The sequence below is a fragment of the Pagrus major genome, chromosome 16 (genome assembly GCF_040436345.1).
Source record: "Pagrus major chromosome 16, Pma_NU_1.0".
NCBI classification, from domain to species: domain Eukaryota; kingdom Metazoa; phylum Chordata; class Actinopteri; order Spariformes; family Sparidae; genus Pagrus; species Pagrus major.
This window is the reverse complement of record NC_133230.1, coordinates 528,857-599,828: the sequence shown is the minus strand read 5'-3', so window position 1 is coordinate 599,828 and position 70,972 is coordinate 528,857. Positions and strand designations below refer to the sequence as shown.

At 45.0% G+C, this 70,972-nt stretch overlaps 7 protein-coding genes and 1 long non-coding RNA gene across 9 annotated transcripts; 5 read left to right on the top strand and 3 right to left on the bottom strand.

Moving 5' to 3' along the window:
* Window positions 1-2,134: 2,134 nt before the first annotated feature.
* LOC141011037 (uncharacterized) lies at window positions 2,135-3,665 on the bottom strand. The gene is made up of 3 exons (XR_012180212.1): window positions 3,593-3,665; window positions 3,334-3,387; window positions 2,135-2,197 (listed from the first exon to the last, which is right to left on the bottom strand). It is a non-coding gene; the product is annotated as an uncharacterized lncRNA (long non-coding RNA).
* A 13,417-nt stretch (window positions 3,666-17,082) lies between these two features.
* On the top strand, window positions 17,083-28,287 carry fbxo34 (F-box protein 34). Its single transcript, XM_073482914.1, has 3 exons — window positions 17,083-17,310; window positions 23,390-23,570; window positions 25,408-28,287. Exon 3 carries the CDS (start codon window positions 25,415-25,417, stop codon window positions 27,392-27,394), a length of 1,980 nt encoding a protein of 659 aa, XP_073339015.1. The 5' UTR covers window positions 17,083-17,310; window positions 23,390-23,570; window positions 25,408-25,414; the 3' UTR covers window positions 27,395-28,287.
* A 177-nt stretch (window positions 28,288-28,464) lies between these two features.
* jmjd7 (jumonji domain containing 7) lies at window positions 28,465-38,672 on the bottom strand. The gene is made up of 9 exons (XM_073482915.1): window positions 38,499-38,672; window positions 38,126-38,279; window positions 37,909-38,047; window positions 37,633-37,750; window positions 29,624-29,680; window positions 29,195-29,290; window positions 29,020-29,096; window positions 28,779-28,938; window positions 28,465-28,670 (listed from the first exon to the last, which is right to left on the bottom strand). The coding sequence occupies exons 1-9, from the start codon at window positions 38,545-38,547 to the stop codon at window positions 28,579-28,581; spliced, it is 942 nt and encodes a 313-aa protein (XP_073339016.1). The 5' UTR covers window positions 38,548-38,672; the 3' UTR covers window positions 28,465-28,578.
* LOC141010168 (uncharacterized) lies at window positions 29,975-37,289 on the top strand. The gene is made up of 14 exons (XM_073483036.1): window positions 29,975-29,983; window positions 30,588-31,541; window positions 32,159-32,361; window positions 32,436-32,703; window positions 32,911-32,988; window positions 33,069-33,230; window positions 33,467-33,613; window positions 33,703-33,933; window positions 34,167-34,304; window positions 34,377-34,641; window positions 35,471-35,764; window positions 36,055-36,282; window positions 36,465-36,596; window positions 36,716-37,289. The coding sequence occupies exons 1-14, from the start codon at window positions 29,975-29,977 to the stop codon at window positions 37,069-37,071; spliced, it is 3,465 nt and encodes a 1,154-aa protein (XP_073339137.1). The 3' UTR covers window positions 37,072-37,289.
* A 609-nt stretch (window positions 38,673-39,281) lies between the features above and the next one.
* Window positions 39,282-43,442, top strand: tbpl2 (TATA box binding protein like 2). Of its 2 annotated transcripts, none has more exons than XM_073483844.1 (8): window positions 39,282-39,404; window positions 40,660-40,840; window positions 41,244-41,460; window positions 41,552-41,639; window positions 41,761-41,852; window positions 41,939-42,106; window positions 42,950-43,044; window positions 43,144-43,301. In XM_073483844.1, exons 1-8 carry the CDS (start codon window positions 39,357-39,359, stop codon window positions 43,179-43,181), a joined length of 927 nt encoding a protein of 308 aa, XP_073339945.1. In that variant the 5' UTR covers window positions 39,282-39,356; the 3' UTR covers window positions 43,182-43,301. The 2 variants fall into 2 exon arrangements, with proteins under 2 accessions (XP_073339945.1, XP_073339944.1); XM_073483843.1 differs by having other exon boundaries at window positions 39,283-39,404; window positions 43,211-43,442.
* Window positions 39,442-40,526, top strand: LOC141011113 (uncharacterized). The gene is given in 2 exon segments (XM_073484344.1): window positions 39,442-39,471; window positions 39,705-40,526. Coding segments are annotated over 2 exon segments (852 nt in total).
* Window positions 43,443-47,636: 4,194 nt separating the features above from the next.
* atg14 (autophagy related 14) lies at window positions 47,637-55,894 on the top strand. Its single transcript, XM_073483472.1, has 12 exons — window positions 47,637-48,162; window positions 49,094-49,156; window positions 49,247-49,289; window positions 49,850-49,931; window positions 50,374-50,611; window positions 51,886-52,115; window positions 52,213-52,330; window positions 52,426-52,516; window positions 52,757-52,842; window positions 52,998-53,172; window positions 53,452-54,988; window positions 55,436-55,894. Exons 1-11 carry the CDS (start codon window positions 47,885-47,887, stop codon window positions 53,572-53,574), a joined length of 1,527 nt encoding a protein of 508 aa, XP_073339573.1. The 5' UTR covers window positions 47,637-47,884; the 3' UTR covers window positions 53,575-54,988; window positions 55,436-55,894.
* An 8,454-nt stretch (window positions 55,895-64,348) lies between these two features.
* lgals3b (lectin, galactoside binding soluble 3b) lies at window positions 64,349-69,536 on the bottom strand. The gene is made up of 7 exons (XM_073483727.1): window positions 69,499-69,536; window positions 67,435-67,524; window positions 66,415-66,487; window positions 65,738-66,036; window positions 65,289-65,377; window positions 65,003-65,168; window positions 64,349-64,863 (listed from the first exon to the last, which is right to left on the bottom strand). The coding sequence occupies exons 2-7, from the start codon at window positions 67,438-67,440 to the stop codon at window positions 64,705-64,707; spliced, it is 792 nt and encodes a 263-aa protein (XP_073339828.1). The 5' UTR covers window positions 67,441-67,524; window positions 69,499-69,536; the 3' UTR covers window positions 64,349-64,704.
* Between the last annotated feature and the right edge of the window lie 1,436 nt (window positions 69,537-70,972).

The following is a 70,972-nucleotide window of genomic DNA, read 5'->3' as shown; positions in this document are numbered from 1 at the left end:
TGAGTTTATTAATATTTATTCTGCTGTATGAAAGTCCAGAAGAACAAAAACAACTTTTTCAGGAGAGAATTTGAGTCTTTTAGCAGAATGTCTCTTTAAGACAGAACTTTTTTCAACTGTTTCACATTTTAACACAAAAACATCTCCTGAATCTTTATTTACATTGAATTTCACAAATTAAAAAAATTAAAAAATCTTGCAGCTTTTCTGTTTTCTGTGAGCGAGTGGAGAAAAAAAGTTCCTCAGAAGGAAAAAATGATAATTTTTGAGTCGAACAAAAACACAAAATTCTCCTGAAAAGAAAAAGTATTTTTCTTTTCAGGAGAATTTTGTTTTTCACCGTGTGAAGAAAAGTTTTGTCTTAAAAAAATGATGTGTAAAGTCCAAACCTGAGTTTTTGTCGGTGAGCTCCTGTAGATGGTCCTCAGTCTGATTCAGTCTGAGGACAAAAACTGAGACAGAACCAGGATGAGACGGAAACAGGATGAGACGGAACCAGTAAACTGACGTGTGTCTGACGTGTGTCCAGCCTGCAGTGTTACCTGTGTTCTCTGTCTCCAGATGTTCCAGCTGTGTCTCACAGACGTTCAGTCTGAGCTGCAGAGCTGAACAGGAAACAGTAAATATCAGATTCATCGGTAAGAAATCATCACGTGTGTTAATAAAAACTATGAAGTGGGTCGGTCTGGACCTGTGGTGCTGCTGAGTCCGTCTGTCAGTCTGGACTCAACGGAGGAGATTTGATCCGACTGAACTGAAAACACACCAGGAACAAACTGGTGTCAGTTTTTTTAAGACTTGAATTCAAGAAAAAAAAAAAACTTTCATGAGTGAAACTGAATAAAAAAAGATTTTCTTTGATGTGAAAAAAAAATTCTGATGATTTTTTAAATGAGTGAAATCACATTTTCATGAAATTTGTTTTTATGAGTGAAAAATCAAGTTTAAGCAGGACAGAAAGTGTATTTGTGTGAAATCAGGAGGAAACATTTTAATGAGGTTTTTGTTCGTCAGCCACCGGTGGTCAGAACCAGTACTGGTACCGGTACCAGTATAAAGTTTAACAAACACTTACAGAAACTTCTTTTTTTCTTTTGCCAGAACTTAAAAAAAATAATCTGAATTTCTTTTTCACATTTTCACCAATAAAATAAGACACTGACAGAACTTAGAAAGATTAAACAACAGACATACAAACTATTCAGATCAGATTTAGTCAATGTTGATTTGACCCTTCAGGGCCTCCGTACGTCAGAGACACTCACCTGAGCTCTGAGTCTGGATCTTCATCAGCCGTCGCTCCAAAACTGGAAACACAAAGACAAAGTCAGAAAGACCGAGCAGCTCCACATCCATCAGCTGACGTGGATTAATAACTGATTAATAACTGATTAATAACTGATCAATAACTGACGCAGCCTCAGTTTGAGTGTCGTCGCTGCTGAAACATTTATTTTCTATATTTCTGTTTCATCTACAGAAACGTTATTCTAACAGCAGATGATCTCAGATATTAAAGTCAGAGAGTCGATGACATCACGTCTGACAGATTAAACATCTCGTTCATTTATCAGTGTTTAATAATTAATATTTATATATATGTTTATTAATTAAACAGTCCTCCACATGGTTATCATCAGTGTCGGGAGGATTACTTTAATAAATGTATTCTGATACAATTACTCTTAAGAATATAGTCAGTAATGTAATCCAAGTATCACAATATTAAAGTAATGTAACTTAATTACTCTGTTACTTTGTTTTCTGTAACTTTATCAGAATACAGTTACCATTTTTGGTATCCTGATTACATAATCCTGCTACATGTAATCTGTTACTCTCCGAGCTTGTATTTACTTTACATAACCACCTTTTGTGTGTATATAAAGTAATCTATTACATTAGAAATTTAGTATTTTCTTTGTATCCTTGTGGTTGAAAGTAACCATGTACATGTACTCAGGTACTGTACTTGTACTTAACTCGATTATTTGTACTTTTTAGTGTGTTATTAGTACTTTTACTGAAGTAAAGTATTTGAGTACTTCCTGCGACTTCATATCTGTTTATCTTTAAATCTTCAACAGAAAATAAAGTGAAATAAATCAACATGTTGAAAATAATAAATTCTGACCCGTCGTGTTTCTCTGCAGCTCCTGGATCAGAACGTCTCCGTCGCTCAGTCTCATCTGAAAACCTGAACAGAGGAAAATAATTCAATCAATCAATCAATCAATCAATCAATCAACCAACCAACCAACCAACCAACCAACCAACCAACCAACCAACCAATCAATCAATCAATCAATCAATCAATCAATCAATCAATCAATCAATCAATCAATCAATCAATCAATCAGCCAATCAATCAATCTTTATTTGTACAGCACCAGTTCAAAACAGAACTCATCTCATGACACTTTCCAAACTGAGCAGCTCTAAACTGCCTTTAACAGCAGAAACTGGAGCAGAACTGTTGATTATTTTTCTATTAATCGACACATCAGTTAATCAGCGACTGAATTAAAGTTTCCAGTAATAATTAAAAGAGTTTTAATGGATCAGATTCATCTTTAATGATGTTCAGACACAATGTTATTGTTTCATCATAAACCGGGTCGTCCTGTGTCCTGTGCTGCCCCCTACAGGCCGCGTCACAACCAGCGGCTGATCACATGTTTAAAGTCACAAACTGTCTGAGTTCATTAACAGCTCAGTAAGGAGGGTTCAGTTCATCAGCTGATCAGCGTCTCTGACCGTCAGTCTGATTGTTGACGTCTTCTGTCTTCTGTCTTCTGTCTCAACTGGACTCAACAACATTTATTCTCCGGCTCAGATTGTGATGTTGTTGTAAAGATGAGACTTTACAGAATCAGTCTGAAGAAGATATTTTCAAAAATGACTGAATGATAAATTAACTTGTGTGATATTTTGTGAAAATGATTTATTGTGTCTTTTATTGTTGGACATCACTTTATAGATATTTCCTTGGTTTGAGCCAAATAAGCACTTTTTATTATCTTCAGAGACCAAAGTTATTTTTCTACGTCGCTGAATTGAAGCTCAACATGTGACGACCGACTCGCCGTCACTGCAGACAGACGACCACAGTCACAATATCAATACAGACGTATTAACAAGCTGCAGCGTGCTGATCCACAGGTACAGTCAGGTGAACATCTTCAGAGCTTCACAGTGTCAAAGAGTTTCATATCTAAAGTCTGAAGTTAAAGATTTAGTTCATGTTCTCTCTGGAGGTTCATATATTCTGTCTGCTCCTCTCTGGACTTCTGTGTTTATTTTATAAAACTTCTCTGATAATTGTTGGTTTACCTTCCACGTGTCTCTTCAGCAGGTTCTCGGTCACATTCAGTCTGGACTGCAGCACTGACACACACACACACACACACACACACACACACACACACACACACACACACACACACACACACACACACACACACACACACACAGCACGGTCATTAAATCAAATATGGGATTACATTTAATGATGTTTCTCAGGCGGAGGACTCACCTGAGCCGCGAGGACTCACCTGAGCCGCGAGGACTCACCTGAGCCGCGAGGACTCACCTGAGCTGAGGTTCTCTGCAGCCTCCAGTCTGGACCTGGTTTCCATCAGCAGGACGGACTGAGCTGCGGACAGGAAACAACATGGAGGTCACTGAACGTGTCTCACAGCTCTGGTACTGTTGGACTGACACTGGTCGCGGGCAGCTTCGTGTCGTGTTGTGGACTCTACCCTGGTTGTGGGTCTTCAGCTGGTTGGTTGCGGCCTCAGTGACGCTCAGTCGGACCTGCAGCTCTGACAGGAATCACATCTGATGAACTACATTATTATCATCGTGTAATAAACACAGAAGCTTTGACATGAAGACAGGATGTTACCTCCAGTGTGTCTGTCAGCGTCCGTCAGTCTGTCTGGAACAGAAACGCAGCAGAAACATCAGAGACTGAAACAGGAGGACAAACAGCAGCTGGATGAACAAACATCACCTGAGTGTTCAGTCTTCAGCTCGTCCAGCTGCTGCTCAGTGACCTTCAGCCTCGCAGTGACGGCCCACAGCTCCGCCCACAGCGCCGCCTCACCCACTGAAAACACTTTAAACATTTAACAGTTCTGCTGAGATCCATGAAGACTTCCTTCAAACCTCCTCAGGGCTCAGAACACCGACATGATTTCGGGTGTTCCTCAGGGAACCTCCTCAGGTCCTGTGGGTTCTATTAACGCAGTCTTAAGATTAACTTCCATATCAGTAGGACCTGTACCGGGCCCAGTTGGACTTAAACCTTTATGTATTTAAATAATGACTATCTAAGCTTTGGACTGAAGCTCAGCAGAGCTGGTGATGTTACCTGCAGTGTGATGCTCCAGATGTTCCAGATGTTCCTCAGCAGATCTCAGTCTGACCTCCAGAGCTGAACAGGAAACAGTTTGTATTTATTAAACGTTTACATTTAGTCTAAGTTGACGTGATGTTAATATACATGTAAGTGAACCTGTGGTGCTGTTGAGTCCGTCTGTCAGTCTGGACTCCAGCAGGGAGAGTTGATCAGCCTGAACTGAAAACACAAAATAAACACAAACATTTATAAACTAAAATATAAAAAAGTGATTTTAATTTTCTGCTTCATGATCAGTTAAAAATATAATTCCTGCAAATTAAAATGTCATAAAGTTTAAAACAAGACGAGCTGAAGAGAATCCTGCAGGCTGTCACTTTATACACATAATGAATGAATCAATCAATCAGGAGGTTTTTCTACAGAACTCATCTCCAGTGCCAGCAGGTCCAAACCAAACTCTGTCATTAGTTTATCTACAGGGACACAACAGTTCCCCCCATGAGCTGCACTCTGTCAGTGGTGAGAAAAAACTGCTTTTAACAGGCAGAAACCTCGAGCAGAACCGGACTCGGTGGTGGGCGGTCATCTGCCTCGGCCCAACCGGTCTAGCCCACCATTGAGTCCGGTTCTGTTCAAGGTTTCTGCCTGTTTGAAGACAGTTTTTTGGACGAGACTCCAGAGACGCTCACAGTAAGTTTAATGGGAAGCTGTAGTTGATGGTTAGATCTACAGTCGAGTCTTCAGTGGTACCTGTGTTCTGCGTCTCCAGATGTTCCAGATGTTCCTCAGCAGATCTCAGTCTGACCTCCAGAGCTGATCAACACAACAGTTTCTGTTTATCTGAGTCTGTGTTTAAACTCTTCAGTACAGATCAATCACATTAATAGATAATCAATACATCAGTGATTAGTAGAAATGTGACAGTGAATCAATCTGCACCTGTGGTGCTGTTGAGTCCGTCTGTCAGTCTGGAGCCCAGCAGGGAGAGTTCACCAGCCTGAGCTGGAAACACAGAACACATCAGAGACTGACTGGTGACTGACTGTTGACCTGACTGATGACCTGACTGATGACCTGACTGTTGACCTGACTGATCACCTGACTGGTGACTGACTGTTGACCTGACTGACTGACTGACTGACTGGTGACTGACTGTTGACTGACTGATAACTGACTGACTGATGACCTGACTGTTGACCTGACTGATGACCTGACTGATGACCTGACTGTTGACCTGACTGATGACCTGACTGACTGATGACTGACTGTTGACCTGACTGTTGACCTGACTGACTGATGACCTGACTGTTGACCTGACTGTTGACCTGACTGATGACCTGACTGTTGACCTGACTGTTGACCTGACTGATGACCTGACTGACTGATGACTGACTGTTGACCTGACTGATGACCTGACTGATGACTTGACTGTTGACCTGACTGATGACCTGACTGTTGACCTGACTGTTGACCTGACTGATGACTGACTGTTGACCTGACTGTTGACCTGACTGTTGACCTGACTGATGACCTGACTGACTGATGACTGACTGTTGACCTGACTGATGACCTGACTGATGACTTGACTGACTAATGACCTGACTGATGACTGACTGATGACCTGACTGTTGACCTGACTGACTGATGACTGACTGTTGACTGACTGTTGACCTGACTGATGACCTGACTGATGACCTGACTGTTGACCTGACTGATGACCTGACTGTTGACCTGACTGACTGATGACTGACTGATGACTGACTGTTGACCTGACTGTTGACCTGACTGATGACCTGACTGTTGACCTGACTGATGACCTGACTGACTAATGACCTGACTGATGACTGACTAATGACCTGACTGATGACTGACTGTTGACCTGACTGTTGACCTGACTGTTGACCTGACTGATGACCTGACTGATGACCTGACTGTTGACCTGACTGACTGACTGACTGATGACTGACTGTTGACCTGACTGATGACTGACTAATGACCTGACTGATGACTGACTGTTGACCTGACTGACTGACTGACTGACTGACTGATGACTGACTGTTGACCTGACTGTTGACCTGACTGTTGACCTGACTGATGACCTGACTGTTGACCTGACTGACTGATGACTGACTGTTGACCTGACTGTTGACCTGACTGATGACCTGACTGTTGACCTGACTGATGACCTGACTGATGACTGACTGATGACCTGACTGTTGACCTGACTGACTGACTGACTGACTGATGACTGACTGTTGACCTGACTGTTGACCTGACTGTTGACCTGACTGATGACCTGACTGTTGACCTGACTGACTGATGACTGACTGTTGACCTGACTGTTGACCTGACTGATGACCTGACTGTTGACCTGACTAATGACCTGACTGATGACTGACTGATGACTGACTGATGACCTGACTGTTGACCTGACTGACTGATGACTGACTGTTGACCTGACTGTTGACCTGACTGACTGATGACTGACTGTTGACCTGACTGACTAATGACCTGACTGATGACCTGACTGATGACTGACTGTTGACCTGACTGATGACTGACTGTTGACCTGACTGATGACCTGACTGATGACTGACTGTTGACCTGACTGATGACCTGACTGATGACCTGACTGTTGGCTGACTGTTGACCTGACTGATGACTGACTGTTGACCTGACTGATGACTGACTGTTGACCTGACTGTTGACCTGACTGACTGATGACTGACTGTTGACCTGACTGTTGACCTGACTGATGACCTGACTGTTGACCTGACTAATGACCTGACTGATGACTGACTGATGACCTGACTGTTGACCTGACTGATGACCTGACTGACTAATTACCTGACTGATGACTGACTGATGACCTGACTGTTGACCTGACTGACTGATGACTGACTGTTGACCTGACTGTTGACCTGACTGACTGATGACTGACTGTTGACCTGACTGACTAATGACCTGACTGATGACCTGACTGATGACTGACTGTTGACCTGACTGATGACTGACTGTTGACCTGACTGATGACCTGACTGATGACTGACTGTTGACCTGACTGATGACCTGACTGATGACCTGACTGTTGGCTGACTGTTGACCTGACTGATGACTGACTGTTGACCTGACTGATGACTGACTGTTGACCTGACTGATGACCTGACTGTTGACCTGACTGATGACCTGACTGATGACTGACTGTTGACCTGACTGATGACTGACTGTTGACCTGACTGATGACCTGACTGACTAATGACCTGACTGATGACCTGACTGATGACTGACTGTTGACCTGACTGATGACCTGACTGTTGACCTGACTGATGACCTGACTGATGACTGACTGTTGACCTGACTGATGACCTGACTGATGACTGACTGTTGACCTGACTGATGACCTGACTGATGACCTGACTGTTGGCTGACTGTTGACCTGACTGATGACTGACTGTTGACCTAACTGATGACCTGACTGACTAATGACCTGACTGATGACTGACTGTTGACCTGACTGATGACTGACTGATGACTGACTGTTGACCTGACTGATGACCTGACTGTTGACCTGACTGATGACCTGACTGACTAATGACCTGACTGACTAATGACCTGACTGATGACTGACTGTTGACCTGACTGATGACTGACTGTTGACCTGACTGATGACTGACTGTTGACCTGACTGTTGACCTGACTGATGACCTGACTGACTGTTGACCTGACTGATGACTGACTGTTGACCTGACTGATGACTGACTGATGACTGACTGTTGACCTGACTGTTGACCTGACTGATGATCTGACTGATGACTGACTGTTGACCTGACTGATGACTGACTGTTGGCTGACTGTTGACCTGACTGATGACTGACTGTTGACCTGACTGATGATCTGACTGATGACTGACTGTTGACCTGACTGTTGACCTGACTGATGACTGACTGTTGACCTGACTGATGATCTGACTGATGACTGACTGTTGACCTGACTGTTGACCTGACTGATGACTGACTGATGGCTGACTGTTGACCTGACTGTTGGCTGACTGTTGACCTGACTGATGACTGACTGTTGACCTGACTGATGATCTGACTGATGACTGACTGTTGACCTGACTGATGACTGACTGTTGGCTGACTGTTGACCTGACTGATGACTGACTGTTGGCTGACTGTTGACCTGGAGGAGCTTCATGGACACACTGCTGTGTTACCTGTGGTCTGGGTCTCCAGATGTTCCAGCTGTTCCTCAGTGACACTCAGTCTGAGCTGCAGAGCTGAACAGGAAACAGTAAGAAGAAGAGACATGAGTGTCTCCACTGACTGACTGTTGACCTGACTGTTGACTGACTGATGTACCTGAGTGCAGACTCTGGCTCAGGTTCTGGCTCAGGTTCTGGTTCCTCTGCAGGTTGGTCAGTTTGAAGGTTTGATCTGAAACATGAACAGAAACAGTTTCTGAGTGTCGGCCTGAACTGAAGACGACAGAGAACACACAGGAAGTGACATCACTGATCTCACACTGAACCCAGCCCGGTCGCCAGGATCAGAACCAGAGACCATCTGTCAGCGTGGAACCACTGGATGTGTTTGTGAGGCATTAGCAGGTATTTTAACATCAAACATTTATTTCTGAATCGGAACCAGCTGGTTTCTGTTTCAACATGTGTCACCTGTGTTGTGTGTCACCTGTGTTGTGTCACCTGTGTTGTGTGTCACCTGTGTTTTGTGTCACCTGTGTTTTGTGTCACCTGTGTTGTGTCGCCTGTGTTGTGTGTCACCTGTGTTGTGTGTCACCTGTGTTGTGTCACCTGTGTTGTGTGTCACCTGTGTTGTGTGTCACCTGTGTTGTGTCACCTGTGTTGTGTGTCACCTGTGATGTGTGTCACCTGTGTTGTGTCACCTGTGTTGTGTGTCACCTGTGTTGTGGCACCTGTGTTGTGTGTCACCTGTGTTGTGTGTCACCTGTGTTGTGTCACCTGTGTTGTGTGTCTGCAGCTCGTCCACTCGTCTCTCCACAGACGTCAGTCGACCTGTTTGATCTGAACGTGATAAAATCATTAACACCTCATTCTCACATTTGAAACGACTCTGCTGACATCATCATAATAATACATTTTATTTAGAAGGCGCCTTTCTGGACACTCAAGGACACCGTACACAAATGAGATAAAAGAAAACATCAAGAATAAACATCAATATCAATAAATGAAAAATAAAAAACACACAAAATAAGAACAATTACAGTGGATTGAAGGGATGGGACAGGGCAGGTGGCATCAGAGGGAATAGGCAGTTTTAAACAGGTGTGATTTGAAGTGGGGGAGTGAATCGATGTGTCTGAGTTGGGGTGGACGTGAGTTCCAGAGGCAGAGCGGCGCCAGTGGAGCTGCTGAAGGACAGGGGTGATGTGGTGGATAGAGGGGGTTCTTGTTATGATGCGGGCAGCTGAATTCTGGACCAGTTGAAGTTTATGGAGTGATTTGTGAGGGAGGCCAAAGAGGAGAGAGTTGCAGTAGTCCGGGCGGGAGGTGACAAGGCTGTGGACAAGGATGGCGGCAGTGTGGGGGGTGAGGGAGGGGCGGAGGCGGTTGATGTTTCGTAGGTGGAAGGCAGACCGGGTAATGTTATTGATATGGGATTGAAAGGATAGTGTACTGTCAAGGATGACACCCAGACTCTTAACCTGGAAACGGAGGAGCTGTCAATAGTGAGTGAAAAGCTGTCGGTTTTGGATAGAGTGGATTTTGTGCCAATGAGGAGAACCTCTGTTTTGTTGCTGTTTAGTTTAAGGAAGTTTTGGGTGAACCAGGTTTTTATTTCAGAGATGCAGTCGGTGAGGGAGGTGGGTGGGAGAGAGGATGAAGGTTTAGTGGTGAGGTAGAGCTGCGTGTCATCGGCATAGCAGTGGAAGTGAATGTTAAATTTGCGGAAGATGTTGCCGAGGGGAAGGAGGTAGATGATGAAGAGGAGGGGCCCCAGGACAGAGCCCTGGGGGACACCTGAGGTGACAGAGGAGGGGGTGGATTTGAGGGACTTGATTTGGATGAATTGAGTGCGGCCAGAGAAGTAGGATGTGAACCAGTCCAGGGGAGTGTGGGTGATGCCAATGGAGGATAGCCTGCTGAGGAGGGTGGTGTGAGAGATGGTGTCAAAAGCTGCACTCAGGTCGAGGAGGATGAGGATGGTGAGGAGTCCAGAGTCAGATGCCATAAGGAGGTCGTTGGTGATTTTGATAAGTGCTGTTTCCGTGCTATGGAGTGGGCGGAAGCCGGACTGGAACTGTTCATACAGATTACTGTGGGATAGGTGAGAATGGAGCTGGGAGGCAACTGTTTTTTCAAGGATTTTTGAGATGAAGGGTAGATTGGAGATAGGACGGAGGTTGTCGAAGTTGGAGGGGTCGGCGCCAGGTTTTTTCACAATTGGGGTAATGGCAGCTGTTTTGAAGGGTGTAGGGACAGTTCCATCACATCATGTGACTCACCTGCACAGGTTCTCCTCAGCTCGTCCAGGTGAAGCTGGCTGGAGTTCAGTCTGCTGCTGAGCTCTGATACCTGATCTGAAATCAATAATCAATAGAGTCACAATCAACATGTTATTTAAACTAACATGACTGTGACAGAAACACACTGGACCCGACAGCAGCAGTGATTTATTATGTTACCGTGTACGGCGCTGATCCGTTCTCTCTCAGCAGATCGGTTCAGTTCTTCTTGCAGTTCCTGCAGTCGACTCTGCAGAGCTGAAAGATGATGTCAGGAAACAATAAAGACTCCTGACACATCGTCAACAGTGATTGATTACTGATCGATCGGTTCATCACCTTGTGTGTTTGTGTTCAGCTCCTCCAGGCGAACAGTCAGCCGATGCTGCGACGCTTCAGAAGTTTCAGACGCTTCAGGCGCTTCAGGCGCTTCAGACGCTTCAGACACTTCAGTCGCTTCAGTCGCTTCAGGTGCTTCAGACGCATCGGACGCTTCGGACGCTTCGGGTGCTTCGGACACTTCAGACGCTTCAGGCGCTTCAGGCGCTTCAGACACTTCGGACGCTTCGGACGCTTCGGACACTTCAGACGCTTCAGAAGCTTCAGACGCTTCAGGCGCTTCAGACGCTTCAGAAGCTTCAGACGCTTCAGACGCTTCAGGCGCTTCAGACGCTTCGGACACTTCAGACGCTTCAGGCGCTTCAGGCGCTTCAGACACTTCGGACGCTTCGGACGCTTCGGACACTTCAGGCGCTTCAGGTGCTTCGGACGCTTCAGGCGCTTCAGACGCTTCAGAAGCTTCAGACGCTTCAGGCGCTTCAGACGCTTCAGAAGCTTCAGACGCTTCAGACGCTTCAGGCGCTTCAGACGCTTCAGACGCTTCAGGAGCTTCAGACGCTTCAGAAGCTTCAGACGCTTCAGGCGCTTCAGACGCTTCAGAAGCTTCAGACGCTTCAGACGCTTCAGGAGCTTCAGGCGCTTCAGACGCTTCAGGCGCTGATGAGCTGTTGGAGGACGGGACAGCTGGAGACAAAGAGTTCGAACATTAACGTGTTTATTAGTGTTCAGGGTGTTTGACATATTTTACAGCAGCTGTTTGATTTGACTCGTTCATCATCTGTTGATCATCGAACATCACGTCTGTCAGCTGCACTACAGTCTGTACACGCTCACATGCTGCTGATCAATGGACAGCTAATAAAACGGAGAACTGACCTGAGGTCTGCTTCATCAGCTCCTCCATCAGACTCTCAGTGTTACACAGTCTGACCGCCAGCACTGACACACAACAACAACACAACGACACAACAACACAACGTTACTGCTGTCGTTACTGACACGACACATCAGTCCCAACTGGGGATGTTAATTTAATTAATCATAAATCATTCATCTTTAACCGATTCAAAAAGTCTAAATCGACACTCAGAGACACGAATATAATAAACACATATTTTACAACAACAAAAAGATCCAAATAAAACACAAAATACGAAAATTTGTATTAAATTAAAATACCAGTAATTTGTCTTTTAAAACATCTGAAGCTGGATTTTGTTGCCAGTTGTTGATCAGCTCCACAAATTCATTTAAAATTCAAGTAACTGTCCAAACATCCTGACTTCTGTCCTCATCTTTAATGTTTGCAGGTTGTTTCAGCGTTAGCCTGTAATTACCACTACAGGCCACGGGGGGCGCTGTTGAGAAAAGTTACATAATCTGTCTTTGATGTCGGAGCCGAGTCCCCAGAGAGTAAATGTTTAATGTGATGATGACCTGCGCTCTTCCTCCTCAGCTGCTCCACCGTGCGCTCGCTCGCCCTCAGTCTCGTCTGCAGGAACGGCAGCTCCGCCGCCAACGCTGCAGAGACACAGCGGCACAGGGTTACCACGGCAACCAGAGACGAAATATCTTCAGCCTGTGGTGACCACACGCTTTATTTCAGACATTCAACAGACTTTGAGATGAGGGAACCAGAACTGCTAACATGCTAACATGCTAACAGACTTCTGGGCTTTAGGACGACGGACTACACCGCTCGATGACATCATCACTGTTTTGTTATCATTTGATTTCTTGACTTATGTTTTGTGAGGTCACAGTGATCCTGACCTCTGAGCTTCATTTGTGCCAAATCTGAAGAAGTTCCTGAAAGTGTTCCTGAGATGAAAACATGAATCAGCAGCATCAGCTGTGTGTTGAGATGCGAGGCGTCGCTCGGTGTGAGCAGCTGCAGCAGCTCACCTGTGTTCTTCTTCTTCAGCTCGTCCACTGAGCTCTCGCTGCTGTTCAGTCGGGACTGAAGCATCAACACATCGGCTGAAAACTCGACCGCTCGAGCTGAAACATAAAACATAGATCGATAGATTTATTGATCTGGAGGCAAATTTAGGATCAACAACAAAACACAGAATGAATCCTGAACATCTGATCAGCTGAACATCTGATCAGCTGATCAGCTGAACATCTGAACATCTGATCAGCTGAACATCTGATCAGCTGAACAGCTGATCAGCTGATCAGCTCTGTGACGATGACGTCAGGATGTTAGATCCATGTTCTTGTTAACACTCAGCTGCAGCGCAGGTGACTGCTGACCTTAATATGTTCTGACATGTTTACATTACATTTGTCACAGGTATTATTATTATTATTATTATTATTATCAATATTAGTCTTTTCAAACAGAAATGTGATCGTTCATTATTATCTTGAAAAATGTCTTCAGGGGTCATGAAGGTATTTGTTTCACCTCAGGTTTTTCTTACAGTCGCCGTGTTTCCATAAAATATCAACAGAACTTTTTATGAACTTTTGAAAGTTCATGGTGACGGAAAGTGACGCGTGTAGGCTACGAGGCTACGAGGCTACGAGGCTACGTCACACGTGGATGTGGAGTGAACAGGCTGGAGGTGAACAAACCAGGAGACAAGATGGAGACAGGTCTTCAGGGACGACTGTCCAACAGGGCGAGTTGTAACTGTTCTTGCATGTCAGCTAGCAGCAGCCGTGTTGCACGCTAACCCTGCAGGAAACAGCTGATCAGTCCTGTGAGCTGATCACTGGTTTATCCTGCAGATCTGTTTCCATCAAACTTTTTGAACATTTACTCCAGTAACACCATCGTTAAGGTCGCAGATGTCGCCACGGTGGTGGGACTGGTCACGGGGGGAGATGAGTCTGCCTACAGGGACGAGGTCCTGAAACTGTCTGAGTGGTGCTCAGCAAACAACCTGTGAACACCACAAAGACCAAAGAAATCCTCCTGGACTTCAGGAAACACAGGACAGATCCATCTCCCCTCTACATACACGGCGACTGTGTGGAGAGGGCCCACACCTTCATCACACCTTCATCACACCTTCATCACACCTTCACAAAGGTTCAAACAGGAAACAGAAACATTTCAGGAGACGTGTTGTTGTGTTTGGCCGCTCAGGGCCACCGTACCTCACACAACCACCCACCTGCGCTCTGCTCCTCCAGCTCCTCCAGCTCCTCCACCCTCCTCCTCAGATCTGAGTTCAGCTCCGTCAGCAGCTTCCCGTCAGCCTCCGCCCTCACCTCAGAGTCCCTTAGCTCCTCCCCCTGCTGCGCCGCCATCTTCTCCAGCGCGTCCAGGCTGCGTCTCTGCTGCTCGGCCTCCAGCTCCCCGTCCCTCAGCCGGCTCTCCATGCTCCTCAGGACCTGACGCTGCCTCACCTCCCCCGCCTTCAGGCTCAACACCAGCTGCTTCAACCCCCACAGCTCGTCCCAGAGGACGGGGAGCTCGCCGTCCAAACCCGGCCTGACGCCGTCCAAACCCGGCCTGACGCCGTCCAAACCCGGCCTGACGCCGTCCAAACCCGGCCTGACGCCGTCCTCCACCTGACTGACGGCTGGAGACCAACAGAAGAGCAAAGGCAGAAACAGAACAGACTTCATCCTGAAATCAAAACCTGCTGAAGCAAAGTCCAGCAGCTTATATATGAACACACACACACACACACACACACACACACACACACACACTAATCCTGGTGAAAGGGTAAATGTGGACTCACTGAAACTCGTTCGCCTCCTTCAGGACTGAACTCGAACCAGCAGATCAGAACCAAACCACAGAACCTGAACGTTTCTTCTTAGACTTGGAAACTGTAGATTGACAGAATAATCTAAACTCTAATCTAAAGATCCACTTTTCTTGTTTCTTCCGGGTCTTTCTGGATCTTCAGATGAGTCCGAAGCTCCGCAGAAGATGGTGAGTGAACTGAAGCAGGTTGAGACTAATTTGCCATTTTTTTAAATGAGGTTTGGTTCAGAGTTCAGTCTTTGGGAAGTCGAGACGTCCAAACACTTAAAGTTAAACTTCTACACCAACAAGGAGACGATGAACATTTATAATTCTGTGCAAACAAAGACAATATTTACCAGTTGGACTGACGTGAGATCAGCTGTGGATGTTCCTGCTCCTCAGAGGATGGACCGTCTGACAGGATACACATTCACCTCTCATCACAAGAACACAACAAACATCAGAGGATGAACCTCAGACTGTCCTGATCTGACTCCTTCTCCTTAAGAGGATGAACCTCAGACTGTCCTGATCTGACTCCTGCTCCTCAGGGGATGAACCTCAGACTGTCCTGATCTGACTCCTGCTCCTCAGAGGATGAACCTCAGACTGTCCTGATCTGACTCCTGCTCCTCAGGGGATGAACCTCAGACTGTCCTGATCTGACTCCTGCTCCTCAGAGGATGAACCTCAGACTGTCCTGATCTGACTCCTGCTCCTCAGAGGATGAACCTCAGACTGTCCTGATCTGACTCCTGCTCCTCAGAGGATGAACCTCAGACTGTCCTGATCTGACTCCTGCTCCTCAGACGATGAACCTCAGTCAGGTGACAAATAGACTGATGGAAAATTAAAAATGTCCATCGACTGGATTTTGATCAGAAACACAACAGTTGCTTGTCAGAAGCTGAACAATAAGAACGCGTCAGTAAAACATTTAAACTCCTGTAACAACGTGTTGTCTGATGGTGTCTGATGTGTAGTTTAATCTTTTTTGGAGTAGAAAGTACTTAAAGTATTAAAAGTACTCAACACAGTAAAATGTGTCCAGTTATTATTCTGATTATTTGTATTTTATCAGTGTTTCTTTTTTTTATGTGTAAATATATTTAAAAACTGTATTAATGATGGAAAAGTTCTGTAAAGTTCTGGATCTGGACGCATTTCTGATTCCAGTTTATTTGCCTTCGTCTGTGTTGATGGTGTTAAATCTCATCCTGTTGGTTCTGGTTCTGGACCCACAGACTCTGAACACTGTTGTTGAAGTTAAAGTGAACCGGCTTCATGTTGCTCCTCTGCAGCGCTGCATACCAAACATAGCTAACACGCTAATCTGCAGCTGAGCAGCTCAGAGGATCTGTACGCTAAACTGTCACATGCACATTCACGTGCACGGCTGCTGTGTGATAATGTAGTTTAACTCAGTTATGTGTGAGGAACAACAGACGGATCAGAACACTGTGGTTCTGATGCTTCGTGTATTTTAAGCATGTTTACACTTTATTTATTTATATTTTCTCAAAACATTTACTGTTAATAATAATAATAATGATAATAATAATGATAATGATAATATTAATTAGTTTTATTCTTTTGAGTTTTTCCATGAACACATTTTCTTTTCTTTTCTTTTCTTTTCTTTTCTCTCTTCTTGTAAATGTTCTTGATGATGAAGAACTTTGTAATCGTGTGTTTGTGACGTTTGGTTCATTTGTTTTGATGGAAGCTGCTGTCGACCAATCACAGAGCTGGAAAAGTTTGATGCAGAGAAACAAAGTTTCAGTCACCTGTCACCTGCTCACTGTGAAGTCTAATGATGGTTATTATAAAGTGTTAGCCATGTTAAAAAGTTATTTTTGGCAGAGGTATAAGTTTATTAAATTTGTTTGTTATCTTCTGTCAGAATTTGAGTCCAGTCTCCACCAGTGTGCTGGTTCTGGTATGACTGGTCCTGTCAGAATGCAGATAAATGTATAGATTGATGTTACAGTCTGGCTGCATGACTTTCTGAAACCACAACAACACAAAGGTCAAAGGTCGAGTCGTTTGAAACTACATATTATCTTCAGTCATGTTTACTCGCTTTCTTAAACTTCTGTCCATATAGACGATCTTTGGCAGCTCTGCTACGTCATGACGCAGCAGCTCCAGCCGGACGTCGCTGCGCTCGGTCAGTGGTTGTTGGGCAGCGGAGCGGAGCGGACCGGACCTGCCGCCGCGTCTCCGCTGAAACCGCCTGTAACTCTCTGAAGCAGCATCACGTTAACAGCTGACTGAAGGAACCGACGGCGGAAGTGTTTCACATTAACGGGACGAGGCGGGAAAAGAAGGATTTGGTGTTTTTGGCCGCTGCCAGCAGCTTTTTCCTCCCGCGGACACACGGAGACGTTTCCTCCCTCAGGTTAGTTTGACCCTCGGCCTCTGCTGAGTGTGTTAGCTTCTGATGCTAACTGTGTGTGTGTGTGTGTGTGTGTGTGTGTGTGTGTGTGTGTGTGTGTGTGTGTGTAAATCACTTCTGTTTAAATGTCTTCTCCCTGTTCTCCTTCCTCAGCTCTGTTTTTAGTTAGCCACAGAGGCTAGTCAGTTAGCCAGGTGTATCATGGCTCCAGACGGCCGCAGCTAGTAGCATGCTAGTTAGCGCTGTGGCTAGTAAAGTTGGCGACACATCTCGGAAGTGGCTCTGGTTACAGACTGACTGTTTGCTTGTGAACGTCTCCTCAGGTACATTTAACGTCCCGCAGTCACTCTGAGTCGCTTCTCCTGCTAAATGCTAGCTGGTGTTAGCTGTCAGCAGTGTGGAGGTGATGCACAGGCCTCACACACAAGTTTAGTTTGGAGCTAGCCGAGCTGTTAGCTTCAGACTGCAGACTCAGCAGCTGTCTGTGGGCCCGAGCTGCTCCAGGCTGTTTACAGATGAGCTGGTTAACTGCAGGAGGACTAGTTAACTGCAGGAGGACTAGTTAACTGCAGGAGGACTAGTTAACTGACTCTGTGTGTCTGCTCTCACTGACATGATGCTAAACCTGCAGTTAGCATCAGAACAAACATCAGGACAGCACAGAGGGTTTATCGTGACTGAAACGATCAATCCACTGCACAACTGTTCATTGATCAGTGGAAGTGATTAATCCAGTTACACCTTCAGCTCTCAGGTGCATCAACCTGCAACTGAAGATGAGTTTCTGGATCAATCGATCAGTTGTTTGGTCAATAAATGATGAAGAAAGTGGACAACCCAAACACGTTCAGTTCATTGTGACTGAGGAGGAGAGCTCACACTGATCCATCGATGGTCAGAACAGCTGGTGATCAATTTAAAAGCTGACAAGTGATGAAAACAGTTTGCTTGCATTATATTTGGCAGGTATGAAGGTTGTCTGATCACCTGAGCAGAAGTCAAATGTCTCCTTGTCCCTAAATGTTAAAGGTCCTGCTTTTAAGGCGGGTTGATGAAAGTGAGTGCAGGTCGTCTTCAGCACCGAGCGCCAGTTTGTGACCAGCTGCTGTCACAAACAGGAACGTTTCAGTGAGCGTGAACTCACTGAAGGATCACAGTCACCTGGTGTTACGCTTCAACACGTGATGAAAAGGTGAACATGTCGATCAGAGTTTCGTCCTCCAGCGTTGGACGCGCTCTGTGTTGACGTCTGAAAGTAGTTTCACGTGTTCCTCGTAGATTTATAGATCTGACACGATTAGTCACTGAATACATTTTGGTAATCAGTGAACCGTCAGTGAGTCTCTTCTGTTCTGGTTTCTGTCCGTTAACTGAGTTTTGATCTGTTGATCGGACAAAACAACACATTGTGTCACGATGTTTGACCTGTTTAATCATTAAATAATCAATCAGAAATATAAGTAATCAATAATGAAAGTGATGGTCAGCTGCCTGCTCGTTCAGATGAACCTCCCGAACGTCTCGTCCTGCTTCCTTCATGTTCTGATCACTTCCTGTCGGCTCAGACGTCTCGTTTGATTGATCTGATCAGCAGCTGTGAACTTTGAACTTCGCCCTGTGATTAACACACACACACACACACACACACACACACTTCTAACCCTGGTGGAGATTAATTTGTAAAATCATTCTTGGCATGAATTGAACAGATGATTGATCCGTCATTAAACAGAACAGTGTTGTTCTTTATTCTCCGTCCGTCAGTGAAAGTAAATAAAAACAAGTTAATGTTGTTTACAATCTAAAGTTTCTCATGTTTTACCAGCTAATGAGATTAAAGTATGAAAGTAAACACGAGAAACACGTTAATGAACATGGAAATACCTGCAGGGCCAAAAGTATGTGGACACCTGGTCTGCTGGTTCAGGTACTGGGATGGAGGTCCGGTTGGATCCAGTGGAGGAGAATCCAGATGTTGTCTGCTCCAGTGGCTGTAGATGATCTGCAGACGGACGTCGCGGTGACGAGGACTCGCGGCCTGAAGCTTCGATCACTGATCAGTTTTCAAACTGAACTCGTTTGTCATTTTGTCGTCGGCTTGTTCCTGATTGGTTTTTGCAGATTGATCGATAAGAACTCGACATCATAACTCGTGTGACGTCAGAGCTTCTGTCTGAGGAGCATCATGAAAACATCTGGAGACAATCAGAATGAAAACCCTCCAATCATCCAGAACAACATGTGATTGATCAGCATCTGAACTGTTACAGGAAGAATAATTATTGATAATGAGCCTCTGTTCAATGTTGAACTTTTCAGAATAAAAGACAAACTTTCCTGCTGTTCTGAAAACTGAAACGATCAAACAGCTGATCTGGAGATGGAAATCCGTTGGTTATTGATCTTGAACACTCTTCAGGAGTTAAACTGTTCTGACGGACTTCTTTCAATAATGAATCAGCAGATTAATCAATAATCAAACCAATTACTAGTTGCTGTGACCTGTCAGATAACAGGTCTGCGTCCTGTCTGCTGATCAGCTGATTGTCTCTTATCACAGTTTGTCTGCGGTCAGGTTATTTGCTCTGACATCACTGCGTTGCTCTCTGTCTCCATGGTGACGGTCACTTCCTGTCAGCTGACTGAAGGTCGAGTTTCAGCGCCGGGACGGGTCAGGATGTGAAGGTGTTTGGACCCTCTGGGGCCCGCCGGCCTATCGCAGCAGAGATTCACATCTCCATGACAACAGGGCTACCTGCTGCAGGTGTCTAACTGATGACGCAGTCGTGACGCACTTCCTGTCTGCAGCGTTATTGAAGAACCGCCGCTAATACACTGATAAACATTTTCATTTCCTGTAGGTTCCTTCACAATAAAAGCCCCCCCTTATTTAAAAGCTTTTATTATGAAGCTGCAAAATGAGGAAATGTTTCAGCAGCAGAGAAAAACAGGAAACACACATCTGGAGTTAAGGCTGGTGTGTGTGTGTGTGTGTGTATGTGTGTCTGTGTGTGTCTGTGTGTGCGTGTGTCTGTGTGTCTGTGTGTGTGTGTGTGTGTGTGTGTGTGTGTGTGTGTGTGTGTCTACAAACAGACAGAGCTCCTTTAACCAACCGACCAAACTGGTTTTCTCAGTTTAACCAGGACACACACACACACACACACACACACAGACAGACAGACGGACACACACACACACACACACACAGACACACACAGACACACACAGACACACGCACAGACACACACACACACACAGACACACACACACAGAGACACACACACACAGACACACACACAGACACACACAAACACACACACACACACACACAGACACACACACACAGAGACACACACACACACAGACACACACACACACAGAGACACACACAGACACACACAGACACACACACTCACAGACACTCACACACACAGACACACACACACACAGACACACACAGACACACGCACACACACACACACACACACACAGACACACGCACACACACACACACACACACAGACACACACACACAGAGACACACACACACACAGACACACACACAGACACAGACACACACACACACAAACACAAACACACACACACACATACACACAGACAGACAGACAGACAGACAGACAGACAGACAGACAGACACACACACACACACACACACACACACACACACACACACAGACACACACAGACGGACACATACACACACACACAGACACACACACACACACACACTCACAGACACTCACACACAGAGTATTTTGGTGTTTTTCCCAGCATGCCTTGTGGTCTGAGAGGGGAGGGTGTGGTCGTCTGGCTCAACAGGCTGAAACAAGCTTCAGACTGTTTCAGGCTGCTTCACTTCGGCCAATCAGAGGGCTGTAAACGGTCACATGACTCACAGCTGCCCTGCTGTTTCCCATGATGCACCTGGGAGGGTCTTTTACTCGAGCCTATACGTTGATCCTGATTGGACGACAGAGTGTGAGGTCAGAGGTCACAGGCTGTAAATGAACCTGAGGTGTCTGCTACCTCAGAGCAGTGAGGAATTCTGGGTAATTAATGCAGAAGCGGCTGAGTCCAGTGTAACTTTTACTTCTGACTGCTGGTGGATTACTTTTCACAGTGTGGTGTCACTACTTTAACACTCAGATTAGCATGTAGCATGTAGCATGTAGCGTGTAGCGTGTGTCCTGTCAGTGTGTTTGAGCGTTCAGACCAGAGCGGCTGCTTCCTGGTCACCTCCTCGCTGGTAACCATAGCAACGCTCCCACACCAGTACAGTCATGTGGAGCCATGACGGTGTGGGCGGCCCAGACCTATTGATTACCTGCTGCCTTATATAGACACGAGCAGAGAGAGCTAGCAGCTGATTGGCTCGTTGACACACAGACACACACACACACACACACACACACACACACACACACACACACACACACACACACACACACACACACTCTGCAGTGTAAGCAGAGCTGACAGCAGCTGCCGGGTGTCACTGTATGGACCATGTGCTGCTGCTGCTGCTGCTGTTATTGAACACACGAGAGCTGCAACAGTTATTTTAACAATTAATTAATAATTCAGTCAAACATTTTCTGCTTCCAGCTTCTTTAATGTGAGAATTTGCTGCATTTCTCTGTCATCTGACATTATATGAAGATTTTTTATGGACTAAATGATTAAAGATAAAAAGTAATTGGATTATTAATCAATCTGATCTGAACAGACGTGTTCGTTAAATCAAACACTGAAGAAACACACAAGTTATTAAAAGATGTGAACGAGGTCGTCTTGGTGTCGCACTGTACCGAGGTACTTTCACTTTACTGCAGTATTTCCATCTTATGCAACTTCCTACTTCTACTCCACTACATTCATCTGACAGCTTTAGTTACTTTACAGATGAAGACTTGATCATGTTTTTAGTCGTTTTATGTGTTAAAACAATTAAAGTTTGCAGCTTCAGCAGAAAGTGTTTTCTGTCTGAGGTGTTGTAGATAAAGTCATAAACAGACTGTGACCTCACATTAATACATGAAACTAACACAAATGTCTGTTTCCTTCATGTTTTTACCTTTGACCTTTGACTGAAGCTCTTAAGGTTGGTAGGTTTCCAGCATTTATCAGGTGCAGAGAACTAGCAGCATGTTGCTCGTTAGCAGGAGCCGGGTTAGCTGATTAGCTCCACATGCGGAGCTTCTGCAGCTTCTTGTTAGGATCCACCTGAGTTATGGGTTGGCGCAGCGTTACGTTAGCTTGATTCCACTGGGAGCGTTTCAGAAGCATCATGTCTCAGACTGTGTTTGTCGTCGTGTCTGCTGGTTGTTGTTCTGCTGTGGTTGAGTAGCTACGTAGTTAAATCCTGTAGTTATTAGTCAGTTACGTTGGTTTATTGTTAATTGTTCTGCGCAGACTGACGCAGCTCTGGTCCATTCGGTCAGAAATGGACTCTGTGTAAATTCTAGGGGAAACTGTTAAAAAACACTTCCCTTATCGTTTCAAATTAAAAGCCCTCTAGAACTTCATTTCTTGCCAGGGCTTTTACTGTGAAACATTATCAGGAAAAGTTTTCAGGAAAAAAAAGTATTCAGGAAAGTTCAGTTGAGTCGTTGTGACGGGTCACAGTTGACCTGGTGGACTGTAGTGCTGCTACACTCGTAATGTTCCTCTTGGGAGCGGTGCTGAAATTCTGTATTACCGGTCTGGTATTTAGCTTCATGTCAAACCGGTTTGAACATTTGTAAATCGGCTCGGCCCGAGTTCTGTGTCCGTTTCCCTCTGCACCGGTTTAAACAGCTCCACCTGCTGTTTGTGTCCATCAGCACCTGAACTGACCCAACAGGATGTTTGATGGTTTTCTGTTCTGAGTGAATCAATGAGGGAGAGTTGTCTTCATCAGTTTCATGTTGGTCTGTGACAGTCTGTTTGTTTTCTAATGAATCTGAACCAGTTATATATTTGTGAGTAATGTGTGTGTGTCTGTGTGTGTGTGTGTGTGTGTGTGTGTGTGTGTGTGTGTGTGTGTGTGTGTGTGTGTGTGCGCGTGTTTGTTTTCCTGCAGACGGTGTGTTCACGTCCTGAGGGGGTGGAGCCAGACGTCAGACTCTGTTGGTTTGTGTTTCCTGTCTGGGAGGAGTCACAGTGAACATCTGAGAGATGTGAAGCTGAAGGATCAGAGGAGCTGTCACTCAAACCAGGACCACGCCCCCACCACCACCAGCCAATCAGCACGCAGTCTGGAGGTGAGCCTAGTATGTAGAGGTGAAGTGTGAGGAGTAACTCACAGGCTGCTTCAGTGACACATGAACCTGAAGTTTCATTAAACACGTGTAGTTGAGTTATTAAAACATTCAGTTCTCCTTCACATGTTAGAAATGAAAAACACTTCCAGTGGATGTTTGTAGTTTGTAGGATGACATCACTGATGATGTAACATAATAAAAACTGTATGAAAAGTGAGTCATTACTGTTACACAACCACACACTGCTCTCCCCTCCATGAACCCCCAGACTCAACTGCATACATAAAAACTGCATAATACTTTATACATAACACTTGACTGAAGCAAAACATCAGGATGTGCTGAAGCTGCAAACAAAAAACACTTTGAAACGTTATTTAACATGCGTAAACACTTTGTTTCAGTGTGTTTCAGACTTCAGTGTTCTGAAACATACTGAGTTTGGACTGCTCTGTTTGAGACGTTTCACAGGCTTTTGTCAGTGTGTTTTTGTGACATTTCTTTTAATTTGAAAGGGTTCCAGTGCAGACAGGACAGGAAACACACAGATGTAAATAAAAGTCTGGAGCCAGATTCAAACTGAAAATATTTCAGCTTCATGTCGTGGATCAGTCGACCAGCAGACGCCTCATGTTTCCAAACCTTTTTAACACCAGTGAAGTTTACTGTAAAAGATTTTAACACCCATCAGCTGTGACTCAAGTTTAACCGTTAAGAAATTAATTTATCTGTTGTTAATAAAGCAGACAGGATGTAAAGAGAAACTAAAGTTGGCCTTCTGATGAACAAGATTTAAAAATAGTTTTTCCTTCCTCATCTGAAAACCAGTGCAGATGTTTTCCTGCTCTGGTGTGAAATGTGAAGTCTTGAGTTGTGAGCAGCTTCAGTGTTCAGCTGAACGTGGAGCTGCAGGCGAGTCGTCATCGCTGCGACTGGCAACAATTAGGATTACGCAACCTGAAGTCAGAGAGGCTGATCAGAGCCAGAGACACTCTTATATAAAACACTGAGAGGTCAGAGGTCACACACACACACAGAGCTGCTCTGAAAACATCCAATGTCATCATTTAATATCAGTCTGTCACTGCACCTGAGCTCCACCACACCTGCTCATACACAAACACTCGTCTGAGCCGTGAAGCTAGCTGCTACGAGCTAACAGTCAGCTGTGTTATATATGAGAAAAGGTTGTCTCCAGCTGTAGAGAGACTGAGGATGAAGAGGAGGGTCTCCTTCATCACTCAGGTCTGTTCATGCTGGGTGTGTCGGTGGAGCGAGTCCAAACTGAACTGTGAGCAGCTGATGTAATGCTGCTCTACTGTGTGTGTGTGTGTGTGTGTGTGTGTGTTCATCATGATGTCATCCTATACTTAAAATGTTTCTGCACGTCTGAACATGTGGTCGAAGGAAAACACAGAAAGGAAAGGAGGTGAGGAGAAAGGAAACAAGGACTGAAGGGAACTGAGACTGTGATTGGACGAGACAGCTGTCAATCAAAACTAAAAAACATTAGAAATGATGAGATGAAATAATCTTGACCTTCATCTCCGTCTGCTCATGAAGGCTGTGAGACGAGTCAGTGGACTTTGAGTTCAGATGGTTTTATTTATTTTCATAGCTAACGTCACACCAGGTGTTCTACCTGTGTGGTAAAAATAAAAGAGATCCGTTTATCTGCGAGCTCAGAGCCCGACCGTCTGTGTACTGAATCATCGGCTCAGATGTTCTGAGCACATCTCAGTGACAGCAGCTGTGATGTTTATCATGTTTACACAGCTTAGCGTGTTAGCATGCTAATAGTTGCTAATTAGCAGTATTCTCTCTCTGTCTTTCTCAGGACCATCATGCATCCGAAGCTCGTGCGCTCAGAGTTGCGTTTGGATGCGGTGGGAGTTCAGCAGAGCAGCCTGTACGTGAGCCAGCAGGGGGCGCTGGTGAGGACCTGCAGCAGTAACCATGGCAACATCAACAGCAGCCGCCTCCCGTTCAGCGTCATCTCCACCAACATGCTCCGCTGCAGCAATGCAACGAACAACAATAACAACATCGGCAGCAGCGTGGCATCATTCCGGGTGAAGGCGTCATCCAGCGCCGCCCTGCAGCTCCTCCCTCCTCCGGCGGGTCACGAGAATGACACACTCAGACTGTACCAGACCGCCACAGAGGACACCGACGCCCCGCTGGACATATGGACGGTCATCAAGCCTGGACATGTCCGCGAGAAGATCGCCATCTTCGCTTCGGATGGGGGGCGGACCGAGGGCGCCGTGGACAGTGAACGCACCTCAACCAGCGGCTCTGGCAGTCGAGACAGGACGCCGGTGATGTGTACTAACCATGGCGCCATGTCGGGACTGTTACGGGCTGTGAAGGCGAAGGGAAGCTGGGGGGAAAACAGCAGCGCCAAACGGCGCCGCAGGTCAGGAAACAACCAAAACCTCCAGCAGGACCAGAGGACCCGAGTCCTGGACACACAGCAACATGCACAAAAAACGTTTCCACAGCAACCAGACTTAAATCAGCTGTCGGGCGATGGGCGGGGTGGAGGCGAGGCCGTGACATCACCGGCGGAGGAGGAGCAGAAGGTGTCGGTGGTGGAGATGGTGGCGTTCCTGGAGCAGAGAGTCAGCGAGCAGCAGCCCGACTCCAAACCTCTGCTCGCCCTCCAGAGGAGCTCCACCACCATCACGCTGTCCAGAGCTCCGCCCCCCGAGGTCAGGGAGGGCTCAGAGATCAGGGGGGAGGAGCCAGAGAGCGTCAAGGTGTCAGACATGGTGGCCAAGCTGGAGTCAGAGTGTCTGAGGAGGAAGACGGAGGGAGATCTGTCGAGGAGCAACAGCCTGAGGAGGTCGGTGGGACGAGTCCTGCTCGCCACTGCGGACCAGGGCTCCGCCCCCTGCCAGCCTTCTTCACCATCATCAACGACATCATCATCATCATCACTGCCAGGAGCTCAAAATGCGAGCAGAGAGCCAACCAGCTGCTCAGAAACACCTGTCTCAGCTCTGACCACGCCCCCTTCACGTGAGGCTGCAGTCCAGGCTCAGCAGGCCGAGGGGGGCGGAGCTCTGGAGACCCAGAACACTGTCGGAAAGAGTCAGACACAAGCCCCGCCCTCTCAGTCTCAGGAGGCGGAGCCTCTGCCCGGCCTGTTGTTTCTGTCTCTGCCTCCTGCTCCCTCAGAGACCCTCCCCCCTCACCACAGAATGACCTTTGACCTGGAGCCTGCTTCGCCTCAGCCCCAGCCCCCTCGTGCTCGCTCTGACTCTGTCAGCCAATCAGAGAAGAAGAGGAGGAGGAGGAGGGCTGACAGAGGTCAGGAGGAGGAGCTTGCCATTGTGCCTGTGGGCCGGCGTGCGTCGGTGTCGCAGGACTTCCTGGAGATGCGTCAGCGTCTGCAGCAGCTGCTCGAGCCGCAGCCGTACCTCGCCGTGCTGCCGCATCACCTGCTGGTAAAGATCTTCCTGCTGCTGCCCACGCAGAGCCTCGCTGCGCTCAAGTGCAGCTGCCACTACTTCAAGTTCATCATCGACACGTACGGTGTGCGGCCCGCTGACTCGCTGTGGGTGTCCGACCCCCGTTACCGTGACGACCCCTGCAAACAGTGCAAGAAGCGGTACGGTCGCGGCGACGTGTCGCTGTGCCGCTGGCACCACAAGCCGTACTGCCAGGCGCTGCCGTACGGCCCCGGGTACTGGATGTGTTGCCACGGCGCCCACAGGGACGCGCCCGGCTGCAACGTGGGTCTCCACGACAACCGCTGGGTGCCGGCGTTCCACAGCATTAACGTGCCCATCTACAGGAGGAGTCGCCATGACAACTGAGACACAGAAATCAGCTGCTCCCATGATGCAACAGCAGGTCAGAAATCTTTAAAGAAGAACGCGACCAGAGAACGAGTTTAATTTAAAGAAGAAAGATGAACACTGTTGTTCTGAAGGTAAACGTTGACCTGCGTTGCTTCATGCTGTCTCTCAGCACTGCGGCGCCCCCTGCTGCTCACACGCCTCCTCACAGCTGCCATCACAGTGAACGCTGCTCGTCGTCTGTCGTTAGTGACGAGCAGCAGCTGGAGGGAGGAAGTGTCCCGACCAGGACTCTTCTTCTTCTGACGCCACATGTTCAATCATCTCCTCCGCGTTGGGTTTCATCTCAGCTCATCAGACTTCACTGCTGAATCGATCGATCACTCAATCAATTCGTCAATCATCAAAAATTAATTAGGTGATTTAAAGTCATCTTTGTTTTATGTTTACTGACATTTTCTGGACTTATCAGTGAATCAGAAACTTCACCAACAACCGTTCTCTGTTCACTTGTGAGGGGGCGGAGCTTCAGAGGGCGCCACCTGTGGAGCGAGAGTGAATCCACAGTCGATGAACTTTCTCTGCACCTTGTTTGTGTTTACATTTGTACATAAATCATAGAGTTTATGAGCTGTTTGTCCAATCAGCCGCTGAGTGATAATCACCATCAACACATCGTGTAAATGAAAAGGGGAAACGTGGCCTTGAGTCTCGGAGACGATGCAATATTAAAAAACTGACTGTGGAGGGAAAAAACAATATCGGGGAGAAAAAGTAAAAATGGCCTTTGACTTTGAGAGATTTTTTTTTAAAGGTTTGTTGTTTTTCTGTCTGCCGGCTGTTTCTGTTCAAGATTTTTTGCTTTAATAAAGTGCTTCTTTCTCATTGTTTCTCGTTTGGGTTAAAAACAAGTCGACTCGTGTTTTTATTTCATTCATGTGTTCACAAAATGTCTGCTGGTGAATATCAGTGTTGTCTTCAGTTCACTCTTGAAGAACGTCGTCCATTTTAGTTTCACTGTGAAACTCAAATCTTAGTAATTGATCGTTAACATGAATATGAATTATTTCTCACTCCTGTTATTATCCTCTGACTTCAGTCTTTAAACAAAACTTTATTTCACAGCTGCTTCATTATATTTACACACAAACACTAAACCAGCCGCTCTGTGGTCACGATGACATCATGCAGCAGCTGTGATGTCACGTTGACCCGTCTGTGATGTCAGACAGAGTCTCCAGCAGCTGGAAGTAGTTGTACTTGATGTCGTACTCCATGTCGTACCAGAAGTTCACTGCAGAGAGAAAACCAAGGAGACAGTTTGATGAACGTTTCTGTATGTTTGCGTCTCTGAACACAGCTTCAGTTTTACTCTGGTGGTGCGTTCAGGTGCAGCGTGTACCTGCGATGCAACCGTGCGACTGCTGGACGTGGTGGAACCACAGTGACGGCAGGTACAGCATCTCTCCGGCCTTCACACTGCAGCGGAGCGGCCGGGCTCTCCGGTACTGAGGGTAACGCTCCAGGTCCGGGTCCAGAGGGTCTAGAGGGATCCACGGGACCTGAGGGGGCACAGGAGGAGGGGTCAGTGTTTTAAACAGAGCAGAGAGCACTGAGATTTACACACGGACACCTGAACGTACCTTCTCAGAGCCGCTCTGATCCACGACCCGAAACTCACCGTCATCTTGCTGATGATACACAGCCGGCTGATACTCACCTGAGGCACATGCGCACACACACACACACAGACAGATGGTTACTATGGTTACCAACGGGATAAAGATGTGCTGGATTGAGGGTGGTTGCTATGGTTACCGTAGGGGATGAAGGGTCGGTCTGTGGGCGGCAGCAGGATGAAGTTCTTCTCTCCAGAAATCACACAGTACAGATTCTCATAGTGATCTTTGTGCACTGAAACACACACACACACACACACACACAGAGTTGAACACACTCTCACAGTTACACACACACACACACACACACACACACACAGAGTTGAACACACTCTCACAGTTACACACACACACACACATACACAGAGAGTTGAACACACTCTCACAGTTGCGCGCACACACACACACACACACAGAGTTGAACACACACTCACAGTTGCGCGCACACACACACACACACATACACACAGAGTTGAACACACACTCACAGTTGCGCGCGCACACACACACACACACACACACACACAGTTGAACACACACTCTCTGACGTGTTGTGTTCAGGTCTTACTGGAGGTCACGGCACTCGCCTCTCCGAGCCAAAAATTCACAGCGTCTGGTAACTTTCCTAAAAGGAAAATGATGTATTATGTTAAAGGTCATGAATTGTGAATAAAATAGTTTTAATTGAGAATTAATTAATGTTTGTCATCATCGTGATAATAATAGTGATGATGATCCTTGTATTAGTTTGAAACATTGTCATCTGTGTGAGATTCAACAGGATTTTATAAAAACTGAGGTCAAATAAAAATAGAAATGAACAAATCAGTGAAATAAACAATGAAAATAACATAAAACAAATATTAAGAAACAATAAATGAAAACAGAACACTGCTACAAGGCAACATCCTCTATGAAAATGTATCCAGTAAACAGTCTCTTAATATGAATATACTGTTAATATTAATTTTTTATTTTAAATATTAATTCTTAAATGATATTATTTGTAATTTTCTGGGTCCAAGTCTTCACACGGTGAGAGATAAAGCTGACTGACTGACTTTTATTAATTGTTTAAATGTTTGTTATTGTTATTATTATTTAGTAGAATCTGCAGCAGGTAAAAGGCCACTAACTGAATATACAACAAGGGAAAACTAAAGGATATAAAAGTATAATTAAGACTTATATATAAAACACTTAATACTTAAATAAATCATAAACATTGTAATAACTTTTAAAACAAACTCTTGAATCTGGTTTGTTGTAGTTCCCCTCCTGGCCGCCGGCGGCAGCACTGAGCACAGCTCATACCAGGCGCCATCTTGGATTTTCCTCTGCGGTAAACAAGCTGCAGCTGCTTTTCTTCTTCTTCAACTCAGTTTAATAACTTTATAAGAAGTGAACATCCGCCCGAACCCGCCTGAACCGAGCCCGAGGGCCCGAACTTTAATCCGGCGGGTCCGTGTTCACTCAGTCTGTTCGAAGAAGAAGAGTTCAAAGGTTAAAGTGAGCAGCTCGTCTGAGCGGAGCGGTCCGGCCCGGCCCGGCGGGAGCGGAGCGGCCCGGTCCGGTCCGGCGGGAGCGGAGCGGCCCGGCCCGCCGGCAGCGGAGCGGAGCGGTCCGGTCCGGCCCGGCCCGGCCCGGCGGCAGCGGAGCGGTCCGGCCCGCCGGCAGCGGAGCGGAGCGGTCCAGTCCGGTCCGGCCCGGCCCGGCGGGAGCGGAGCGGCCCGGTCCGGTCCGGCGGGAGCGGAGCGGCCCGGCCCGCCGGCAGCGGAGCGGAGCGGTCCGGTCCGGCCCGGCCCGGCCCGGCGGCAGCGGAGCGGTCCGGCCCGCCGGCAGCGGAGCGGAGCGGTCCAGTCCGGCCCGGTCCGGCCCGCCGGCAGCGGAGCGGCCCGGTCCGGTCCGGTCCGCCGGCAGCGGAGCGGAGCGGTCCGGTCCGGCCCGCCGGCAGCGGAGCCGACATGCAGCCCCGCTGCAGCCACTGCGGCCGGGAGGTCCAGAAACAGACCAAAGGCTACAAGCGGAAGTCCGTGTTGACGCTGCTCGACCTGCGGAGCGCCAACAAACTGTTCCCGCTTCTCGACCCGCACGATGCGTTTTTATGTTTCGACTGTGTGAGAGACGTTTATCACAAAACCAAGAAATGCGGGAAGAAGCGGGTTTATGTGGACCCGAACCCCCCGACCCGCCCGGCTCCTGCTGCCCGTCCTGCCGCCTCGGTTCCGGCGGAACCACCTCCTCTGAAGAGGCTCAAGAAGAGACTCAGATCAGCGCTGAACGAACATGACTACGCCTCCCAGGACGCGGCGCCCTCCCCGCGGCCCGAGCCGCCGCCGGCCCGCCGCCACCTGCGCGGGCCGATGTCTCAGGTGTGCGGGTACCTGCGGAGGAGGAGGTTCGGCTGTGCGCTGAACAGGCTGCTGCAGGTGAACGGCTTCAAGGAGGCTTTGCTCAAAGTGTGCGGAAGAATCATCTCCAGCGAGGTGAGGCGGAGCTGCCCGCACACCAAACCCCATTCACAAAACAGCCATTTAAGAATTCTGGTTTTATATGGAAGTTTATATTTATTGACAAAATTCTAATTTACAAACTGCAAAGCAACAATTAATTACAGTTACATCATTTCTAGAGTGACCAGACACTAAAATAAGACAAAACATTAATATATGAAACATTAATATATGAAACATTAATATATGAAACATGAAGTAAACAGTATAAATTGTGTTGTTCTTTAAGGTCAGTTTGATTATTCAGTTAGTTTCAGTCAGTGAACATCTTCCTCTTCTCGTTATAAACCTACAGACTGCTCCTTTAATCACTTCAAACCAGCGCTGCTGGTGGTACTCACCAAACCTCATTCACAAAAACACCAATTTAAAAACTAATGCAGGTTTATGAGGACGCGTTACATCCTGAGTGCTGAAACACTTGAAACACGTGAAGACGAGTCGTCACAGTGAAGCTCCAGAAATGTTTCTGTTCCACAAACGTCAGCAGACTTTCCACCCTCGCTGAGGGAGGAGCTGATGACTGGATTCAGTTTCTGGGTCAACTGTTTTTTGACATGTGAAGCAGATTTAAATATATTCGTCTGCAGCGTAAAGAGATGGTGAACGACCTGGACGGGCCCTACAGGAAGACCTTCAGCCCTGAGAACCTGTCGGCCTTCAGCTGGGATAAGACTACTTCCTGGGCGGAGGAGAAGGCTCCTCTGACTGTGGCCTGCCTCAGATCCATGTTCCCCCCTGCTAAGAAGATCCAGAAACAGATCGTCAACTACAGCCCTGGGAATAAACCACGGTGGGTGAGATGGACCTGGTTCTGATGTTCTTGACCGTTAGGATGAAGTGTAACTGAGTGTTTTTCTGTTGGAGGCGGATGACGGATGAGGAGGTGAAACAGCTGCTGGACCGGAGGATCGGCGTCGTCCTGTCCGTGTCTCTGTACACCAGCTCGCTCAGAGCCTGTTTCCTCCAGACAGCCTTCAGCGTGGAGATGCTGCGACACCGCTGTCCCATCAAACTCTTCACCGTCACCAACAGCCTCGGCATCTCTCAGTCCAAAACCACCGCCAGGATCCACGCCAAGAGGCTCGCCGAGGAGCACGAGAGAAAGGTGAAGCAGTGGAGGGACGAGATCCAGGTCAGGAGACGAATCTTCCTCTTGAAGTTACTTTGAGTGAACGTCTGTTGATGCACTTCATTACAGGACTGATGGGGTTTCTAATTTAGTCTTGTTTTCATGTTGCTCGCAGTGTTTTCAATCAAAACAACTATTACTAAACTTGTGTCGAACACGCTGGAAACAGACGAGAGCAGAGCCTAAACCTGACGTCTTCTTTGTTTTCAGACGACCAGAAAGACTCAGTACTGCAGCGAGGACTCAAAGAAGGCGTTGGCGTTCACCTTCTCCTGGGGGAAAGTCCGGGTACAACATTTGTGACATGAAACAACTTTAGACGTAAAGAATCTGTTCTGTTTAACGAAGAAACCATCTGTGTGCTGCAGGTGCCGTCAGCGTCCAGGTCCGAATCCTCAGATCGAGGGTACACCTTTGTGACGTGGGCGTTTCGCTTCGCTCATCAAAACCGGATTAACTTCCGTTACCTGCACGGACCGAAGATAAAAGCAGTGGAAGTGTCTCCTTACAGCATCCTGCCGACCAGACAGGTGAAGTCACGCTTTACAGAAAACATGCGCGAGTTTAAAACCACAACTCACAACTTAGAGTTTGATTTCATTTAGTTTGATTCGTTCAGTGAGTCTCACTGAGGACAAAAACATGTCAAACCAGTGGGACTGGTCCTTTAAACGTCCCAACACATCATCATCACCTCGGTAACATCATCATCACCACAGTAACATCATCACCATGGTAACATCATCTTAATCTCTCTGTCTCTCAGACGTACGAGTCGCTGCGACAGCGAATGAAAACGTTAGTGATGCGAATCATCGCCGACAACCTGCCGGCTCTGAAAGGACCGAGAGGACGAGTGGTGAGACACGTTCCTCACAGGTACTCACACCTGATGAAGGAGGAGAGCACCACCGTGAGTGTCTACCTGCTCAGGTGTTTTTGATGTCCCACTGAACTATGTTTCCACTGAACGTTCTGATTGGTCCACTTGTTTCCACACAGGTGAGTCTGGGTGCAGTGACACCAGACAGCAGTGAGGCGTCAGTGAGCGCAGTGCTCGGCCTGAAGGACTACATCCCCGTCGTCTCCGGGACGCCGTACCACATCCTGGGCTGTGGAGACGTCCTCGGGACTGACATGACCCAGAACCACCAGAACCAGAACCTGGACCTGAGGTACGACGGACTCATAGAGGCACCGCCAGAGTTTCAGAAGGAACACCTGTTTCATGAGGTGAGAAAAACTTTATCACTCTAAAACTACAAACGATGAACCAGCTGCTCTACAAAATAAAAGTCCTCCAGCTGCTTCACAAAATAAAAGTCCTCCAGCTGCTTCACAAAATAAAAGTCCTCCAGCTGCTTCACAAAATAAAAGTCCTCCAGCTGCTCCACAAAATAAAAGTCCTCTAGCTGGAAAAAAATACACAGTAAAAACTTTCTCTTGCTCTTGATAACTTTCTGCAGGACATGATGAAGATGCTCCTCAGTGAGAAGAGTGAGAACGCTCGAGGAACTCTTCATCACATCGTCTCACTGTTTCACTTCAAGACGTTCAACAACATGGCCAAAGACTACTTCCTGAACCTGTGGGACTTCATCACGGTGAGACGCCGCTCCTTCTACAGTCAGTCATCAGTCAGACATCTTTAACCTGAAGAACATTCACTCCCTCAGTTTGTGACGACGGCGTACGTGACTCTGTTCGCTGTGACGGACTGCGGTCTGGACTCGGTGGACCAGAGACCGTCAGGTTACCCGTCTCAGGTGTCGGCTCAGGTGGACTGGCTCAGTGATCTGGCTCACAGGCTGGTGGATCTGGTGTGGATGGCTCCACCTCAGGAGGACATCAACACTGCTGCTGCTGTTGCTGCTGCTGCAGGTCAGTGTGACAGAGAGAAGAAGAAGAAGAAGATCTTCCCCTTCTGTTACTGCAGAGAAGGTGAGAGCTCACACAGGTGAGGCGTTAAAGGAATAGTTCACTCTAGAACGAAATTCAGTCAACGATCAACGAGAACTGTAGTCTTTCAGGGTCCTGAACGGGTAGTTTGTGGAAAGTCACGGATCTCCTGAACGCACGCTTCATTTGATTGAAGCATCCAGGAAAGGAACACACTCGAACCATCTTTTTATATTAATTAACCGGCGCATTTGAAAAAAGAGTCAACCTTTGAGTGACTAAGAAAATAACAAAAAATGTTGTTTTACATCCAACTCGGGGAGAAGCTGACTTCGTTCTCGTGCATGGCTGTGCTCTCGTGTCGCTCACAGCAGGAAGTAAATACCGGTGTGTATCTATCGCGAGTCTCGTTCATCTTGTCCGGCGGCTCCGTAGTGCAAACGCTGTGAGGAGCCTCGGGCCTCCAGGCAGATACAGCATAGTGACTGTTCAGGCTGTAAAATGGACTAAATGACGTCGTTTCCAGTAAACTCTGGATGTCGCCACTTCAGGACACTTGGATTGCAGCGGACGAGCAGTATGGAGGAATATCACAAAGTTTTAGTGTAGTTTTATGTCTCAGGCACCATTGACACCATTATATGGATTACTGCTGCAGGAGGGAACCCCGCGGGTCTCCAGCTGCACTTTGAGGAATAAGAAACTACACCGGACTCTCATCAGCATGAGGGTGAGTCCATAATGACTGAATTTCGTTCTAGAGTGAACTATTCCTTTAACGGACAGAAGAGTTCAGAAGAGATGATTCTACTATAAACAGAACCGTCTCTCTGTCTCTGACCTGTCTGTCTGTCTGTCTGTCCACCTGCAGATAAGCCAGGTGAGCAGCTGGTGCGGTGCTGCAGTAACCTGTGTCCAGGTATCTGGTTCCATGCTTCCTGTGCTCGGGCTCAGACCCGGTCAGACCCCCCTGAGGAGGACCGTGGTGGTTCAGACTGGTTCTGCAGTCCGGCCTGCGGCGCAGACGGGACCTACGTGTACTGTCACTGCAAGGAGCAGAGGGGGGGGCAGATGGTCCAGTGTGGACGGATGGAGGACTGCAGGAGACACGAGTGGTACCACCGAGACTGTCTGACAGCAGCCGAGCAGAGCAGAGCCCAGAGCAGTGAGTCACCACTCACCTCATATAACCTGTGAACCACAACAGCACCGGACTCCATTAACAAATCACCTGATTTTAGGAGTTGTTAAGTTAAAACAAACTTTATAAACTTTGTGAAACTCTAATTTTTCATTATTTGTTCCTTCTTGTGAATTCAGCAAACGTTCTACATGAACTTCTTAAAAATGTAAACATGGCGTCTGTCTGTCTCAGTGATGGACGCACTGATAATAATAATAATAATAATAATAATAAGATTCTGATCCTGAGCTGATGTTTCTGGTCTGTTCCAGCTCCATGGTTCTGCTCAGAGTCCTGCTCCATGGCGGCTGACGGCGAAGACTTCCTGTTTAACTACACAAGGGCGGTGGTGTGGGAGGGGCTGTACCACCTGGCCAGACGGGACGCCATCCAGGAGGGAGATGGAGACGCCATGACGGACTTCTGGAGGATGGACCTGGTCCTGCTGTGGACCAGAAAACACCTGCAGCTCTTTAACAGCGGCCATCAGATGATCACAGGTAGAGTCAGAGACACGGCTGATTGGGCAGAGTCAACAAGCCCCGCCCACTGCATTCTGGAGTTTGTAAAGTTAGCTGATGGAGGCTTTAACACAAGTCTCTGATGGTGCTAACGAGTGTTCGCTCTGCTGCCAGCTAATCATCTTCAGTCTCATGTTGTCATGGTTACTGTGTGTTTACAGGGATCGAGGGGTTCTACCCGGAGCGGGTCAGACAGGAGATGAAGTGGAACCGAGTGTTGAACCTTCAGGGAACATCTGGAGGAAACATCAGTCAGGATCTCCTGACAGAGCTCCTCATCAACGAGTTCAAAGGTCGGATCTCTTCTTCTTCTTCTCCTTCTCCTCCTCCTCCTCATTCGTCCCTAACGTTGACTTCCTGTCCTGGTGTCTCAGCGTTGTGTCCCTAACGTTGACTTCCTGTCCTGTCTCAGGTGTGATCGAGTTCGGTAAAGGCAGCTTCACGCCGCAGCAGGTGGAGCAGAGCGCTCACCTGGCCGGAGCTCAGGCCAGACACCTGGACAGACTCTTCTTCACAGGAGGAAACCCTCTGAACCTGTCCTCATACCTGTCCAGGGTAACGTCCTCGTCCTGCAGGAGGACAGAAGACGTGTCCAGGTTCGTCCAGGAGTTTAAAACAGACGAGCTGTTCAGGTTCAAACCAGGAAGGAAACACGACGGCTTCAACAGCTTCAGGTACCAACAGAGAGTCAGAGAGCCGGAGAGGATGGGCCACTGCATGAGGAGGCTGAGGGAGGAGCTGGACCAGTGGACAGACGGCGTCCTCTGAGAGGAAGACAGACGGTGTCCTCACATGACAGCTTGACGTCAGCTGGATCGATCGTGTGTTTCTGATGCAGGTTTTATATCAAATCTTTTGTGGACAGTGAAAAATAAAACTTCTGCCGTGACGTCGTTCTGTTTATAATTGTGTAGATGAATAAAAGACAGTTACAGCTGAAGGAAGAAGCTGATTTCACTTTGAATAAAAAGATTTTCAGCTGCTGAGTCGTCTTTTGTTTTGTTGTAAATATTTAAAGTTTAGTTTTTCACTTCCTGTTTTCTAACATCCTGAACTGAAGAGCCAATCAAAAGTTCTGAGTCAGCGTGAAATACTGTCTTTATATTGTAACGAGCTGAAACTAACACTGACTTTATTATTGATCCGAACAGATCAGCAGAACTTCAAGACTTTCAGAGTCACGTTGTTGTTTGAGACGCTGCAGAAACACTAAATGTGGGAACTGAATATTAAACCGTTGCAGCTCTGTGGCAGAGACCCTGTGAACCTCGAGTCGTCTCCAGGTGTGACAGGTGTCTGTTCTGAGCGCGCTCAGTAGGCTCAACTCACCGAGTGCGTCGCTCATCCAGGAGACGTGAGGCTCCACGTCGCCTGTGAGCTCCGGGAGCTCCTCCGTCAGGTTAGAGCACTGCTTCTGAACGTAAAACACTCCTCCACCCGCCTCCACCTGCAGCACACACACGCACACAGATGGTGGACTGGTGTGTATCAGCAGTGAAAGTACACAAATATTAACTTCATGTAGTCAAAGTATCATCATCAGTACTCCGTGTCAGGATCCTGTGTGTCCTCAGTACTCAGTAGTACTGCGCTCCTCCTCCTCACCTTCCCCTCGATGATGTCGAGCACAGCAGAGAAACTCATCCGTCTCTCTTCAGGCATCACGAAACGATCACCGCTGACGGCGTCGGCGTAGCCGTTAGGAGTCACCGCCACACTGATGGCCTTTGACCCCACCTTCTCCCTGCACACAGGAAATGATCAGATACACCTGACCACAGAAGAAGAAGAGTACAGGTGTGTGTGGGCGGGGCTTCCTCACCTCAGGTACTCCGGGTTCCACCTGGACAGAGCCGGCCAATGGCTGAAGGCGTTCCTGATGATACAGGGCTTGTTTGGACCAATCCAGTCGCGGTAGAACTGCAGTGGGTCGGGTGGCTCCTCCAGGTACGGCACTGATTGGTTCAGATACAGATCTGAAAGGTGATCAATAACCAATCACTCCGATTGATCAGCTGAGTCAGCACTCATCAGTAGTAACAGTAGTGTGAGTAACTTTAAGTAGTAACTGCAGTAGTTTGAGTACCACTAGCAGTAATATCAGTAAAAGTAGCAGTAATCATATCGACAGTAACAGTATTATTATCAGTAGTACTGTTAGTAACGTTACTCGTAGGAGTTACGTTACTCCTCACCGTGAGCCTCCAGTGAAAACTCAGCCAGTCGTTTCTTCACGTCCTCCATTTTGTGTCTTCTTCATCACACACGGCTCGATCTTCAACCGGAACTGCGTCACACAGACATGATCAGATATGTGATCGGATATCAGTCAATAGATCATCAATAATCATTTAACTATCAGCTGTCAGTCTTCTGCAGCTTCACGGTGCCATGCTGCTCTGTTTACACCCTGTGCGCATGCGCAGCGCTCCTTTCCTGCAGTGTCTGAGGTGAGCATGTCTCCCCCTGCAGGAGGGAGGCTGAACTGCAGCCACAGGACTGAGTCGATGATCATCATCATCATCATCATCATCATAATGTGGTCTGACCCAGTATGTTTGTGATCATTGTACTTTCACTGGTGGGATGTAACTGAGTACATGTATTCAAGTATTGTACTGAGGTACTCGTACTTTACTTGAGTATTTCCATTTAGTGCAACCTTGTACTTCTCCTCCACTACACCAGAGGAAAATATTTCACTTCTTCATTTAATTTAATTTAAAGCTTTAGTTACTTTACAGGTTCAGATTGTTTACACAAAATGTAACTAAGTACATAATAATGATTTATTTTATTACAGATTAAACTTCTCTGCAGTTTATAAAGTAACTAAATGAGCTCCAACTTCAGCAGCTGTGACATTAAAGTGATGAATGCTTCAGTAATTATTTATTGTCTTCTTAGCTGCTCTCAGTGTGTGTGTGTGTGTGTGTGTGTGTGTGTGTGTGTGTGTGTGTGTGTGTGTGATGAGTTCAGGATTGGATGCAGGTGTGCAGCTCTTTGGCTGGAAACAGGTCCTGGAAGGTCCTGGATCAGGTGGTTCTGCATTCATGGACGAGTCGGCGTTGGAGCGTTACTTCGATGACTCCATTGCAAATGTGAGTAAAGACGACGACTCGTCTGTTCTCTGAGCTGATGTCAACGTTCAAAACTTTATTAGAAACAGTGAAATTAACGTGGAGGGAAAACTTTATTCAGCACAGTGTGAAGTCAAACTGAGTCAAACTTAATGTGACGTTTTATTTAAGAAGAGAGAATTTAATATGTTTGGAACTTTTACATCCAGAAGAAAGTTTATTATATTCACACTGACTGAGCTTGAAGCCTCCACACACACCTGTCTGTCACACCTGTAGCTGCTTGTGTCATCAGAACTGAGGAGGGACTGAACCATGTAGAGCTGCTGCAGACAGACCTGCTGCAGACGGACCTGCTGCAGACGAACCTGCTGCAGACGGACCTGCTGCAGACGGACCTGCTGCAGACGAACCTGCTGCAGACGAACCCAGACCTGCTGCAGACGGACCTGCTGCAGACGAACCCAGACCTGCTGCAGACGAACCCAGACCTGCTGCAGACGAACCCAGACCTGCTGCAGACGGACCTGCTGCAGACGAACCCAGACCTGCTGCAGACGGACCTGCTGCAGACGGACCTGGTGCAGACGAACCTGCTGCAGACGAACCTGCTGCAGACGGACCTGCTGCAGACGAACCCAGACCTGCTGCAGACGGACCTGCTGAAGACAGACCTGCTGCAGACGAACCCAGACCTGCTGCAGACGAACCCAGACCTGCTGCAGACGGACCTGCTGCAGACGGACCTGCTGCAGACGAACCTGCTGCAGACGAACCTGCTGCAGACGGACCTGCTGCAGACGAACCTGCTGCAGACGAACCCAGACCTGCTGCAGACGGACCTGCTGCAGACGAACCCAGACCTGCTGAAGACAGACCTGCTGCAGACGAACCCAGACCTGCTGAAGACAGACCTGCTGTAGACGAACCTGCTGCAGGCGGACCTGCTGCAGACGGACCTGCTGCAGACGGACCTGCTGCAGACGAACCTGCTGCAGACGGACCTGCTGCCACAAGAGACATCAGCTCATTAACTCCAGCTTTACATTAAAGTGCAGCGAAAACAAATCAAGTCAAACTCTGATAAACATCCACGATCACCCTGAACACACCACACATTCACTCGTTTACAAGTTCATGTGACATGATGTCAGTCTGATGATATAAATCCAATTAAAGTTTTTACGTATTATTTTTAGTAATATTGTTATGAACATCAGAACATGTTTGTTGAAGATAATGAAGTGGGATCTTCTTGTTTGTTTTTCTCCTGCAGGACTCCTGCTTCAGTTTGGGGGAGGGGCTTGGCCTCCAGAGCCCCGCCCCCACCCAAGAAGACCCCTCCTTCCTGTCGGGGAAGGCGGGGCCTAGCAGAGAGCCGGGGGAGGAGCTGGACCTCAGCTTCCTACCTGATGAGCTCAGCACGCAGGAAGAGCCCGGTCGTCATGACGACACAGGTGTGACATCACTGTTATGAATGAAAGTGATTTTTTGAAACAGATGCATCAGGTATCAATACTGACACTGAAGCTTCAGGTGTTTTATAGGTTTAAAGTTTTTTGTTTGTACATTCAGAAACATTTTGTTTGACAGACGATCAGCTGATAGTAATGGCTCACAGTGGCTCTGACCCCGTCCTGTAGCTGAGGGATGTTTGAGTTGCTTGTAGATTTTGATTTGTGAATATGAAATAAACAAAATCAAAACTGAGAGCAGTAATTAAACAAGACATTTTACAAAGTAATAAACAAACAAACATCTCTAATTAATCTGGATCAGAAGACAGAAGGTGGAGATGTGACAGTCAGTGAAATCAGAGGATAAAATGAAGTCTAACCACTGAAACAACTTCCTGTTCAGAGAGTCAGACTGCAGCTCTGGACGTGTCACAGGACAGCGGCATCCATCAGGACTACAACTCCCAGGATTCCACAGCAGCAGCAGCGGAAGCTGACCCCCAGCAGGGGGCGTCCATGCTGGGGACAGGGGCCTCCCCCTTCTGCCCCATGACCCCTATGACCCCCATGACCCCCATGACCCCTGTGACTGAGAGGTCAGGGATCATCCCACAGTTACAGTGAGTTACTGAGGAGTACTAATACTTCATAGTTCTGGTACCTCCTCTGTAGTACTGGTACTGTAGTACCGGTACTTTGTTGTGTGTGCAGGAACATCGTCTCCACAGTGAACCTGGGCTGTCCGCTGGATCTGAAGTTCATCGCCCTGCAGGCCAGAAACGCAGAGTACAACCCGAAGGTACAGAGTCCAGCTGTGACTGTCAGTCTGTTTAAAGACTCCACAGACTTTAATGAATGTAATTAATAATAATTAGCGTCAGAAGCTTCCAGCATCGTTCAGTTCACTTCTCGTGTTTCAGCGTTTTGCGGCGGTCATCATGAGGATCAGAGAGCCGAGAACCACGGCGCTGATCTTCAGCTCTGGGAAGATGGTCTGTACAGGAGCCAAGAGGTCTGTTTGTTTATTTATGTTATATTTCTTTACGGGTCAGTCTGTGGCTCAGCTACAACCTTCAGTAACCCTCCTCTCCCCCCCAGTGAGGAGCAGTCACGTCTGGCGGCCAGGAAGTACGCCCGGGTGGTGCAGAAGCTGGGCTTCCCCGCCCGCTTCCTGGACTTTAAGATCCAGAACATGGTGGCGAGCTGCGACGTGTGTTTCCCCATCAGACTGGAGGGACTGGTCCTCACACACCAGCAGTTCAGCAGGTACACACACACTGTTAGCCTAGCTTAGCACAAAGACTGGACGCAGGGGGAACTGCTAGCCTCGCTCTGTCGTGTTGAACTTTGGTGAACGGAGAACTAATCTTGAGAGGAGCTCCTGCAGGCGTCCATCTTGTTTTTCCAACATGTTGTACTCAGGTGTGACGTCGTTTTGACTCCTGAGGTAAATGAAACGCAGATTTCAGCCTTGAATTCTGGATGTTGACCGTTAGCTAGTTAGCAGTTAGCTACTTCAGACAGACTGTATATGCTGTGTGCAACAGGAAGTTAGCATAGTCGGGTTTTGAAGCTAAAGATCTCGACTTCCTGGATGTGAAAATACTCAGACCGTCTGTGTCGTGCCGCCCACAGAGCGCGCTCACTAGAGACTTCCGCTGACCAAGTCGGCTAACTTCCTGTTTAGCACCCAGCTAACTTGAATAGAGATAAAATAGTGTGTAAGCTTATGAGAAAAAGTATTTTTGGGCCGCAGTGCATCGCGTGACGATGTTAATGACCACTATGAAAACTGACCCGTGACCCTGACGTCCTGACAGACCTGACGTTTGATTGGACGGACAGCTGGAGAGTCCAAAATGGAGGAAGCTATCGTAGCTTATTACATCATCTGACATCTTATTGTTTTGTCTCTGACAGGTGAAGTTTGGTAAATGGTATCACAGGTGTCTGGTTCCTGTTAGCATAGTGTAAGCTAAAGCTAAGACATATTCATTAACATGTCAGTTTTTTAATGGTAACACTTCCTGTCATCAGCAGTTGATTGTGATTGGAGATGAATGTTGATGTGAACCAGCTGATGGATCTTTTTGTGTTTGATGTCGTCAGTTATGAACCGGAGCTGTTTCCAGGACTCATCTACCGCATGGTGAAGCCTCGCATCGTCCTGCTCATCTTTGTGTCGGGGAAAGTCGTTCTGACTGGTAATAAAACTCAACATGGTTATAAAGTGACAGCGAACACTAAAAACTACGTTTAAATTCCTCTCTGTAACTTTATTTGTTCCGATGTGTCACCAACAGAACAAAGATCGAGCTGCGTTCAAGTGATTGTGCTGTGATCATTAAAAGGCTGCATGTTGATTTCCAGGAGCTAAAGAACGAGCTGAGATCTACGAGGCGTTTGAGAACATTTATCCGATCCTGAGAGGCTTCAGGAAACAGTGATGACGGCCTCTGATGTCACTTCCTGTTCATATGTAAATAAGATGGAATCAGTTTATTTTGAGTTGTTGCTGACCGATGAGTCAGCTGTTTGTTTTAGAGTCTCTGTTCGATGTTTCACCGTCCTGACTGATAATAAATGTCAGTTTTTCAAAATGGCTGCACAGAAAACTCTTTACTTCTGATTCACACATTAATATTTCAGGCTCGTTAATTAAAATATTGTGAAGTTAACCTTTAATATTGACGATTTAAACTCAGTGGATCAATCAGATGTGACTTCATCTTAAATATTACATACATCATCATACATCATCATACATCATCATCATACAGCATCATACATCATCATCATACAGCATCATACATCATCATCATACATCATCATCATACATCATCATACATCATCATCATACATCATCATACATCATCATCATACATCATCATCATACATCATCATACATCATCATACATCATCATCATACATCATCATACATCATCATCATCATACATCATCATCATACATCATCATACATCATCATCATCATACATCATCATACATCATCATCATACATCATCATACATCATCATACATCATCATACATCATACATCATCATACATCATCATACATCATCATCATACATCATCATACATCATCATCATACATCATCATACATCATCATACATCATACATCATCATACATCATACATCATCATACATCATCATACATCATACATCATCATACATCATACATCATCATACATCATCATACATCATACATCATCATACATCATCATACATCATCATCATACATCATCATACGTCATCATCATACATCATCATACATCATCATACATCATACATCATCATACATCATACATCATCATACATCATCATACATCATACATCATCATACATCATCATACATCATCATCATACATCATCATACGTCATCATCATACATCATCATACATCATCATCATACATCATCATACATCATACATCATCATACATCATCATACATCATCATACATCATCATCATCATACATCATACATCATACATCATCATACATCATCATACATCATCATACATCATACATCATCATACATCATCATACATCATCATCATCATACATCATCATACATCATACATCATCATACATCATACATCATACATCATCATACATCATACATCATCATCATACATCATACATCATCATACATCATCATACATCATCATCATCATCATACATCATACATCATCATACATCATACATCATACATCATACATCATCATACATCATCATACATCATCATCATCATCATACATCATCATACATCATCATACATCATACATCATCATACATCATCATACATCATCATCATACATCATCATACATCATACGTCATCATCATACATCATCATCATACATCATCATACATCATCATCATACATCATCATACATCATCATACATCATCATACATCATACATCATCATACATCATACATCATCATACATCATCATACATCATACATCTTCATACATCATACATCATCATACATCATCATCATACATCATCATACATCATCATACATCATCATACATCATACATCATCATACATCATCATACATCATCATACATCATCATCATACATCATCATACGTCATCATCATACATCATCATACATCATCATACATCATCATACATCATACATCATCATACATCATCATACATCATCATACATCATCATCATACATCATCATACATCATACATCATCATACATCATCATACATCATCATACGTCATCATCATACATCATCATACATCATACATCATCATACATCATCATACATCATCATACATCATCATACATCATCATCATACATCATCATACATCATACATCATCATACATCATCATACATCATCATACATCATCATACATCATCATCATACATCATCATACATCATACATCATCATACATCATCATACATCATCATACATCATCATCATACATCATCATACATCATACATCATCATACATCATCATACATCATACATCATCATACATCATCATACATCATCATACATCATCATCATACATCATCATACATCATCATACATCATACATCATCATACATCATACATCATCATACATCATCATCATCATACATCATCATACATCATACATCATCATACATCATCATACATCATACATCATACATCATCATACATCATCATACATCATCATACATCATCATCATACATCATCATACATCATACATCATCATCATCATACATCATCATACATCATCATCATACATCATCATACATCATCATACATCATACATCATACATCATCATACATCATCATACATCATCATACATCATCATCATACATCATCATACATCATACATCATCATACATCATACATCATCATACATCATCATACATCATACATCATCATACATCATCATACATCATCATCATACATCATCATACGTCATCATCATACATCATCATACATCATCATCATACATCATCATACATCATACATCATCATACATCATCATACATCATCATACATCATCATCATCATACATCATCATACATCATACATCATCATACATCATCATACATCATCATACATCATACATCATCATACATCATCATACATCATCATCATCATACATCATCATACATCATACATCATCATACATCATACATCATACATCATACATCATCATACATCATACATCATCATCATACATCATACATCATCATACATCATCATACATCATCATCATCATCATACATCATACATCATCATACATCATACATCATCATCATACATCATACATCATCATACATCATCATACATCATCATCATCATCATACATCATCATACATCATCATACATCATACATCATCATACATCATACATCATCATACATCATACGTCATCATCATACATCATCATCATACATCATCATACATCATCATCATACATCATCATACATCATCATACATCATCATACATCATACATCATACATCATCATACATCATCATACATCATACATCTTCATACATCATACATCATCATACATCATACATCATCATACATCATCATACATCATACATCTTCATACATCATACATCATCATACATCATCATCATACATCATCATACATCATCATACATCATCATACATCATACATCATCATACATCATCATACATCATCATACATCATCATCATACATCATCATACGTCATCATCATACATCATCATACATCATCATACATCATCATACATCATACATCATCATACATCATCATACATCATCATACATCATCATCATACATCATCATACATCATACATCATCATACATCATCATACATCATCATACGTCATCATCATACATCATCATACATCATACATCATCATACATCATCATACATCATCATACATCATCATACATCATCATCATACATCATCATACATCATACATCATCATACATCATCATACATCATCATACATCATCATACATCATCATCATACATCATCATACATCATACATCATCATACATCATCATACATCATCATACATCATCATACATCATCATCATACATCATCATACATCATACATCATCATACATCATCATACATCATACATCATCATACATCATCATACATCATCATACATCATCATCATACATCATCATACATCATCATACATCATACATCATCATACATCATACATCATCATACATCATCATACATCATCATCATCATACATCATCATACATCATACATCATCATACATCATCATACATCATACATCATACATCATCATACATCATCATACATCATCATCATACATCATCATACATCATACATCATCATCATCATACATCATCATACATCATCATCATACATCATCATACATCATACATCATCATACATCATCATACATCATACATCATACATCATCATACATCATCATACATCATCATACATCATCATCATACATCATCATACATCATACATCATCATACATCATCATACGTCATCATACAGTAAGAACATGAAGCATCTCAAAGTGTGACATCATTATCGTCTCATTATCCTGATCAGCTGATACTTAATATAACTAAGTCTAAACTGTCTTATTTTACAATTATGACAGTATCTTCTAATATTTGTTTTTATTGTTTATTTGCTTTGTTTTCATTGTTTTTTTTTTTTGTTTCTGGGTTTTTTTGTGTTGTTGTTGTTGTTTGTTGTTGTTGTGATTGAAGCTGCGGAGTTTCCTCGACTCCGCCCACACCCTGACGTCACTACAGGAAGTGGCGGACTCATCGTCTGCTCATCAAAACAAAAACATCGGAGTGTTTGTTTGTCGGCTCGTCGCCTCTCGGAGCGTTTTAAAACATGACAGCGGTGAACACGAGGACCCTCAGCCGGGACTGGAGCCTCGTGGAGCGGTAGAGAGCGCCGGGTCCGGCCGCTGGTTGGTGTTAGCTTCATAAAGCTAGCGTTTACGTTAGCTTTGCTGTTAGCTCAGTTAGCTCTTAGCACTCCTCCTCCATGGCGTCCTCCGCGGGACTCCCACCGCTCGGCCCGGACCGTGCTGCTTCATCCTCCGGTCCTCACTCAGGGGGGAGGCCGCCTCTCCGCCCCTGTCACCCCCACCCGGCTCACCCCGCCCCGGGCTGTGTGATGGTGGAGTCGGTGGACGACGCGGAGGGTCTGTACGTGGCGGTGGAGCGGTGCCCGCTGTGCAGCACCTCCCGCCGCAGGCTGACCTGCGCCCGCTGCGTCCAGGCCGGGGACTTCGTGTACTTCGACGGGAGGAACACTGAAAGGTTTGGGACCGGATCCTCCAGATATCAGTCTGTGCTTCACTGTTAATGCCAGACTTCATAGCCACATTTGGTATTTTTACAGCGGCCTTAAATTTTCCGCAAACACAAAACGCAAACAGGTTTTATAACTTGTTGGAATAAGAATATGAATCCTACTTTACAGTTCGGCATCAGTATTTGTTTATTAAAGCAACTCTGACACCAACAATTCTTTAACGGTTTCTTATTTATTTACGTCTTTATTAACGACGAGGCGCAGATGTTCCGGTGGAAGTCAGGAGCGGGACTGACAGGTGCACCGTGATAAGGCCGGCTCCGAGTCCACATAACTGCTAATAAGTATAAAACACACATGCCGAATTAAAAAGGGGATCATCCTGATAAAGACAATAAATATTTTGTGTTTTATACTTTTAATTGTCATCTGTAAAATCCAACTTAAGCTTTAATTGTGTGTTTTTACAGGATTCTCTTGCTAACGTCAGATTCACAAACGGGCAGATTCAGTAAAATCTTTAGTTTAAAACAAACAACAGTTGTACTGCTACACTGAAACAAGGAATCTTAATTAGTTGGTTATTGATGAGTGATCAGGTAGTAAGCTACACTGAGTCATCATCAGTTTGTGCTAGTTAGCATTAGCAGCTAGCTAACCCTCAGTTATCTCTGCTGGGGTCTGTTGCAGCTACAGTCTGTGTAACTGCTGTTAGCTCAGTTAGCTCAGTTAGCTCCTGCTGTTAGCTCAGCTAGCTCCTGCTGTTAGCTCAGCTAGCTCCTGCTGCAGTTACACAACATGTGAAAACCCAAAATAACTTTGACCTCATAGTTTCATGTCACCAGTTGTTCAGACTGTTCAGAGCAGCAGCAGACACACAAACACAAACTGAACATCCTCTCAGCTGTTTATTTAATTATAATGCTTCTATTGCAGATATATTGAAAAGTTGGAGCGACTGAAGAAGCTGCAGGAGGAAAAGGAGCAGCTGCAACACAGGTGAAACATCATGAAGATACAAACAGATAAACCTCCACATGTAGTGCTCAGGTGTTTCTGTTTGGCTGATACATGAACTCGTCTCCTCAGAGTGATCCAGTCCATGGACAGGAAGCTGCAGGCGGATGAGATGGTGAGTTAACTGTTCAGCATGAAACAGTGACGGACGTCTGTGTTTGGTTTCACCGGAGTTATTGTCGGACAGTCGAGGACCTTTGACCTCTTTGACCAAAGAGAAGCCATTTAAAATTCATTTTATGAGCAACTGAATACCTGATTTTATTTAACTTATTAAAGACATCTCTGTTTTTTATTCTGCTCAGTGTAACTTGCAGAGAGTTAGTCTGTTAAAGTTCTGTCTCTTTTTTTCAGGTTGATTAATTTAAAAAGAGAATTAAAGTGTTCAGGTCGTTACATCATGTGACCGACAGGAAGTCACCTGACAGTCTGATGTTTCGACTAAATTTGAATAAAGTTTTTCACTTTTCTAAACTTGAAAGTTGCATTCAGATGATTTTCAAAGTAAAATATTTCACTTCTATAAATGAACTTATCAGCTGTTACAACAGAAGATTTGAGTCCAGTGATGACTGAAGATACGACGGGTTCATATTTCTCTCGTCACTTCCTGTCTGTATTTAAAGTGATGACTGGATCAGACAGAATAAAGTGATGCGCTGCTGTTTCCTTCAGAAATGGAAGATCATGTCCTGTAAGATGAAGATCGAGCAGCTGAAGGAGGCGGTTGCCGGGGGCAACGAGGAGGTGAAGAGCGGTGAGTGTCTGCAGGGTTTAAGTCGATGTGTGTTCATGTGTCAGGATACAAAACAGTGAAGTTCACCTCCAGCAGAACGCCGAGGAACATGATGCACGTCTGTAATAACCAGAGTAGAAGAAGTCGAGGTTTGACAGCCGCCAACAAACCTCAGAGAAGAAGAAGGATTTAATCCAGGAAGGGTAATCTCATGGAAATATCTGGGAAGACGCCGATGGCAAACCACCTCCTCCTCCTCCTCCTCCATCTTCTTCTCCTCTGGAGCTGAAACAGCTGATCAGTCATGTGATTTCAGTGTTTGTCAGAACAGATTCAGAAACTCTTTGGTAAAATCTGTTGCTGGAGACACATTTACTGTCAGTCAGAGAAACTAGAGTACTTTGTTCTTCATAAACACCTGAGGATGCTTCTGCAGTGATGGTTTCTCCTCCTCCTCCTGCAGATAAGGAGCTGCTCCTGCGCTCTCAGGAGGAGAGTCAGCGGCTGCAGCGTCGGGCCGGGCGGCACCAGGAGAAACGGGACAAGATCGAGCGTCACAACCGTCGTCTGGGGGAGCTGCTGGAGAGACGCAGCCGCGAGCTGACGAGCCGACTGAGTCAGCTGGCAGCTCTGAGACGAGAACACATCCTGGAGCTCACCACGCACATCTTCCCCACGCAGGAGGAGAAGCAGGGCAGCAGGTGAGGCTGGTCACAGGTGACCTGATGACGGAGGAGAAGCAGGAGAAGCTGCTGGTTGTTGACGTGTTTCAGTCTGAGACAGAAAGTTACAGTCAGTATTTTACACCATGATCCTGATAAATAACATTTAAATGTCAGTTCTGACTCTGTTAAACATTCTGAACCGTCACAGCAACTTCGACATGCTGTGATCCACTGAAGCTACGACACCACAGCAGCCAATCAGGTTCTTTGTCCTCCTGTCAACGTGTGTCTGACAGGAAATCTGTCAGGTTAACAACATGAGACACACACACAGACACACAGGTGATGTCTCTCTGTCTGTCTGTGTGTCTGTCTCGTCACAGTGGACCGACCTGACACACAGATACTTAATTACATGTCCAGCTCATTAAGACTCTTTATTGTAATCTGATTACATGTGTTTGTGTTGAGCTGAGAGGAGGTGACAGCGTGACTTCATGCTGTTTAAGCTTCATCATCATTCATTTATGTGTTATTAACATTAAAACAGCTCCTGGAGCTCTGTCCACTGAAACACTGCTCAACCAGACTCCATTCTTAAAACAGCTGTTTTAAGGTCGGCCTCATTTGTTCACAGTAAAAACTGTAGTTCCAACTTTACAAAGACTCTTTTTAGATTCTCTTCCATCTACAGACACAATCGGCTCACCTGTCATTCACTCAGTGACATCATTAACTCACCTGTGATGAGGTGTTTGACACAGACGGACACCATCTTCATCCTCTCTGAGGACGACCTGAACTCGCTTCTCTTCTCTTATAAAATCATCAACATAGATCAACACAATCTGACGTGGTCGTCCTGGAGACGGGACGGTGGCGTGAGGCTGCTCTCGTCTGTCAATCAACTGTTTTTGTGATTTAAAATTTTTTTTTAAATCAGTCTTTGTCTCCTGATTAAGTTGAGACAGATGAGAGAAATGTTTTGTTTCCATCTGACAGCAGATAATCTGTCTGTTCATTCAGAAACAGATACTGAGATTTAAAATGCAGCTTTTCATCAGAGTGTTTGGTCCTGAGCGGCTTCACTGATCACTGATTGATTCAGTCACACAGACACTCGGTCTGCTCGCAGGATAATCGGCAGAAACAGATGGATTATTAATAACGTGTGTGAACACTGATGTTTATGTGAAGTGTTTCTGTGTTTGTGTCTCTTGTTCTGATTGTTGTTCAGTTCTGAGGATTCACAGAATCTTAAACCTCGTCCTCGTACTGACGCGTCCTCTGCCCCTGCGTCTGTCCCTCAGAGACCCCGCGGACGTGGTGGCGGAGTGCGACCCGGCGTTGACGTCGAGCACGGTGAGCGAGCTGGCCGAGGCTCGGAGGACCACCTACCTGTCGGGACGCTGGATCTGGGACGACCAGAACGGAGAGACCAGCATCAGCATCACGGGCCCCCCCGTCACCCTGCCCAGCAACGGAGACTGCTCTGCCTACTACAGCTGGGTGGAGGAGAAGAGCACCAATCAGGGCCCGGGTGAGGAGGAAGTACTCGGATACTTTACTGCAGTAAAAGTACTGACACTAAAGAGATAAAACTGACTTCCTGTCTGCATGACCTCTGACCTCTGCAGAGCTGGACCACATCAACCCGGCTCACACCATCAGCGCCGCCCTCTGTTACGCCACGCAGCTCGTCACCATCCTGTCTCACATCCTGGACGTCAACCTGCCCAAGAAGCTCTGCAACAGGTGAGACAGACACACCTGCTGCTGCCTTCACTGACGGGATGGCGTCAGGAAACCAGAGCGCCGCCTCTTTAACACGTCTCATGTTTGATCCTCAGTGAGTTCTGTGGAGAGAATCTGAGCCGGTACCGCTTCACCAGAGCGCTGAGCAAACTCAACACCAACATCCTCCACCTGTGCTTCTCCCAGGTGACACACACACACACACACACACACACACACTTTCTGCAGACACTTAATTATGTGTGTCTCTTCCTCTCTCTGGTTTTTGGGGGTGTGGCTCTGTTGGAAAATGATTTTGTCCAATCAGAATTTAGTAAAACAAGAATCATGATGCAACGACAGGTGTGTGTGTGTGTGTGTGTGTGTGTGTGTGTGTGTGTGTGTGTGTGTGTGTGTGTGTGTGTGTGTGTGTGTGTGTGTGTGCAGCATGTGGACAGTGAGAAGCTCCACCCCCATCACACTCTGAGGAACATCATGTTCCTGGTTTCCCCCGACAACGACAACCTGGGCAGGTGAGGACACGTCTCTCTGTCTGTATAAACTCAGACGTTAACCTGCAGCTGTTTGATTTCTATCTGACTGCTCTCTGTCTCTGTCTCTGCCCCTGTCTCTGCCCCTGTCTCTGCCCCTGGCTCTGGCTCTGGTTCTGGTTCTGGTTCTGGTCCAGGACCGGCCCCTTCGAGGTGAGCGCTGACCTGGAGGAGTCGATGGAGTTCGTGGAGCCGGAGGCGGCGGGGCCGGCCGAGGAGAGCGGAGACGAGGCGGTGACGGACGAGGAGACGGACCTGGGGACGGACTGGGAGACGGTGCCCAGTCCACGGTTCTGTGACATCCCATCACAGGTATGAACGAAGGCGTTGTCACTAAGAGCCAATCACAGCGGGGCGGGGCGGGACAGTAATTAACAGGTGAATGAGTCCAGAAGTGTTCAGTGACGTTTATTTCATTCACTGAGTCCATTTTGTTTCAGTTCTGACTTCATCAGAATCAAACACAAACATTCAGATGACAAGATGGAAGAAAAATGATTCATATATTTATGTAACATTTCTTCCTCCTCCTCTTCCTCTTCTCTTCCTCTTCCTCTTCCTCTTCTCTTCCTCTTCCTCCACCTCCTCCAGTCCATGGATCTTTCCCAGAGTGCATTGCAGGTGTCCCAGCCGTCTGCTAACACCGGAGGGATGATCTCGTCTGCTGCTGCCTCCGTCACTTCCTGGTTCAGAGCGTACACCGGGCAGCGCTGATCCGACCGGACCAGGACCACGGGACATGGGCCGTTCTGGACTGGACTGGAACTGCTGGAGGTCTTGGTCTATGAGCTGGTTTTGGAGCAGACTGGACTGGGGTCAGAGGTCCGGCTGGCGGGTCAGATGATCAGGATTATGAATCAAACACAGATGAGTCGGACTCCTTCAACTGACTGTAGAGTCCAGGTTCACTAGACACACACACACACACACACACACACACGGACACACGGACACGGACACACACACACACACACGGACACACACACTGAGCTGCTGTTAAAGCTGATCCTCTCAGTCTCTTTATTTGTGGTCAATAATCAATAATCATGTAATAAATGGTTTATAATCAAACTGAATCAGTGTTTAACAGTTAGAACTCTGAGACGTCCGGAGCTTCACATTTATTTTGAAGTGGATCAGATCAGAACCTTTCTGGTCCATTGATGAGACAATCAGTGAGCGAGTCGGACTCTGCAGCCGTTATTGATCCGATCACAGCTCAGTGAGTATTGGTTCAGGGTCGGTGTCGGCAGATAATCAGTGTCAGAGAATGGATCGGGACACGGATACGAGGAGTGAGAACAAACATCCTGCAGCTACGCGCAGGGTTCACACGGTGCTGGAAATCCTTGAAAAAGCTTGAATGTTTTCAAGGTCTTTAAATTGAGACCCGTCACCGTCATGAAGAATCAGCACCGGCTGAATGATCCAATCTTTAGATGAAGCAATAAAATCAGAGTGGCGACCTGCAGAGAACTGATCCACACCGAGGTTCTGACGTCAGACAAACGTCAGACAAACGTCAGACAAACGTTTCTGATCCAAAATCTTTATTTTATAGTTTAAAAAGTGTTTAAAAGAAACGTGACAGCTGTTATAAACCATTTATCATGTTTATATGCTGCTTATTATTACCACGAGGAGGGCGAAGAGCTGCTTCTCACCTGCCTGTCTGTCTGCCTGCCTGTCTCTCTGTCTGTCTGTCTGCCTGCCTCTCTGCCTGTCCCTCTGTCTGTCTCTCAGTCTGTCTGTCTCTCAGTCTGTCTCTCAGTCTGTCTGTCTCTCAGTCTGTCTGTCTCTCTGTCTGTCTCTCAGTCTGTCTCTCTGTCTGCCTGTCTCAGTCTGTCTCTCTGCCTGTCTCTCTGCCTGTCTGTCTCTCAGTCTGTCTGTCTCTCAGTCTGTCTCTCAGTCTGTCTCTCTGTCTGTCCCTCTGTCTGCCTCTCAGTCTGTCTGTCTGTCTGTCTGTCTGTCTGCCTGCCTCTCTGTCTCTCTGTCTGCCTGTCTCAGTCTGTCTCTCTGCCTGTCTCTCTGCCTGTCTGTCTCTCAGTCTGTCTCTCAGTCTGTCCCTCAGTCTGTCTCTCAGTCTGTCCCTCTGCCTGTCTCTCTGTCTGTCTCTCTGCCTGTCTCTGTCTGTCTCTCTGTCTGTCTCTCTGCCTGTCTCTGTCTGTCTCTCTGCCTGTCTCTCTGTCTGTCTCTCTGCCTGTCTCTCTGCCTGTCTCTCTGTCTGTCCCTCTGCCTGTCTCTCTGTCTGTCCCTCTGCCTGTCTCTCTGCCTGTCTCTCTGCCTGTCTCTGTCTGTCTCTCTGTCTGTCTCTCTGCCTGTCTCTGTCTGTCTCTCTGTCTGTCCCTCTGCCTGTCCCTCTGCCTGTCTCTCTGCCTGTCTCTCAGTCTGTCCCTCTGCCTGTCTCTCTGCCTGTCCCTCTGCCTGTCTCTCTGTCTGTCCCTCTGCCTGTCTGTCTCTCAGTCTGTCTCTCAGTCTGTCCCTCTGCCTGTCTCTCTGCCTGTCCCTCTGCCTGTCTCTCTGTCTGTCCCTCTGCCTGTCTGTCTCTCAGTCTGTCTCTCTGCCTGTCTCTCAGCCTGTCTGTCCCTCTGCCTGTCCCTCTGCCTGTCCCTCTGCCTGTCTCTCTGTCTGTCCCTCTGCCTGTCTCTCTGCTCGTCACAAAGGGAAACTGTGTGCTTTTATTTTTGAATTTGTTTGACTTCCTGTATTGGTCGGCATGTTGATGACACGAGGAGACAAACGGACTCCTGAACGCCGCCGCTGTGACGGCGGCCATGTTAACACACAAACACTGGTTGCCACGGTGATAATGAACCCGAAGCTGACGGAGAGAACCACGCGCTTCATGCTGGACGACAAAACAGGCTGGACCGACTCTGGTTCAGGACTGAGAGACGGGTCGGATCAGATGGGTCGTGTGACGTGTTGACAGAACTTTGTTTCTTCTGTTAAAGGAGCAACACGTGTTTTAAAGTGAATGTTTCTCTGTTGCCATAAAAAAGTTTGAACTCCAATAAAATCCTGTTTTCTGAGACTTGAACCGTCGATGATTCTCCAAACAACAGAGGAAACTACGTGTTTATATGTAACTAAGTACTTTTACTCAAGTACTGTCTGTTTCTGCCACTCTCTTCTTCTACTCCACTACATCTCACAGAAATACTGTACTTCTACTCCATTACATTTATCTAACAGCTTTATTCACCTTTCAGTGAAACAAAAATCATTAAAACGTTTGTATTTTATCACTGGGGCCTAAAATCATCCCGTGAAATACTATTTTTATAATTAAACTACAGTTTTTATCTTTTTATATTAAATGTATTTTACATGTTTTTCATGTTAAATTAATTTTAATTAAAGGTGCAGTATGTGAGAATTAGGGCTGTCAAAATTGCTCCAAAATGACGTCCGAATATTCCCTCTAATAAAAACACATGGGGTCGAACCATTCCAATATCTAGATTTGCGCATTATGTCAATAACAGGAGGACAAACTAATACAACGACACATAACTTCTTGTGTAGGTATTTTTATTTAGTTTTAACGCGTCTTTGAAAACATACTACTCATTACAAGATAAGTAAATGAACTAATGGCCTGCACCGTTTTGTCTCTGCCATCTGCGTCTGCCACGGTTTTTGTCGCGTCTCACTTTCAGCCGTGAGTGGCGCTGTGCGAGTGACCTGTCCCTGACCCGTCATGCAGTGCGCCTGATGTGTTTTTTTTCCACAGTCGAATATTAATTTTCACAATCGAATCTCCGTTTTTTTAAAATATTCGAATATATATTCGAATTGAGAATATTCGTTGACAGCCCTCGTGAGAATTGGCCACCTGTTGAATTTATACTCCAAACCAACAGGGGGCAGCGTATTACAGAGTAACTGCTAACTGCTGCTAACTGTATTCTGTTTATACATCCATGACCATAGCTACTGTTAGCTCAGTTAGCCGCGCAGCTAGTCGGCCAGGACAAGACGGGAGCTTTGGAGGGGTTTCATCCCTGTGGCTAACAGGTTAGCATGCTAACGTCAGTAGACTTCTCTACCTCACAGAACATAAAACAAACTGTTGTTTCTTCACTTTGTTCATTTTTTAATGTTTAAACTAAAAAATCTTACATATTGCACCTTTAATGATATTTAAATGAGCTTCAACATAATAATAAAATAATATAAGAGTCAGAGGACACGTGTTTCTGTGGCGAGTACTTTTATACTTTTATTACAGTAACTCTTGGGATGCAGTACTTTTACTTCTGAAACAAGTTCAGACACGACGCTCACAGACTTCATTCAAAAGATGCTCAATAAAACTCCAATTTAATAAAAGAAAAGTCAAAGCAAGATTAGTCCCAGCGGGCGAGTGACTATGCCCATCAGAAAGGGGAAGAAAATACTCGCACCAAGTAAGAAACACGACGACGAAGAAAAAGGTCAACCGCCGCAAGCTAGTAGCATTAGCAACATGGAGACCAATATGCAGCCGGACGGCGAGTCGGGACCAACCTGTGAGTCTAACCTGGTCGTAATACTGAAAGAACTACCAGAACTCAGGACGGACTCCAGTCAGCAACTAAACGGCTTTAGAGAGGACGTCGGCAGAATTTACGGAAGAAGCGGAGGAATCCAGCCATCAGAGGATGTTTGATCGGAGCTGGTGAAGCTTCAGGTACAAACAGAGGCCAAGTTGACTGATCTAGAGGGGCACGTCGTGATAATGTCAGAATACATGATGGTAGAAGAAGGAGCTGAAGAAAGAAGGCATCAGTGATTACTTTGTGGAAGATCTGCTGCTGAAAGGCCTGGAGCTCCCTCCTTCTACTGCGCTAAATATGGAGAGAGCACACCGGGCACTCGCCCCGAAACCTCCGACTGAAGCCCCGCCAAGATCAACCGTGGTCAAGTTCTCAAGCTACAGAATGAAGGAGGAGGTCATTAATAACCTGGCAGAAGAAGGGATTCATCTGGACCAGGACTACACACCGGAGGGAGCATGCAGAGGCCAAAGCTTTGCTGAAGGAAAGAAATATAAGGTTTCAGACAGAGTGATTTACAACCCGGCTGAAGAAGCCACGGCGGACATGGCGACTCCAGGCTTTATAACATTCTTTACTTATCTTTCACAGTGCGGTGAATAATGTTAGTGGACAGATCCAATTATCAAACATGTTCCCCTACATGACATTGATTTCATCAACAAGATGAGAGTAAGGACATATGGAGGACAGGTTTTGTGGTCGGGACCCCCTCTACACCATGGACCTACCTATCAGCTGGAAGGCTGAAGAGGGCCCTCTGTCGCTGCCAGCAGGAAGAGACCTTCCCTCTGTGCTCACATCCCATCAGAGTCAGGAGGCCATTAAAGATGTGATCCAGGTGACGGTTTTGTTTTTCTCGTAGTTGGTGCTGTTGTTCGTTACGGCACCAGGTGGCGTACAGGGGCTTAAAACAAAGAACCAAAGTATGAAGTCAACTAAAAAACTCACATACAATGTCAACGGGTCAGGAAATCCAATCAAGAGGAGCAAGGTGGTGACAAAATTGAAGAAGGAGGGGGTGGACGTAGCTCTCTTACAAGAGACCCATTTAACAGAATCAGAACACAAAAACTTAAGCGATGGAGATTTAACCAATATTCATCCTCCTGCAGTCAGGGTTCAACAGAGGGGTAACACTTTGAATTTACAACAAATTACATTGTAAGTGCACATATGAAAAGAAAGACAGAGACGGATGTCTGCAAGATGTTCTGGTTACTTTATTAAATGTTTATGCTCCTCCAGGATCTGAATGGAAATTTTACAAACACGTTTGAGTTGGTTCGCTGTGAGGCTCAGGGTGTCGTAATCTGTGGGGGAGACTTTAACGTCAGACTTCACCAGACTCTGGACGCATCGAAACCTTTTTATGCAGGAGAGAAGAAAACTACCAAAAATCTAAAATGAAGGATGGAGGAGCTGGGACTCTCCGACGGCCCGAACGATCTGAACACTACAAAAAGGGACTATACTGTTTTTTCTCACCCGCATAGTGTTCGACTATTTCCTTACGCTTCAAAGAGGTTTATTTAGAGTGATAAATTGCGAGATAGGGTCAATGGACTTGTCAGATCACAGCCCAATTGTTATGGACTTATATATATATATATAAGTTCTGAAAAGAAGATACTATTTGGAGATTAAACACAGAGATCCTGAATCAAAGGAGACAGCAAATAAGGATGGATATGAAAGAATACCTGGACGAAAACGATAATGGTGAAGTGACCCACCGATTCTGTGGGACGCCTGCAAAGCGGTTCTCGGGGAAGATGATGGACTCCTGCTCTGAATGAAATAAACAGAATAGAAACATTGGAGCTGCAAGAAGAATTACAAATATTAGAGAACACATGAAAATACACTGAATCAGGCAAAAAAAGAGAAATGGACAAAAAAAAGTGAATTGAATGAAATCTACTCAAACGACATTAGAAAAAGATGATCCTTCTGAAACTAAGATATTATGAATCGGGAAAGTCAGCGACATTGCTAGCTTACAAATTAAAAAAGCAACAAGCTGAAAACACAATTCATAAAATAAAGGACCCTAAAACAAATTCCATTCAATATAATAGAAAAGATATGCAGCAATCTTTTGAAACTTTTTATAAAAGTTTATACACACAAACTAAAGCAGATGAAACAAAGACGGAAGCTTTCTTAGACCTGATAACTACCTGAGGTGGGGGACGAACAAAATAAAGGTTTAATTGAAGAAATCACAGATGAAGAAATTAAAAAGCCAATATCATATTTAAACCCAATAAGACAGCAGATCCGATGGTTTCTCTTCGGAGTGGTACAAAGAAATGGAAGATTTGCTGATCCCACTGATGAAGACACGTAACCGCGTTGTTCACACTGGCAGAACTCCTCCTTGCAGAGATGCAGTGATCTCTGATACCAAAAGAGGGAAAGACAAACTGAGTGTGGAAGTTATCGTCCAGTTAGTGTTCTCAATCAGGATTACAAAATCTTCACACACATTTTGACAAAAAGACTCGAAGAAATCCTCCCCCAGATAATAAGTCTAGACCAGACAGGCTTTATCCAGCAAAGACAGACACAAGATAACATTCGCCGAACGCTACACGTCACAGAACACAAAAAATAAACTTCAGCAGAGCCTCGATGCAGAAAAGGCTTTCGATCGAGTCAGCTGGGAGTTCTTGTATAGTGTATTAGGAACATTTGAATTTCATCAGACCTTTATTAAAACTATTAAAGCCTTATATAATAACCCAAAGGCAAGAGTCAAAATAAACGGAGCAGTATCAAACTCATCTGGCCTGGAGAGAGGGACCGGACAGGTCCGTCCACTGCGTCCGTTACTGTTTGCAGTTTTTATCGAAGCACTAAGTCAGCGGATCACTCAGGATAATAATATTACAGACATTACAAAGCTCGGCCAAGAACACAACAGCTCCTTATTTGATGTTTTAGTCTCCTTGTCTCGCCCAGAGTGTTCAGTTTTGAAAATGTTGTCATTTTTGGACGGCTTCAGCTCTGTATCAGGATACAAACTGCACATTTAAGTTTCAACGATAGACCGAGACAGATCATCAGCTCCAAGATCAAATTAAATTGGGATCTGGATCATATTAAATATCTGGGAGTAAACATCCCGAAAGAGCTGACCAATGTGTATGATTTACATTTGAACTTGTTAAGACAAAAGATAAAGGAAGACGTAAGGAGGTGGACATTAATCCCAGTATTAAGTTTTGAGTCACGGATGGAGTCAGTAAAAATGAATATACTGCCTCGGGTGTTATATTTGTTTCAGACTGTCCCAATTGAAATAACAGATAAACAACTCAATGAAGGGGATAAACTGTTATCCAGATACATCTGGCAGGGAAACAAACAAGGACAAGATTTCAAACTCTTCAGTTGATGAAACACGAGGGAGGACTTCCACTCCCCAGCCTGAAGGACTACTTTATATCGGCACGATCACGACTACCAGGCGAGATGGAAAGAAATTGAAGAGAAAATGTCCGGAGCTGATCCAATTCAGGCTCGCTGAGGGGATAAAAGACTTACTGAGGATTTAATGGAAACAGGCAATAAATGGATTAATTTATCTCTGAAAATTTGGCTAAATGTTATTAACAGAAACGGTCTGTTTGAAGAGATTAAGGTTCTGAATCGGTCCCATGACCCTGATTTTATCCCAAACAAACTGGATGTGAGTTATAAGGGACGGGCTCAGCGAGGCCTCTCCTCATATTGGACCTTTTTCAATCAGAGGACACTGAGTGACCTTCAGGCACTGAAGAGACGACATGGATTAAATAATGGTGACTTCTTTAGATTTCTTCAGGTACGTCACCATATTAACAGCTTTATGTTGCAGGGTAAAAAGGCATTTGAAGATATCTTATTGAAGGTTCTTATTAGTGCCTATAAAACAGATTCAGGGAATAAAGTATTTCAAGACTTTACAGGACTCAGAAGTTAACAAGCTCCACCGTATAAAACACAAATGGGAAACTAACAGTTGTATCTCAGAAGAAGTTTGGAAGGAACATTGTGAACTTCAGTGGAGGATATCGAGCTCCGTCTCATGGAGGATGTTCGGCTGGAAGAGAGTTTGTAGGTTTTTTGTTACAGCTGCTCAGAAGTCTCATCACTGAGGCAGCTCCAGCTGCTGGAGGAGCTGTGGCTCCCAGGAAGCCGACCAGTACCACTTGTTATGGGCCGGTCCAAACGTAAAGGCCTTTTGACTTAAGATTCATTCAGAATTAGTCACTATATTTGGGACAAAAGTTCAATTTAAATGGGATGAACTCCTTTTTGGCCTTTTATGTTCAACTTCTACAAATATTAAAACAAAACACTTATTTGGTATCCGAAGTGTTGCTGCTAGAAAACCAATTACAAGGAAGTGGCTCCAGCCGAATGCCCCACCTGAAGAGAGCTGGTACCATATTATCTGTGAAATCTTTGTAATGGAAATAATTTCCTTTTCAATGAGGCTCCAGCAACATGAATTAACCCCAACCCCATGTTCTGTTTGTTCTGTTTGTTCTGTTTGTTTTGTTTGTTCTGTTTGTTTTGTTTGTTCTGTTTGTTTTGTTTGTTCTGTTTGTTCTGTTTGTTCTGTTTGTTTTGTTTGTTCTGTTTGTTTTGTTTGTTCTGTTTGTTTTGTTTGTTCTGTTTGTTTTGTTTGTTCTGTTGTTTGTTCTGTTTGTTCTGTTTGTTTTGTTTGTTCTGTTTGTTCTGTTTGTTTTGTTTGTTCTGTTGTTTGTTCTGTTTGTTCTGTTTGTTCTGTTTGTTTTGTTTGTTCTGTTTGTTTTGTTTGTTTTGTTTGTTCTGTTTGTTTTGTTTGTTCTGTTTGTTTTGTTTGTTCTGTTGTTTGTTCTGTTTGTTCTGTTTGTTTTGTTTGTTCTGTTTGTTTTGTTTGTTCTGTTTGTTTTGTTTGTTCTGTTTGTTCTGTTTGTTTTGTTTGTTCTGTTTGTTCTGTTTGTTTTGTTTGTTCTGTTTGTTTTGTTTGTTCTGTTTGTTTTGTTTGTTCTGTTTGTTTTGTTTGTTTTGTTTGTTCTGTTTGTTCTGTTTGTTTTGTTTTGTGTTAAAAAAAAACTGAGAAAATGGTTCTCTCTATGTCAGGTCATATCTAAAGATGAATATTGAATGGTTGTGAAGATGTGAAACCAAATAAAGGAGAAAATGTCAAAAAAAAATAAAATAACCATCATTAATAAATGGTACATTTATAATCCATTAGATGTAGTTCAGTACAATTAAATGGTTCATAAAACATTCATAAAACAGTTGTAAAGATTGGAAACATCAGTTGCATGACCGTCCAGATGATGTTTCTAGATGAACTTCACAGTGTTTATGAACCATTTACAGAATCATCAACATCAACTGCAACTATCAATAAACAATTGCTAATAAATAGTTTATAAAGCATTTCATTGCTCGTTAATGGTGAAATAACTTAACTAAAGTTGAATTAACGATACATTCTTAATTATACATAGTTGTTTATTTCAATGATATGATAGATATTATAAAACCCTGGTTGAGTTGTATTCTTACATTATCACAAATGTTTCCAACAATGTTCAGAGCAGAGACAGAAGTTTCCTCCTCCTGTCCTCCAGGGAAGGAAACTCATCGAAGGAGACTCATCATGAATAAAACATGAAGACGTGACCTCGTCTGAGTCACATCAGAGAGATTTTCATCAGCAGTGTTGGTTAGTTAAAGGTGTGATCGCCACCAGAGAAGCTAGTTCGACCCACAGGATCATTTGCCTTCATTTGCTCTGAACAGCCACAGCACACCTCCGGATCACTGCTGCAGTCAGGTTGATAAACAGGAGTGAAGATGAATCCACTGTTTAATCACAAAAGTTCAGAAGTAATCTCTGAGCGCTCCTCCTGTCAGTAAACATCTCCGGATCAGAGCAGAATCTGATGAGACTCCAGGTGTTTATTCCTCCAGGAGGTCTGGATCTGCACCGACTCTCCTCCACAGCTGGAGGCTCTGAACACTCTGTAAACATCTTTTGTTTTGTTTTGATAGAGACCCCTATTGGCAGAAATGACATATTACTGTTAGTTAGTAGTTTAACATATTTTTTATGATGACCTTTTTATTTAGGTCATATAAACCTGCCTGTTGCTTGTTTGCAGTGTAAAGATCACGACATCTCTTCAGGTTTGTGACGTGACAACTGTCTCAATGTTTCTGTTCACAGCAACACAGACAGAGAGAGACCTCCTGTCCATCAATAATTAGTCTGTGAGACAACAAAATAAGCAAGAAAAGTACATCAGACCGAACCAGGAGAACCAAGAGAACATAGAGAACCAGGAGAACTGAGAGAACCAGGAGAACTGAGAGAACCAGGAGAACATAGAGAACCAGGAGAACTGAGAGAACCAGGAGGAACAGGAGAACTAGGAGAACATAGAGAAACAGAAGAACCAGGAGAACTGAGAGAACCAGGAGGACCAGGAGAACTGAGAGAACCAGCAGGACCAGGAGAACTAGGAGAACATAGAGAAACAGAAGAACCAGGAAAACTGAGAGAACCAGGAGGACCAAAAGAAACAGAAGAACCGGAAGAACCCAGAGAGTCATGACCGTCAGGGTACGATCAGAGCAGGTTTATTGATCAGAGTGATTTAAATTAGAAGAACCAAAATGACTAAAGAGAACCAGAAGAACTGGGACTGTCAGTACAATGAGAACAGGTTTATTGATTTATCATTGATCAGGGTGATCGTCTGTATGAGGTTCAATCAGTTCTTCAGTTTTTAACAAGATTCTTCTCTTTTTCTTTAGTGAATCACTCCGTCGTCCTCTGCCTCCATCTAATACAGGTACTGATGGTACCAGGTGAGGAGTCAGAGGTCAGGGGTCAGAGGTCAGGGTTTTGTCCTTTCTTGCTGCACGGATACAATCACACACAAACTCCAGAATATTTAAGATGGAAACTTTATTAATACGAGTCAAACAGAAGAAATCTTAAACATGAGGATCCACTGAGAACCTTCTGTGGATGCTTAGAAACATTTTATTCTAACCTCACCAAGAACCTTCTACAGATCAAATCAGGATATTGTTTGGATTCATTGAAGATCTACTGACGATCTTCTACAATGATGATCTTCTCTGGATATAAAGTGAATAACTAAACCTACAGGGTCTATGGATGATCTCTTGTAGTTCTAGGATGAATCTACTGTGGATCCACCAACAACGTTCTGTAGATTTATTCTAGATATAATTTTGAACCCGCACCCGCTTAGATCTGTGGTGGATCTGGTGATCTTCCTTAGGGCAGAGTCCCCATGGTGATGTTGGACAGGGAGAGGTCATAGTACATTTTGATACTGTTGATGGATCTCAGGTCCTTGACCCTGTGTTGGAACTCCAGCAGGTGATTGTTGTTGACGGCCACCTTAAATCCACTGTTGGTGCAGAGGATCTTCATCTACAACGACAAAACCACAGACTGTCATCAACCTGCTCACATGTTCACAGACTGGCCCTTTAGAGGGTGCACTGACACCTGAGTGTCAAACAAACATGGAGGATCTTCAAGGATCTTAGTGGTATAGATCAAACCTGACCTCAAACTGCTGTCCAGGCACAAAGGGGAAGTTACTCGATCTCTCCTCTCTTCCCCATTTGTTGCCGATGCAGCTGTTGCAGACGATCACCTTCTTGCGGTCCTCGTCGAAGCGAGGGTTGAAGTGGAAGGCAATGTCATTGGCTTTGCAAATATCCACTGTGAGCCTAAAAAAGTCAGGAGGAAGTTACCTCTGCAGACAGTTTACACAAATGAAATGCGTTTGAAAAGCAACAATGATTAAAACTCAATCCATCCATCACAAATGTCGGAGTGTCAGAACTGACTTTTTAGCGTTGGGTTTGATGGTTCCACTGATGGTGATGAGCAGTTTGTCATAAACTCCACTGGGTAGAGATTGATTGTACGGAATCGTCTGTCAAGAAGGAAACAACCATTAACTCCATCCAACCTTCCATCCATCCATCCAACCAACCAACCATCCAACCAACCAACCAACCATCCATCCATCCAACCAAACATCCAACCTTCCATCCATCCATCCAACCAACCAACCATCCATCCAACCATCCAACCAACCAACCAACCATCCATCCAACCATCCAATCAAACATCCAACCATCCATCCAACCATCCATCCATCCAACCATCCAACCAACCAACCAACCATCCATCCATCCATCCAATCAAACATCCAACCATCCATCCAACCAACCAACCATCCATCCATCCATCCATCCAACCAAACATCCTTCAATCCATGACTTCATCTCACCAGACTTTGTTGGGGGGCAGTTTGAGGTCCTGAAGAAGGACTGGGCCATCCTGGTGCACTGGGCTGACCCGGATGGCTGGGTTGGCTGGGTTGGGCAGGCCATGCGGGTTGACCTCCAGGCTGACCTCCAGGCTGACCTCCAGGCTGACCTCCAGGCCAGGTGGGGTTAGAAGGTTGACCACCAGGCCAGGTGGGGTTAGCAGGTTGACCTCCAGGCCAGGTGGGGTTAGCAGGTTGACCTCCAGGCCAGGTGGGGTTAGCAGGTTGACCTCCAGGCCAGGTTGGGTTGGAGGGCTGACCTGTTGTTGAGACAGACACATCCTGTCTTTATCTGAGCTGCTTCACTGTCTCACTGCTGCCTGATTCTCATGTCGGACTGAATTTGGAGCCTCCTGGTGGTCGATTCAGTCCAGACGTCTCCGTCAGCTCAGATGACTTTACTCTGATTTCTGTTCACTGTTCTCTTTTATCTGTCTCACAATGATTTTACATGTCAGGTTCAGGTTCAGGTTCTACTGATCAACTCTGAATGAAGAGTTTAAACTTCACTGTTTAAAAATAATGTCATCAGAAGAATATGGAAGATTTAAGAACATTAAAGTTCTTCACAGAAGGGCTCAAATATATCAAATAACAGAAGACAAAGAATTAGACTGTGAGGATGATGATAATGTTACCTGGCCAGCCACCGGCCCCTCCTGATTGGTTGTTGCCACCAGCGGGCCAACCATCGCCAAGAGCTTCTGACAACTGCAGAGAAGAAGAAAGAAGTGAAGCAATGAAGGAAGTGACTGCAGTTCGTCTGACGTCCACCAGATGCTGCTGTGACCAAACTCTGACAGTATTGAAGTGGTGAACCTATACTGCTATCATCAACCTGTAAGCATTGTTACTGTGAGCCTGCTAGCATGTTCATGTTAGCATGTTTGGGTATTAGCTCTCTGGTTTCATGTGTGGTGCGTTCACGCTGTGCTGCCATATTTCTGTAGAATAAAGTCTCATTTCTTTCACGCTGCACATTTTTATCTGCTTTATGTTGATGCTGACAGTCACAAACTGAGAGCTGTTCACCCAGAGCAGAGAACAGAAGCTGTCGAACCTAAACCTGCAGTGAATCTGTTCCTGAGTGTCCAAGCTGTCCCTGAAGGCAGCACAGCCCACAGTGTGTGTTCAGGGTGTGTTCAGTGACAGACTCAACAGGAATGTTCTGTATGAAGGTGTTGGTTTTAGCGATGAATGCCACACACACACACACACACACCCTGTACACAGTGTGTGTATTGTCTGTATGAATTAGAGCAAATCATCAGTTTCTCAGCTGCTGTTATTTTACATTTGTAGCTGAACAGACTTTACTGTTGACTGATTTATAACTAATAAATCATCTACAAACAAACGTCCAGTCATTTTCTGGAAGTAAATACATTTGGATACAAACTTGATCAGTGTTGCTTTAATCGACTCGTACAGTCTGATTGAATCCAAGCTGCAGGTTATTTTCTTCAGTTTTTGTCACCAGATGAATGTTTGTCTTTTTGTTGAATTAAAGAAATTCAGTTTGAAATTGCAAAATAACTAAAGCAGCAATTTGATTCCTAAAACTTCAATGAAAGACTGAATACAGAAAACATGATGATCATCGTTCAGCTGTGAATGTAACAAAGTGATAAAAACAGTGAAGACAAACTGAGACTCACGTCCATGTCGCTCCTCTGAGACCTGAAACAGACGGAGATGTTTGAAGGCAGCAGCAGCAGAGGACGTGTGGAGGGTGTGACGGACGAGTTCTGACAAGAAGACCAACAACAAGATGTTAATCTGCAGCTTGTCTCAAAAACACTCAGTTACTTTTCTTTAAAAGTAGCAGACATGGAAACACATGTTGTTATTTTTCTGTCCAGGGCAGCAGGAGAGACACAATCAATAAAACTTCTGATTCCTCTTGAATGATTCTTTATTTGTTACTTTATCGTGCTGATACTAAAATACCTGCGTTACATTTAAACAGCAGTGATGGAATGTAACTAAGTACATTTACTCAAGTACTTGTACTTTACTTGAGTATTTACATTTTCTGCTACCTTATACTTCCACTCCACTTCATTTATCTGATTACTTTAGTTACTAGTTACTTTACAGATTACATTTTTAAATGAATTGTTTTTCTCATCAATCAGATAAAAACTGACTGTGATGATCAGCTGACTCACAGTTTATACATGTAAATATATGGATCAGTTACTTTACTGATACTTTTAAACTACATTTAACATCAGATACTTGAAGACTTTTGGGTACTTTTGACAACACTGTCAGTTTATCTCAAACATTCAACACATCTGGAGATACATGGTTTTCACTGGACAGGAAGGTAATCAAGAGTAACTAGTAACTAACACTGTCAGACAAATGTAGTGGAGTAAAAAGTACATTACTTCCCTCTGAGATGTAGTGGAGTAGAAGTGTAAAGTTGCATAAATTGGAAATACTCAAGAAAAGCACCTTTAATCTGTACTGAAGTACTTAAATGTACTTAGTTACTTTCCAGGTTAAAAACACTGATAAACGATCTGTATTAAGGACAAAACATGCAAAGAAATTTATGAACATAAATTAATTAATGTTTCTGTTTCAAATCACTTTCCTGTTTTACTTGTTTTCAATTGTACTGTAATGTACCCGGAAGTGGTACTCGAGTAAAAGTCTTAAAGTATCTGATGTTAAATGTAGTTAAGTATGAAAAGTATCAGTAAAGTAACTGATCATATATTACATGTGCGTATAAACTGTGAGTCAGCTGATCATCACAGTCACTGTTTTTATCTGATTGATGAGAAAATCAATTCATTTAAAAATGTAATCTGTAAAGTAACTAGTAACTAAAGTAATCAGATAAGTGTATCGGAGTAAAAAGTACAACTGGCTAACATGAATATTCTCTTTGTATTATTACAACTACTGCAGTAACTTGTGTACTCTGATGTTTACAGCCTGTTGGTTTGTGTTTATTTATGTGCACTGTCCCTTTAAATTCATTTAAATTCAATTTTAATTGATTTGACTTTTGATTGATTCTGCACAAGGTTGATTTGTTCATTTCTGCTCTGTGTACTTTTACTTTCAATACTTACAAAGTACTATCTTCAATGCAGTATTTTTACTTGTAACAGAGTATTTTTACTGTTTCCTTTTACTCGAGTATCTGCATATCTCCTCCAGTCCTGTACTGACTCCTCCTTCATGTTTCTGTTATTTTGTCCACCCTCAGTGAAATAAACAGAATAATAGAAACACCTCTCTGTATAAAAAGTCCTGAGTACTCGAGTAAATGTTTCAGTTACTTTCCACAGCTGGTCTGTGTTTGTCTGCGGCCTGCTGCTGGTGGGCGGAGTCAACCTTCTCATGCCAAACACACACAAACAGTCTGCAGCAGGAAGTGAACGCGTCTCGTGAGCGAGGCAGCACAGAGCTTTGATTCTTTACAGACTCTGATGTGACTGGACTCACTTTGGTTCTGTTCTTCTCTGTCAGTGTCGATAAAGTTCGACTGAATCGTTTAAAATCTCACAGCAACACAACAACCAGCCGGACCACAGAGCCCGTCTGTCTGCAGGAGACGTCTAAAGTTTCAGGCTTCAGATCCCCTTCCTGGCTCTGTTCATGGTTCTACGTCCCGTCTGACTCAGAACAACAACACAAACTCTGTTTCCTGTCAGCTGAACACAAATCAAACAAAAGGTGAAAAAGAAGAGCAGCCATACCTGAGTTCACCTGAGACAGAGAGCTGCAGACACACACTGACTCTGTGACGACTCGGACAGAGTTTAAAGTGTCGAGCCTCGCCCTGTTCCCACATCCAGACCACACCCACACACACTCACACACACACACACACTGACTCACACACCCAGCAGGAGGTGTGTGTGTGTGTGTGTGTGTGTGTGTGTGTGTGTGTGTGTGTGTGTGTGTGCGTGTGTGTGTGTGTGTGTGTGTTTGGGAATGTTGCCATGTAAACTGCTTTCATAAATTAACATTTCTCTCCTCCCACAGACTCTTGAGATCAAACTGGATTATTGACGGTGGTTATGTTGATGGTTATTATGTGTTACCACGGAAACTAAAGAGTAGATTAAGCTCAAACCCGCCTTCAACAATCAATCAATCAATCAGAACTGAAGCATCAACACAAAGATAACATTCATGAGCTGCTGCGATCTGTTGATACTGTACAGATGTTTATATGGTTCATGTTTGTCTTTGGTATAATCTGGATTAGATTGAGATTATGAATCAAAGTGACATTAAATAAACATTCATTCATTCATTCATCACAATGTCTAGCAACTGATCCAACCACTGAACTACAACATCACCAGACTCCATTAAGAAATCAGCTGATTTTAAGAGTTGTTGAGTTAAAACAAACTTTATAACCGTTGTGAAACTCTGTCTCTGGCAGATTCTGAATCATTGGAGCTTCTTGTCAATTCAGCATTAAATCAAAACGTGAATTTAAGTTCATGTCGATCTGCAGACTGAACCACTGACTGTGATCACAGTTAATCGAACAGTAAGAGTCCTAAAAACTGTTTGGGTGTGAAGGGACACGGAGGGAAACAGGAAGTTAAATTCTCTTCACAGTAAAAGTTCAGATTAAAGTCACCGTCGAGTTCAAGCTTTAATATCAGCTAAATATCATGCTGGTGTGATTCACATCATCAACTTATTCTGTCAAAACTAAGCTGATATGTACTTTCAGTTGCTGCTCACTGCAGGCAGTTGAATGTAGTGGTCTAAGCACAGACATGTGACTATATGGCCTCCTGTTCAAGTCCAGCTTGATGCCAGTTTTTTATTATGCTGCCTGTGTTCCACCAACACTGCTAGTAACTGGTGTGCCACTCTATCACAAGTTGTATGCTGCTGCTTACCAACATATTCTGCTCCATCAGGAGCGGTTTACTCTTTACCAACAACATACCACTCAAGAGGCATATTCCAGTAAACAGTGGCATATGCCAGTTAGAAGCGGCATATGCCGGTAAACAGTTGCATCCAGTTTGCAAGCTGATATTCTTTGTCAGTTGCTGACAGTGAATGTTGTGTTGTCATGTTGGTCTAGTGGTCTAAACACACGCTCCTGACAGGAAGGTCATGTGTTCAAATCCAGACTTGCAAACTTGATAATATGTCTTTTCAAGTTGACACTACATGTCATTTTATAAACCTCTTATT

Coding starts and splice junctions, on each gene's coding strand:
- atg14 (XM_073483472.1), top strand. CDS start 47,885: ATGGCGTCCTCCGCGGGACTCCCACCGCTCGGCCCGGACCGTGCTGCT. Junction 49,290..49,849: donor AGCTGCAGGCGGATGAGATG/GTGAGTTAACTG, acceptor TGTTTCCTTCAG/AAATGGAAGATCATGTCCTG. Junction 53,173..53,451: donor TCTGTGACATCCCATCACAG/GTATGAACGAAG, acceptor CACCTCCTCCAG/TCCATGGATCTTTCCCAGAG.
- LOC141010168 (XM_073483036.1), top strand. Junction 31,542..32,158: donor GAAGAATCATCTCCAGCGAG/GTGAGGCGGAGC, acceptor ATTCGTCTGCAG/CGTAAAGAGATGGTGAACGA. Junction 33,614..33,702: donor TGAAGGAGGAGAGCACCACC/GTGAGTGTCTAC, acceptor GTTTCCACACAG/GTGAGTCTGGGTGCAGTGAC.
- tbpl2 (XM_073483843.1), top strand. CDS start 39,357: ATGGACGAGTCGGCGTTGGAGCGTTACTTCGATGACTCCATTGCAAAT. Junction 41,461..41,551: donor GGGATCATCCCACAGTTACA/GTGAGTTACTGA, acceptor TTGTGTGTGCAG/GAACATCGTCTCCACAGTGA. Junction 41,853..41,938: donor GTCTGTACAGGAGCCAAGAG/GTCTGTTTGTTT, acceptor TCTCCCCCCCAG/TGAGGAGCAGTCACGTCTGG.
- fbxo34 (XM_073482914.1), top strand. CDS start 25,415: ATGCATCCGAAGCTCGTGCGCTCAGAGTTGCGTTTGGATGCGGTGGGA.
- lgals3b (XM_073483727.1), bottom strand. Junction 65,378..65,737: donor CTGCCCCCCAACAAAGTCTG/GTGAGATGAAGT, acceptor CCTTCTTGACAG/ACGATTCCGTACAATCAATC. Junction 65,169..65,288: donor ATCAAACCCAACGCTAAAAA/GTCAGTTCTGAC, acceptor TGACTTTTTTAG/GCTCACAGTGGATATTTGCA.
- jmjd7 (XM_073482915.1), bottom strand. CDS start 38,547: ATGGAGGACGTGAAGAAACGACTGGCTGAGTTTTCACTGGAGGCTCAC. Junction 38,280..38,498: donor GTTTTCACTGGAGGCTCACG/GTGAGGAGTAAC, acceptor ATCACCTTTCAG/ATCTGTATCTGAACCAATCA. Junction 28,939..29,019: donor ATCAGAGCGGCTCTGAGAAG/GTACGTTCAGGT, acceptor GTGCCCCCTCAG/GTCCCGTGGATCCCTCTAGA.